This window comes from Oncorhynchus kisutch, linkage group LG2, assembly GCF_002021735.2.
Source record: "Oncorhynchus kisutch isolate 150728-3 linkage group LG2, Okis_V2, whole genome shotgun sequence".
In the NCBI taxonomy this organism is placed as follows: domain Eukaryota; kingdom Metazoa; phylum Chordata; class Actinopteri; order Salmoniformes; family Salmonidae; genus Oncorhynchus; species Oncorhynchus kisutch.
Genome location: NC_034175.2, coordinates 57,454,768 through 57,526,856, shown reverse-complemented (window position 1 = coordinate 57,526,856; position 72,089 = coordinate 57,454,768). Strand labels below are relative to the sequence as shown.

Here is a 72,089-nt window from a genome sequence, read left to right as displayed (position 1 = left end):
ATATGTGTGTATTACACGATATTCATCGCAACACATTTAGCTTTTCACAACAAAAAAATTCTTCATAACCCATTGTACATGACACATTCCAATTTATTGTGGCTAATGTTAGCTATGCTAATTAGGTGGCTAACGTCAGCTAGGCTAGGGGTGAAGTTTAGTGGTTAAGGTTAGGTTTAGGGGTTAGGTAACATGCTAGCTAAGTAGTTAATGGGTTTGATTTATTAGGATCCCCATTAGCATTAATGGCAACAGCTAGTCTTACTGGTGTTCGACACATAACAAAAAAGACATTACGGCCAAGACTGCTGGTTGAGAGAACGCCAAGAATGTGTAAAGCTGTCAAGGCAAAGGGTGTTTACTTTGAAGAATCTAAAATATATTTAGATTTAGCACTTTTTTGGTTACAACATGATTCCATGTGTTGTTTCATAATTTTGATGTCTCCACTATTATTCTACAATATAGAAAATAGTAAAAATAAAGAAACTCTGGAATGATTAGGTGTGTCAACTTTTGACTGGTAAAGTACATTTAAAAACAACATGTAGTGTGTGTGTATCTATCAGTTATGCATAGGCTACATGTCAGTACATACACACAACAATTCGGGTTAAGGTTAGGAGTTAGGTTATTAAAGGATTAGGGTTAGGGCTAGCTAACATGCTGGTAGATGCAAAGTAGCTACAAAGTAGTAAGCAGTTGTTAATTAGCTCAAATGCTCATTCGAATGCGCAACCTTTGGGTTAATTTTAGTGATTTGAATTCAATGAGTATGAATGTGTATAGCAGAATGCATGCTATGGGGCTATTGAAGTTAGTACCAAACCCCAAAAACTTTACAATCTAGTCCAATACAATTCAATAAAATGTTCTGTCCCCTTACAGCAATTGGTTCCTGCCTCAGCTTCTTCACTGTGAGTATTACAGGGTCTAAACTGTGTATAATACCAACATCCCAGTGATCCTCCTCTGGCCATTAGAATTATACTGGAATAACCTCCCTGCTCTACTGGAATAACCTCCCTGCTCTACTGGAATAACCTCCCTGCTCTACTCTGTTTTCTGATGACAGCAAATGAAACAACAACATAGTATTTGAAAACCCAGCAGAAAGAAAAACTCTGTTTTGAAACACAGGTTATTTTAGGCAGACACTGTGACAATAGAAAGGGGGGTGGGGAGGGGGTAGGTTGGTGAATTTGCAAAATCCAAGTGAATCTCTGGGTGCCAGTGGAGTTCATGGGAGAAATGTGGCTATTTTACGTCTTTAGCCCTAAACCAGCAAACCTCCTGGCGCTAGAAACAAGTAATACTCCGTCATTATGGCCTTTTTGATTTTCACAAAACCACACACACATGATTTCAGTTGTGTAGTAGAACTATATTTAATTTGTTTGCAATGGATCCCTGTTCTTTATAGGCTACATGCTTTACAAACCTACCTCCATCTACTGTCAGATGCCAAGGTCACTACCATTGTAGGTCAGCAAAATACATCCTACTTCAATAACCTAACTCTGTTCCACATCAAGTAACTGAAGTAATCAGTAAAATCAGATTTAAAAAACAGATAAAACACCTTATGCAACAGCGGGGACTGTGAAGCAACACAGACACATGCATACACACACACACGACAACATACGCACTATACATACATATGGATTTAGTACTGTAGATAGGTGGTAGGGGGGAGTATTTGCCTGAGGGAACACAGTGTGTTGTGAAATCTGTGAATGTATTGTAATATTTTTAAAATTGTATAAACTACCATAATGTTGCTGGACCCCAGGAAGAGTAGATGCTGCTTTGGAAGCAGCTAATGGGGATCCATAATAAATACAAACCCCCTTCCCTTCCTCCATGAACTTTTGAACTTGGCTGCCTGTGCCCTGGCCCTGTGCTTCTGGCTCTGTCTGTGGCTCTACCCCTGCCTCTAACTGTGATCCTGTTAGCTCCTCTCCCGGTCAGGGGTGCTTAATACACCGTGAGAACCTGTGTTTAGCTGTGGCTTTCCTGCTCTACCCTCAGCTATTTCCCCCCAGCCCAGGAACCTGGACTAGCGGCTTGCGGTACAGCAAAGGTTTGGGTGGTGTTGTGTTTGTGTGTGTGGTATTCCTCTGTGTTTTGCCATGTGAGCTGTTCTGGTCTCTGCCAGAGAGGAGTGGGGCGGACCGAGCCCTGAAGATGGAGAGAGAGAATTCTGTGTTAAATAGACCCCTAGTGTTATATTAGGGAGATTGGCAGGAGTGGACATGCATACAGACCTCAATAACCATTCTTATGAGTTTAACAACTCACCTGCAACCAGTAAGCCTCGTCCTAACCTTAATCCCAAAGAATATATATAAAGATGTTCTACTTGCTCATAAATTCTGACAATATCACCACTGACCTTTCTACCGTGGCCATATAGTGACCATCTGATTACTAGCCCTCCCCATAGAGCACAGTCTGAAGCAAGAGGTGTGGGGTTAAAGGTCAGAACCTCGTCCCTAGTATGTCAGACTGTTAAGTCACAGTGAGAAGAGAAGGTTCCGGTAGTCTAGACTTCTCATGGCTATTTCAGTTTCAAAACAACCAGCGTGATTTCACTGGATTCAGGTTATTTTGAAGCCCACAAGTGGGCAGAGATTTTAAATTAGAATGGCCAAATACTGTATAATAAGAAAGTTTTGGTCTGTGATATTTGTAACCCCGTCCCCAGGCTCAATTGCTACCACACATAGAGAGCCAGCTGGGTGGACTTGATAATATTGGTGACATGTGTTTTTGTGTGCAACATTTCCCTCAATTGCTAATTTTAGTTTTAATTTTAGTGTCCTTGATTTGATTGAGCAGTCTAGAAAATGTGTCATTTGAGGGTTTTTGCTAACAGGGTTATTTGCAGGTAAACAGTTGTGTAATAGATGTGTCCTCAGTTAATTTATTCATAGTCTGAATTAGAGAATGAATTACAATTGCCTTGTTGTATTGTCGGTCTCTCCCCTCCCTCCCACATCCTCTGTGGTAACAACTTCATCCCCAATCTGCCATCACACACACACTTGTGCAATAACACAACCTTTCAAAGAGCATAAAGAGGTAGACAGACTCCACAAAATGTCTGTCTTCTGTCTCCTGGATTATTACATAGTAACCTGCTTAGCAACTAGGATATATACAGTGAAGTTCAACCTCCACTCCAACACACACACTCTCCGTCCACATCTCACATCACATTGGTCAGTGGTTTTATCAAAACTATACATTTTAAAAAGAACATTTGAGAAATTGTAGTATAAGTAGGGATATTCCTGCTTATTAGACCGATTTGTAAACTGAACAAAAATAAACACAACATGCAACAATTTCAAAGATTTTACTGAGTTACAGTTCAAATAAGGAAATATGAAAATTGAAAAAAATTAATTAGGCCCTAATCTATGGATTTCACAAATGGGAATACAGATATGTATCTGTTTGCCAAAGAGACCTTTTAAAAAAGTAGGGGCGTGGATCAGAGAACCAGTCAGTATTTGGTGTGACCACCACTTGCCAAATGCAACGCAACACATCTTCTTTGTATAGAGCTAGTTGATCAGGCTGTTTATCGTGGGCTGTGGAATGTTGTCCCACTCCTCTTCAATGGCTGTGCGAAGTTGCTGGATTTTGGCTGGAACTGGAATACGCTGTCGTACATGTTGATCCAGAGCATCCCAAACATGCTCAATGGGTGACATATCTAGTGAGTATGCAGACCATGGAAGAACTGGGACATGTTCTGCTTCCAGGAATTGTGTACAGATCCTTACGACAATGGACCCCAGGATCTCGTTTACGATATCTCTGTGCATTCAAATTGCCACCGATTTAAAATGCAATTGTGTTCGTTGTCCATAGCTTATGCCTGCCCATACTATAACCCCACCGCCACAATTGATTGAAATGTATTTTATTTAACCTTAACACTGTATCATATCTCCAGGGCTGTGGTGTTTTGAAGTGACCACAGAGGAAGAAGAGGTTCAGAGGTTTTGGGAGGGAGATTGATGTCATGTACCGGGCACTCTGTTCACAATGTTGACATCAGCAAACCACTCACCCACACGACGCCATACACGCTACGCTGTCTGTCATCTGCCCGGTACAGTTGAAACCCGGATTTAACCGTGAAGAGCACACTTTCCCAGCGTGCCAGTGGCCATTGAAGTTGAGCATTTGGCTACTGAAGTCAGTTACGACACCGAACTGCAGTCAGGTCAAGACCATGGTGAGGACGATGAGCATGTAGATGAGCTTCCCTGAGACGGTTTGTGACTGTTTGTGCAGTAAATTCTTCGGTTGTGCAAACCCACAGTTATCAGCAGCTGTCTGGGTGGCTGGTGTCAGACGATCCCACAAGTGAAGAAGTCGGATGTGGAGGCCCTGGGCTGGCGTGGTTACACATGGTCTGCGGTTGTGAGACCCCTTGGACGTACTGCCAAATTCTTCAAACGACGTTGAAGGTGGCTTATGGTAGAGAAATGAATATTAAATGCTCTGGCAACAGCTCTGCCGGACATTCCTGCAGTCAGCATGCCAATTGAATGCTCCCACAACTTGAGACATCTGTGGCATTGTGTAGTGTAACAAAACTGCAAGTTTTAGTGTCCTGTTATTGTCCCCAGCACAAGGTGTAATGATCATGCTGTTTAATCAGCTTCTTGATATGCCACATCTGTAAGGTGGATGGATTATTTAGCAAAATGATAAATGCTAACTAACAGGGATGTAGACAAATTTGTGCCAACAATTTGAGAGAAATAAGCTTTTTGTGCACATGGAACATTTCTGGGATCTTTTATTTCAGCTCATGAAACATAGGACCAACAATTTAAATGTTGTGTTTTACATTTTTGTTCAGTATAGATTTAGATTGTGGGCGGGTTTATGAGTGGGTGAGTTGGGGTGGTGAATGCAGAACATTATTAGAGCAGACAGTGGGTTGTGGATTGAAACACAGTCCCCTGTGGTAGAGATACAAACATGGCATCAGAATCACATTGTTTATGTTTACTAATGTTTCACTATTAATGCTGCTGGTAGGGTTTCCTACCTTGGGACAAAACGTTTCAAGAGAGCAGTATCACACCATGACTCCCGTCAGGGTGTGTATGTGTGTGGAGAAAGTTAATATATGTGTGTGTGTGTGTGTGTGTAGGGGAGGCAGCAGTCTACTGCCCTCTGAATGACCTCTGGTTGAGAAATCTGAATGTCTACAACACACACACACACACACATTTGCCTGCAAAAAAAACAACACGAACACACACCAAGAGAAATGCATCTCAGCTGAAGAATGCTGTGGGTCTGAGGGCTGCCCAGCCTCTAATTATTCTACTGATGTAGTTGTGTGTGTATGGTAAACATTATCTCTTCTGTGATTCGCCTGTCAACATCACATAAACACAGCCGGTCTCTGCTTCACCAGGACCACTGCATTACATCACTTCTTTCATCTGCCTCTTCATCTCTCCATTTTACGACTCCCTCATCCCTCTCTCCCCTGCCTGTGTGGATTGGTCACACTGTGCTTCGACTGCAACACTAACAATAGTGAACCCATAAGCTACAGTAACTACAGCAAACATTGATCTAAACTACTGCCTGTGTCACTATGTTTGGCCAATTGTCATAACCTGCCATAGTATATTACGACTGCTTATGGCAAGTGACAGAACCTGCTGCTCTGTGTGAACTGTGAGAGAGAAACAAAGAGAGAGAAAACGGAGAGAGACAGAAAGATATGTGAGCGGCTGTTACTGACTGGAGGGATGTGAGGAGGCATGTTCTGTGTGTTTTGGATTTTTGTAGTTGACCTCAGTGGCGTTCATCTTCAAACCACACGTCTCTGGTGAAACATGAATTCAGACATGTCTGCTGGCAGGCCAGTTCCAGCTCCACTACAGTAGAATCTGGGAGGTACAACACTGGGGCAGGATCAACAATGACATCAATCTCCCTCACCTAACCTCTCCTTCCTCTCTGTGGTCACTTCAAACACCACAACCCTGGAGATGTGATATGGCTGTGTGTGTGTGTGTGTGTGTGCAGGGAATGTGATAGTGGCCTGATGTCATGGAAAAATGTGAGTTGTTGAGGGGTATCCTTTTTTAAAACTAAAACATACATTTACCAAGCACGCATGGATGCACACACGCAAACACACACACGCTGAGTCAGGCTTGGCATCATTGGCGCATATTGTGTAGGTTGATCAGAGGAAAGGAACAGGCAGTTCGTTTTTCAGCAGATCTAAGTGAAACTGAATTATTATCCCTCCCCATCTGCTGTTTTCAGTCACCCTAGTCAAAACATGGGCTTCAGTCACTGGTCAAGGGCTTCAGTCACTGGTCAAGGGAAAACACTAACAGGCCCACTTGACAGAGATATTTCCCCTTCTGCCAAGGTCTTCTTTCTCATCCGTTCATATGGTGATAAACACTTTCTTGTCATTCCCTCTTAACATGGTCAGCTGCTCCTCTAACCAGACCTCTTATGTCAGTGATCTTCGGAGCTCTAGAAAGATGCCCGAGTTCCCAACTTGGAATTCCGAGTTGGATGACCATTCAAAGCCATTATTCCCAGTCGGAGCTCATTGTTCCCGACTTCCTAGTTGTCTTGAAAGCACTGAAGTCGGGGATTTGTGTCTTACCGGTTGTTTTGAACGCGACAACTCACACTCACCGTTGCACTCTCTGAACTCTGAAGACTTCCTGGTTACCACGACTACTATCCACTCTGTAGGCAACTCTAAAACAATGTTCTGTGGTCACTCCTGAAATCAGATAAAACATTTGAATTTGTAAGTGTTCTCACTGATAAACAATTACTAACACTGAGGGCATTGTTCACTTCATGTGTTGAAAGATGAGTGGTGACTTGGGGGTCGCTCATTAGGATGTTTCATCTCAGCTCCAACAGTCATTAAGTCAACATGATTAAAGGAGACTCATGTAAATATGTACGACATCATTTATCACACCATCAATAATCATTTTCATATAAACTTTTAGATGACCCTGTAAGAAGAAGAGAAGTTCTTAAAATGTGGCCCCCCCACAAACTCCCCAGCCTTTCTGAGTTCCCTAATTAACGAAACACCCACACTGAATTATCAAGACAAAAACTCCACCCACACAAGAAAAACAGAAGGCCTTTTCTTGACCAGAGCGAGGGTGAACAGAGGCCTGGTGTAGAATAGATTATGCTTCCATGGAAAGGAATATACAGTGCCGTGGGAAAGTATTCAGACTTTGTTACGTTACAGCCTCATTCTAAAATGGATTTAAAAAAATCTACACACAATACCCCATAATGACAAAGCGAAAACAGGTTTTAATAAATGTTTGCTAGTTAATAAAAAAAAAAACATACCTTATTTACATAAGTATTCAGACCCTTTGCTATGAGAATCGAAATTGAGCTCAGGTGCATCCTATTGATCATCTTTGAGATGTTTCTACAACTTGATTGCAGTCCACCAGTGGTAAATTCAGTTGATTGGACATGATTTGGAAAGGCACACATCTGTCTATATTAAGGTCCCACAGTTGACAGTGCATGTCAGAGAAAGAAGCAAGCCATGAGGTTGAAGGAATTGCCCGTAGAGCTCCGAAACAGGATTGTGTCGAGGCACAGATCTGGGGAAGGTTACCAAAATAATTCTGCAACACTGAAGGTCTTCAAGAACACAGTGGCCTCCATCATTCTTAAATGGAACAAGTTTGGAACCACCAAGACTCTTCCTGGAGCTGGCCACCTGGCCAAACTGAGCAATCGGGGAGAAGGGCCTTAGTCAGGGAGGTGACCAAGAACCCGATGGTCACTATGACAGAGCTCCAGAGTTCATCTGTGGAGATGGGAGAACTGTCCAGAAGGACAACCATTTCTTCAGCACTCCACCAATCAGGCCTTTATGGTCGGGTACCAGCCGGAAGCCACTCCTCAGTAAAAGGCACATGACAGGCCACTTGGAGTTTGCCAAAAGGACTCTGACCAAGAGAAACAAGATTCTCTGGTCTGATGAAACCAAGATTGAACTCTTTGGCCTGAATATCAAAACGTAACGTCTGGAGGAAACCTGGCACCATCCCTACGGTGAAGCACGGTGTTGGCAGAATCATGCTTTGGGGATGTTTTTCAGAGGCAGGGACTGGGAGACTAGTCAGGATCGAGGGAAAGATGAATGGAGGAAAGTACGGAGATCCTTGATGAAAACAATCAATCAATCAAATGTATTTATAAATCCCTTTTTATATTAACAGATGTCAAAGTGCTATACAGAAACTCAGCCTAAAACCCAAAACAGCAAGCAATGCAGATATAGAAGCAGGGTGGCTAGGAAGAAACCTAGAGAGGAACCAGGCTCTGAGGGGGGGCTAGCCCTCTTCTGGCCGTGCCGGGTGGAGATAACAGTACATGGCAATTAAGGCCAGATTGTTCTCCAAAAAGTTCAAATGTTCATAGATGACCAGCAGGGTCAAATAATAATCACAGTCGTTGTAGAGGGTGCAACTGGTCAGCACCTCAGGAGTAAATGTCACTTGGCTTTTCATAGCCGAGCATTCAGAGGTCAAAACAGCAGGTGCAGTAGAGAGAGAAAGTTGAAAACAGCAGGTCTGGGACAGGTAGCACGTCTGGTGAACAGGTCAGGGTTCCATAGCTGCAGGCAGAACAGTTGAAACAGTACGACCAGGTGGACAGGGGACAGCAAGGAGTCATCAGGACCGGTAGTCCTGAGGCATGGTCCTAGGGCTCAGGTCCTCCGGGAGGGGAGGGAGAGAATTTGAGGGAGGATACTTAAATTCACACAGGACACCGGATAAGACAGGAGAATTACACCAGATATAACAAACTGACCCTAGCCCCCCGGCACATAGTCTATTACAGCATACAACTTGCTCCAGAGCACTCAGGACCTCAGACTGGGGCGAAGGTTCACCTTCCAACAGGACAATAAACCTAAGCACACAGCCAAGACAAAGCAGGAGTGACTTCGGGACAAGACTCTGAATGTCCTTAAGTGGCCCAACCAGAGCCCGGACTTGAACCCAACCGAACATCTCTGGAGAGACCTGAAAAAAGCTGTGCCTACGACGCTCCCCACCCAACCTGACAGAGCTTGACAGGATCTGCAGAGAAGAATGTGAGAAAGTCCCCAAATACAGTTGTGCCAAGCTTGAAGCATCTTACCCAAGAAGACTCAAGGCTGCAATCGCTGCCAAAGCTGTAATTTGAAAAGGATCTGAATATTTATGTTTCAGTGTATTTATATATAAAACAAGTTTTTGCTTTGTTATCAGGGGTATTGTGTGTAGATTAGATTTATTTTTAATCCATTTTAGAATAAGGCTGTAATGTAACAACATGTGGAAAAAGTCAAAGGGTCTGAATACTTTCCGAATGCACTGTATCTGTCTATTTGTGGAAAAATCATCCTGATTAACTCTTTAGTCATATCCCATTTGACCTATTTGCTTATAGTCTTGTCTACACCTAGTGATCTGTTTTTTACATAAACATTTTAAAATATTTTTTTTCTTGGAACGGCAATCCAGACAAAATTAAATGGGCCTATTTATATAATGAATATGAATTCAGAGGGCAGAAATGATGAAATATTAAAGCATTAGACCTATCACTAGAAGCTTCAGTCATACAAAAGTTGTACTTAAATCTGAAGTGGTTCTCTAGCAGATTAGTAAGAACATCTCACCACATGTTCAAGAATGGCCTTTTCCCCTTTATTCAGATTACAACCTCTCACTCGGTTATTTGAATATGAAATAATCTCCAAAATATCGCTATTTTAAAAAATAGCTATATAAAGTTGGTTGCAATTTCAGTTTAATCCACCGGTTGCAATTTCAGTTTAATCCACCAGAAAAGACAGGACAAATAATACAACAAATAATGTGTTTAAACTCAAATGTACTAACTGATAAAAAATGTTTTTCAAATAAATAAAATAATATAATCTTTGTAAATGATATCATAAATAGGATTGGAGGAGTTGTCACAGGTTGCTAACAAAAATATGGAAATTACTGCTCTACCCAAAATTACAACCAACTAATTGCAGCATTACCGCAAAAATGGAGGCAAGCAGAAGGGAAAATGTAAAGAACTTGTCTGTTGGCCCTGCATTAATGAACAAACTTGGTTAAAGAAAATTATGACAAATAAAAAAGTACACCAGTTAAATTTAAGGAACAAAAAAATTGACAGCTACATTTTGCAAAATAGTTGGGAAGAGATTTTCGATGTAGCGATTCCAGGGTTTATGAACTGATAAAAACGACTCCTGATACAAAACTTGTTATATTGGGGATACAACCATCCCAGCTCTGCAAATTTAGCTGTGAAAGACACAATCATTAGATAACTTGTGTTGGTACTGTCCATATGTAGTTTGTTTTTGGTTCTAGGTCCAGGAATGGCTTAAGAATTGCAACACTTACATGGAGTTAATGCTGCAGATAGCAATACTGCGTGATTTGAAAAGTCAAATTCAATCAATCAATAACAAACATTTTTGCTAAAAGTGTTATTTAATTTACAATCTGTAGAAACTATGAGAATAGAAAGGTTCACAACTTTTGTAAAACATCACAGCTCAGTTAAAATATGACAAATAGAAATCCAATATGGATGGTGTTAAGAGAGAGATGGGAGGGGTTGAGTGGAGCTGAAGGGTGGGAATAATTAAAACATTTTTTAACCTTTATTTAACTTAGGCAAGTCAGTTAAGAACAAATTCTTATTTACAATGACGGCCTAGGAACAGTGGGTTAATTGCCTTGTTCAGGGGCAGAACAGATTTTCACCTTATCAGCTTGGGGATTCGATCTAGCAACCTTTCGGATACTGGCCCAACGCTCTAACCACTAGGCTAATAAGATAACTCATGTAAAATATATTGTGTCCATAAAATGTATATAGGTTCAGAACTTTTGTGAAACAGCAGTTAAAAATATGGCAAATAGAACTGGATGGTCTTCAGAAATACAGTGGGGCAAAAAAGTATTTAGTCACCAATTGTGCAAGTTCTCCCACTTAAAAAGATGAGGCCTGTAATTTTCATCATAGGTACACTTCAACTATGACAGACAAAATGAGAAGAAAAAAAATCCAGAAAATTACATTGTAGGATTTTTTATGATTTTATTTGCAAATTATGGTGGAAAATAAGTATTTGGTCACCTACAAACAAGCAAGATTTCTGGCTCTCACAGACCTGTAACTTCTTCTTTAAGAGGCTCCTCTGTCCTCCACTCGTTACCTGTATTAATGGCACCTGTTTGAACTTGTTATCAGTATAAAAGACACCTGTCCACAACCTCAAACAGTCACACTCCAAACTCCACTATGGCCAAGACCAAAGAGCTGTCAAAGGACACCAGAAACACAATTGTAGACCTGCACCAGGCTGGGAAGACTGAATCTGCAATAGGTAAGCAGCTTGGTTTGAAGAAATCACCTGTGGGTGCAATTATTAGGAAATGGAACACATACAAGACCACTGATAATCTCCCTCGATCTGGGGTTCCAAGCAAGATCTCACCCCGTGGGGTCAAAGTGATCACAAGAACGGTGAGAAAAAAAATCACAGAACCACACGGGGGGACCTAGTGAATGACCTGCAGAGAGCTGGGACCAAAGTAACAAAGCCTACCATCAGCAAGGGCATTGAAGATGAAACGTGGCTCGGTCTTTCAGCATGACAATGATCCCAAACACACCGCCCGGGCAACGAAGGAGTGGCTTCGTAAGAAGCATTTCAAGGTCCTGGAGTGGCCTAGCCAGTCTCCAGATCTCAACCCCATAGAAAATCTTTGGAGGGAGTTGAAAGTCCATGTTGCCCAGCAACAGCTCCAAAACATCACTGCTCTAGAGGAGATCTGCATGGAGGAATGGGCCAAAATACCAGCAGTGTGTGTGAACCTTGTGTAGACTTACAGAAAACATTTGACCTCTGTCACTGCCAACAAAGGGTATATAAACAAAGTATTGAGATAAACTTTTGTTATTGACCAAATACTTATTTTCCACCATAATTTGCAAATAAATTCATTTAAAAAATCTACAATGTGATTTTCTGGATTTTTTCCCCTCATTTTGTCTGTCATAGTTGAAGTGTACCTATGATGAAAATTACAGGCCTCTCTCATCTTTTTAAGTGGGAGAACTTGCACAATTGGTGGCTGACTAAATACTTTTTTGCCCCACTGTAGATGGGAGGTGTTGAGGGATAGGAGTAAAAACAAAACTATTGTAAAATACATTGTGTCCGTAAAATGTATATAGTATGTATAAGTTGAAAGTAAAAGCCTAAGTGTTATTGTTCATCAGTTTACTCCAATTCGGGGAGGGGTAGTAGGGTTACTGGAAAAGAATAAAAGAAAATAGATTTAAAAATAGATGGATAGATGATGTAGCTGGAGTTCCCCTCACAGACACAAAGACTTGAGCCTGTATGTAATGGATTCCATAGGCCTGACTTAAACCCCCCTCCTCCTCTCCAGTGGTCTCTCCCCACAACCTTGCCGTTTGTTGGTGTAGGGAGGGAAGTGATGTCACTGGCCTGTTGAATCACAGCCGACCCAGGGGTGAATTCCAGACCTGGGCCCAGCCTGTCTGACGTCAGAGGCAGACCACACCAGTCACAGCCTGAGAGTCAGATGTAAATAATGTAAATAACAGAATACGCACCCGAGAGGGTGAGGTGCTGACTAACAGAACTTTGTGGTTCCAATAAATCAGTTGGTTGCACATGCGCCGCTCAGGCCCCGAGGAGGAGACCGATGTCCATGATCAAATAAGAGCGCACACCCTATAATATGAGGTGCTGACAGACTATAATAAAGATATGGAAGTCCTCATTGCAGCACAAGTTTCATTCACTTGGTCCCACTTGAAAATCCAGGCTTCTCTGACTGGCAGAGATGTGCCTCTCTGTCACATTCCAAAGCTTGTGTATCACAGCGATAAGCCTGCAATTATCTTTCTCCCCCTCCTGTCAGAAAGACAGACAGACACTAGCTACCATTCATCTCAGGCCTCTGGGGCAGAACAGCACACTGACAGGCCCTCAGCATTGTGCTGTAACACTAATGCCTAATTACAGACATATGGATGGGAGGGAAACCATGTGTAATTACATACAGTACCAACAATGTCTGTCTGTGTGGCAGCATGGATGAATAAACACGTACGAAAAACACTTGTCAGGAACAGAAGAGTTTGGATTGGTTAAGTAATCTCACTGTTTCTTCTTAGAATTACAAATGATCCGTTTTTGTGGTACAACCGTTGACATGACGCAAGCAAAGTGACTGCTTGTTTGAATGGCAGTTCTGAGAAATGGTTTCTAGCATAGCCTATAAGTGACAACATTCTCTAGATCACACAAATCTGTATACTAGGTAGGTAATTAGGCAGAATCAGGATATCAGAGAACATGAAAAAGCTTTATTGTTACACACAGCTTAAACAATGACAAATAGTGCTTCGACGTCAAGCTTAGAATGTGTCAGCTTTTTAGCAATGTCACTAGAAGGGGTTTAGTAGTGGACTCACTGTTATAACTTACATAAATTAGCATTAAATACCTTATTTGACAAGATTTTACAAAGAAGCAGGAAAAATAGGATCGAGTAAACACAGGTTGCCTTCTGCTGTGCAAGACAGGATGATAGTAACACTGCAGCACTGACAGTAACAAAACAGACCTATACACCTGATAGTACATCTGATACTGTGGATTCATTTCTCTGCAGACGCACATTCAGCTTTAAATAACACCTAGCGGCAGGCAGGTGGCCAGACAGGTGGCCAGACAGGCGGCCAGACAGGTGGCCAGACAGGTGGCCTGTGAAGGAAAACATAGGAATGTACAGGTACAATAAATACAGTGATTGATACAGGAAGGCCCGACAGACAGGTGGCCAGACAGGTGGCCAGACAGGCGGCCAGACAGGCGGCCAGACAGGCGGCCAGACAGGTGGCCTGTGAAGGAAAACATAGGAATGTACAGGTACAATAAATACAGTGATTGATACAGGAAGGCCCGACAGACAGGTGGCCAGACAGGTGGCCAGACAGGTGGCCAGACAGGCGGCCAGACAGGTGGCCTGTGAAGGAAAACATAGGAATGTACAGGTACAATAAATACAGTGATTGATACAGGAAGGCCCGACAGATGAGCTGTCTATATGTTTACAATCCCCATCAGAGACTCTGGAAACTGTATTATAATGTGGCATAGTTGGCTAACTCTTACAGCTTCTATATACTCTCTCCTCCATACATTCCTCTTTGATTACATAGATTTTATCCTATTAATACCTACTTTTCCCTTATACATTTTGGGAATGTGTTTTTTATTACAACTTTTAAAGTACTTTTGATTAAGCGTTCAGATACGTTAAGGTTATAAACAATTAAACATATCCTTCATATTTCACATGGATCAGCAACATTTGGCAGCTCAGAGAATCAGTGTTAATACATAAGGCATCAGCAGTGGCCTTCTATTGTACTGTATGCTGTCTGGGAGTTTGACAACGTGGAGTCTATACTGTATGCTGTCAGGGAGTTTGACAAAGTGGAGTCTATACTGTATGCTGTCTGGGAGTTTGACAACGTGGAGTCTATACTGTATGCTGTCAGGGAGTTTGACAACGTGGAGTCTATACTGTATGCTGTCAGGGAGTTTGACAACGTGGAGTCTATACTGTATGCTGTCAGGGAGTTTGACAACGTGGAGTCTATAGAGTATGCTGTCATGGAGTTTGACAACGTGGAGTCTATACTGTATGCTGTCAGGGAGTTTGACAACGTGGAGTCTATAGAGTATGCTGTCATGGAGTTTGACAACGTGGAGTCTATACTGTATGCTGTCAGGGAGTTTGACAACGTGGAGTCTATAGAGTATGCTGTCATGGAGTTTGACAACGTGGAGTCTATACTGTATGCTGTCAGGGAGTTTGACAACGTGGAGTCTATACTGTATGCTGTCAGGGAGTTTGACAACGTGGAGTGTATGCTGTCAGGGAGTTTGACAACGTGGAGTCTATACTGTATGCTGTCAGGGAGTTTGACAACGTGGAGTCTATACTGTATGCTGTCAGGGAGTTTGACAACGTGGAGTCTATAGAGTATGCTGTCAGGGAGTTTGACAACGTGGAGTCTATACTGTATGCTGTCAGGGAGTTTGACAACGTGGAGTCTATACTGTATGCTGTCAGGGAGTTTGACAACGTGGAGTCTATACTGTATGCTGTCAGGGAGTTTGACAACGTGGAGTCTATAGTGTATGCTGTCAGGGAGTTTGACAACGTGGAGTCTATACTGTATGCTGTCAGGGAGTTTTAACTGGGGATATTGTACAGCTGAAGTGTCATTGGGGCTCGTTCAAGGACAGGCATGTCAATATAATAATATTAAAGTGATGAAGAGCATGAGGATCAGGCCATGCTGCTACTAGACACAGAACGACTCTGCTGATGATGTAGCTATAGTACAGTGCAGAAATATAGAAATGAACCATTTCATTTCAGTACGTACAGGCATGCTGGTTGTAATTGATCGCAGCACAAAGGCCTGCTAATGCAGTCATTGAAATGTCATAATATAATACCGAGAGTGTTCTAAGATCTCCCTCAAAGGGTTAATGAACTAGAATCTGTTCGGTTGTTACAGTGATGGCAGCAGCAGAACAGCCATGCAAACTCAACTGTTCAATGTGGGCATGCAGTCCATGGTATATTTAAGAAATAAGGGATAAGGGCTGTGGTATATGGCCAATATACCACGGCTAAGGGCTGTTCTTAAGCACAACGCAACGCAGAGTGCTTGGATACAGCCCTTAGCCGTGGTATATTGGCCATAAACAACAAACCCCGAGGTGCCTTATTACTATTATAAACTGGTTGACAACGTAATTAGAACAGTAAAAACAAATGCTTTGTCATACCCGTGGTATACGGACTGTCAGCCAATCAGCATTCAGGGCCTGAACAACCCAGTTTATAATACAGCGTTTAGATGCCACAACATGGTCAATATCCCCATAATTTCACATTGTCTGAAATTCCCTGAATACAAATCATCATAACAGCGTGTCACAACGCCAGAGATTCCTTTAGGGTCTGTGTGTGTTGGCTACTGTGGTTGACTGACTGTGTGTGACTAAGGTTAACCTTAACAGGATATGGGGCCACTCACTCAGAAGTGTCATCACGTTGTGGTATCATCTATAAGGAGGCAGAAGCCTGGGGCAACCAGAGTGGAAAAGCCCATCCTCACCTCCCTAAAAGTGCATTCATAGCAGGAGTAGTGCAGGATGTGTGTGTTTGTGTTGGGGGTAAGAGAGGGAAGTTGCAGGGGTCAGATTCCCTAAGCTGTGTGTGTGTTCAATTAGCTATAAACCGATCAGTTGTGGTTGAGAGATGCAGACTGAGAACATGTCTTTAATTAGGACATGTACTGTGTGTCATAGGATGTTCCCAGCAGTGGACAAGGCCCTTCTAGATAACCAGTGCATCACATAGATAAAGCACGCTACAGTAGGAAGTCTCTACTGTAGCTACTGGCAACATACAGCTAGCTGATAATCAAGGCTTCCTTCATATAATAGAGCAGTTTCTCATATTTCACTTCAAATCGTAAATCTTAATAACATCCTTTAGAAATAAAATGTTTGATAAAAACAAATCTGCTGCTATGTTCATTGTGTGTTTTACACTTAGAACATAGTAGACACGTAGATATTATATCATGTAATGTGACCCATTATATTGAAACCACTCATATGTTGTAAACAATTATCTTCTCAAAGGACATGTGATCTTAAACTCAGTTATACTCATCGTGAAGGGGGTTAAAATCAACATGCACTTGTATTCGTGTGAGTGTATTCATGTGAGTGTATTCGTGTGTGTGTCGTTGGTCCCTAATCATGTGGAAACACCACCACAGAGGAGAGCTAAGGTGATGACATCATCTGGCCTGCAGCTATGGGGATTCCCTAACAGAAAACACATTGATCTCTTTCTCCCTCCTCTCCCTTTCACTGACATTTCTCTACCCCGAGCTCTCGATCTAACACGGTTCAGGTCCCCCCCTCTGTCTGTCATGTTCCCCTTTCTCTGTGTAACAGAAGTTAAGGTTACTCTCTCGCTCTACCCCTGTAACAAAGGTTACTCTCTCGCTCTCCCCCTGTAACAAAGGCTACTCTCTCGCCCTCCCCCTGTAACAGAGGTTAAAGTTACTCTCTCACCCTCCCCCTGTAACAGAGGTTAAAGTTACTCTCTCACCCTCCCCTGTAACAGAGGTTAAAGTTACTCTCTCGCCCTCCCCTGTAACAGAAGTTAAAGTTACTCTCTCACCCTCCCCTGTAACAGAGGTTAAAGTTACTCTCTCACCCTCCCCTGTAACAGAAGGTTACTGTCTGTAACAGAGGTTAAAGTTACTCTCTCGCCCTCCCCTGTAACAGAGGTTAAAGTTACTCTCTCGCCCTCCCCTGTAACAGAAGGTTACTGTCTGTAACAGAGGTTAAAGTTACTCTCTCGCCCTCCCCTGTAACAGAGGTTAAAGTTACTCTCTCGCCCTCCCCTGTAACAGAAGGTTACTGTCTGTAACAGAGGTTAAAGTTACTCTCTCGCCCTCCCCTGTAACAGAGGTTAAAGTTACTCTCTCGCCCTCCCCTGTAACAGAGGTTAAAGTTACTCTCTCACCCTCCCCTGTAACAGAGGTTAAAGTTACTCTCTCGCCCTCCCCTGTAACAGAGGTTAAAGTTACTCTCTCACCCTCCCCCTGTAACAGAGGTTAAAGTTACTCTCTCACCCTCCCCTGTAACAGAGGTTAAAGTTACTCTCTTGCCCTCCCCTGTAACAGAAGGTTACTGTCTGTAACAGAAGTTAAAGTTACTCTCTCACCCTCCCCTGTAACAGAAGGTTACTGTCTGTAACAGAAGTTAAAGTTACTCTCTCACCCTCCCCCTGTAACAGAAGGTTACTCTCTGTAACAGAAGGTTACTCTCTGTAACAGAAGGTTACTGTCTGTAACAGAAGTTAAAGTTACTCTCTCACCCTCCCCTGTAACAGAAGGTTACTGTCTGTAACAGAAGTTAAAGTTACTCTCTCACCCTCCCCCTGTAACAGAAGGTTACTCTCTGTAACAGAAGGTTACTCTCTGTAACAGAAGGTTACTCTCTGTAACAGAAGTTAAAGTTACTCTCTCACCCTCCCCTGTAACAGAAGGTTACTGTCTGTAACAGAGGTTAAAGTTACTCTCTCGCTCTCCCCTGTAACAGAAGGTTACTGTCTGTAACAGAGGTTAAGGTTACTCTCTCGCTCTCCCCTGTAACAGAAGGTTACTGTCTGTAACAGAGGTTAAGGTTACTCTCTCGCTCTACCCCTGTAACAAAGGTTACTCTCTCGCTCTCCCCCTGTAACAAAGGCTACTCTCTCGCCCTCCCCCTGTAACAGAGGTTAAAGTTACTCTCTCGCCCTCCCCTGTAACAGAGGTTAAAGTTACTCTCTCACCCTCCCCCTGTAACAGAGGTTAAAGTTACTCTCTCACCCTCCCCTGTAACAGAGGTTAAAGTTACTCTCTCGCCCTCCCCTGTAACAGAAGTTAAAGTTACTCTCTCACCCTCCCCTGTAACAGAGGTTAAAGTTACTCTCTCACCCTCCCCTGTAACAGAAGGTTACTGTCTGTAACAGAGGTTAAAGTTACTCTCTCGCCCTCCCCTGTAACAGAGGTTAAAGTTACTCTCTCGCCCTCCCCTGTAACAGAAGGTTACTGTCTGTAACAGAGGTTAAAGTTACTCTCTCGCCCTCCCCTGTAACAGAGGTTAAAGTTACTCTCTCGCCCTCCCCTGTAACAGAAGGTTACTGTCTGTAACAGAGGTTAAAGTTACTCTCTCGCCCTCCCCTGTAACAGAGGTTAAAGTTACTCTCTCGCCCTCCCCTGTAACAGAGGTTAAAGTTACTCTCTCACCCTCCCCTGTAACAGAGGTTAAAGTTACTCTCTCGCCCTCCCCTGTAACAGAGGTTAAAGTTACTCTCTCACCCTCCCCCTGTAACAGAGGTTAAAGTTACTCTCTCACCCTCCCCTGTAACAGAGGTTAAAGTTACTCTCTTGCCCTCCCCTGTAACAGAAGGTTACTGTCTGTAACAGAAGTTAAAGTTACTCTCTCACCCTCCCCTGTAACAGAAGGTTACTGTCTGTAACAGAAGTTAAAGTTACTCTCTCACCCTCCCCCTGTAACAGAAGGTTACTCTCTGTAACAGAAGGTTACTCTCTGTAACAGAAGGTTACTGTCTGTAACAGAAGTTAAAGTTACTCTCTCACCCTCCCCTGTAACAGAAGGTTACTGTCTGTAACAGAAGTTAAAGTTACTCTCTCACCCTCCCCCTGTAACAGAAGGTTACTCTCTGTAACAGAAGGTTACTCTCTGTAACAGAAGGTTACTCTCTGTAACAGAAGTTAAAGTTACTCTCTCACCCTCCCCTGTAACAGAAGGTTACTGTCTGTAACAGAGGTTAAAGTTACTCTCTCGCTCTCCCCTGTAACAGAAGGTTACTGTCTGTAACAGAGGTTAAGGTTACTCTCTCGCTCTCCCCTGTAACAGAAGGTTACTGTCTGTAACAGAGGTTAAGGTTACTCTCTCGCTCTCCCCTGTAACAGAAGGTTACTGTCTGTAACAGAGGTTAAGGTTACTCTCTCGCTCTCCCCTGTAACAGAAGGTTACTGTCTGTAACAGAGGTTAAAGTTACTCTCTCACCCTCCCCTGTAACAGAGGTTAAAGTTACTCTCTCGCCCTCCCCTGTATCAGAGGTTAAAGTTACTCTCTCGCCCTCCCCTGTAACAGAGGTTAAAGTTACTCTCTCACCCTCCCCTGTAACAGAGGTTAAAGTTACTCTCTCACCCTCCCCTGTAACAGAGGTTAAAGTTACTCTCTCACCCTCCCCTGTAACAGAGGTTAAAGTTACTCTCTCACCCTCCCCTGTAACAGAAGGTTACTGTCTGTAACCGAGGTTAAAGTTACTCTCTCGCCCTCCCCTGTAACAGAGGTTAAAGTTACTCTCTCGCCCTCCCCCTGTAACAGAGGTTAAAGTTACTCTCTCACCCTCCCCGTAACAGAGGTTAAAGTTACTCTCTCGCCCTCCCCTGTAACAGAAGGTTACTGTCTGTAACAGAGGTTAAAGTTACTCTCTCACCCTCCCCTGTAACAGAGGTTAAAGTTACTCTCTCGCCCTCCCCTGTAACAGAGGTTAAAGTTACTCTCTCGCCCTCCCCTGTAACAGAGGTTAAAGTTACTCTCTCGCCCTCCCCTGTAACAGAGGTTAAAGTTACTCTCTCGCCCTCCCCTGTAACAGAGGTTAAAGTTACTCTCTCGCCCTCCCCTGTAACAGAGGTTAAAGTTACTCTCTCGCCCTCCCCTGTAACAGAGGTTAAAGTTACTCTCTCGCCCTCCCCTGTACAGAGGTTAAAGTTACTCTCTCGCCCTCCCCTGTAACAGAGGTTAAAGTTACTCTCTCGCCCTCCCCTGTAACAGAGGTTAAAGTTACTCTCTCGCCCTCCCCTGTAACAGAGGTTAAAGTTACTCTCTCGCCCTCCCCTGTAACAGAGGTTAAAGTTACTCTCTCGCCCTCCCCTGTAACAGAGGTTAAAGTTACTCTCTCGCCCTCCCCTGTAACAGAGGTTAAAGTTACTCTCTCGCCCTCCCCTGTAACAGAGGTTAAAGTTACTCTCTCGCCCTCCCCTGTAACAGAGGTTAAAGTTACTCTCTCACCCTCCCCTGTAACAGAGGTTAAAGTTACTCTCTCACCCTCCCCTGTAACAGAGGTTAAAGTTACTCTCTCACCCTCCCCTGTAACAGAGGTTAAAGTTACTCTGTAGCACCAGGGTAGGAACGCTTTAACAAAGCCAGTCGTCAACGACAGCACACTAATCAACCTGTGATATACAGACCAATATTATTGGCAATGAAGAGTCAAATAAACCAATGGATACCAGATATGCCTCTGCGTGCAGTTTGAAAGATGCTAACTAGTGTTAGTGCAATGAGTGGATGTCTATGGGTAACTGCTGGCATGCTAGTAGATACCATAGACTCCCAGTCATTGCGCCAACGCTATCCGGGTGTTCATCTGACGGAGGGAATAGAAAATCCAGAAGAATCCCTTTAAAAACAACCACAACAAAACCAGAGAAGAGAAAAGAAAATACACAATTGCTTTCAGTTACGGTATGCAATATGCCCACACACGCACACAATAATAAGAATTGCTGTTTTTAATAGCGCCCTCCGGGTAACGATGGGGGTACAGCCCTATAAGGGACAGGATCCACGGTACGAGGAGGCTAGATTGGGGGTTTGGGGTTTGGCAGGTACGCTGCACATCACTGAGAAGTGATGGGAATCTTCATAGGGTTTAGTTTAACAGGTAGTGCTCACTATGTAGCAGGCTTCACAGATATACTGTACAGTAAGTAGTGTTGGGGAGAGGTAAGGAGGGAGGGGAGGTAGGAGAGGTGCAGTGAGCCTAAGCGTGCTCCAGGAGCCACTGGAAGAGGGGAGTGTGGTGGGATGCTCTCCCCGCTTCTCTGGGTTCAGACTGGGGTGGGGTGTGTGTTTGGGTCTCCTCACAGTAATGCAGCAGGGCTTGGAGCAGCTCTCCCACCTTCCACTCCCTCTCCTTCAGCCTCTGGACCACCGCAGGCAGCTGGAAGGGCAGACAGAACACAGCTCAGCAAGCAGTAACTAATACACCGCAGTAAAGACTGAGGTACCACTGTGTGTGTAATCCTTTGGTCGTGGGTTAAGGTTACTCACCTGCTGCAGCTCCCTGCTGCCACTAGGACTCAGCTGAACCATGGGCAAGTCAGCCATGGAGGCCGCCGCCCACTGCAGCATGCTCCTGAGCTGGAGGTCAAAGGTCATGTGCTGTGGGTCAGGAGTCATCTCCCTGAGCTCAGAATTTACCACCAGGAGGTGCATGTAAGCCTGAGCCTGGCCCATACGCACTGAACCTGAAGGGGGAGAGAAGAGATATCAGCTTCCTCCCACTCCTGTCTCTGTCTGACAGTCGTCCTGTCTCTGTCTGACAGTCGTCCTGTCTCTGTCTGACAGTCATCCTGTCTCTGTCTGACAGTCGTCCTGTCTGTCTGACAGTCGTCCTGTCTCTGTCTGACAGTCGTGTTTCCTCTCCTCTGGTGGTGGGCCAAGCCTGTTTCCCACACTCCCTCCCCCACTTGGCTGGCTGGGCCCGGGTCTGACACAGCCTGGAGCCTTAACCCCTCAGTCCACTGGGGAATCTGGTCTGACAGGCAGGGACCTCAGGCAGAGACCTCAGGCAGAGACCTCAGGCAGAATAGATGAATGGGTGGCAGTTTGGCTGAATGTGTGGGCGGTGGGTGAATTCCCCTCCTAGCAGCACAGACACACACACACAGGGCCAAGTCTCCTAGTCTAACCACTCTTAATCTATAGCAGGGAACTACGTATTACCACACAGGACTTAGAAGGACAGGGATATGTCTTCATGATGCTCAGGTGCATGCTGAGGTGGTACTGTTTGTAGTGTGGCTGTGCAACATAGTAAGGTATGTACTGTTTGTAGCTGATAGGAACCAAGTTACTATCAAAAGCTTCATGTAGAAATTACTAGGATAATATAAAGCAGCCTATTTGCCATCGATATCCGGTGGAGTTAATGATAGAAGTAACTATGTCATACCGCATGATTCATCCTTGGTCTCGAGCTCCTTGTCCTCAGTGCCTTCGCTGTGGAGTGAGAAATATTACACTAGTAAGAGAACTGACCAGCACAGGACCATTGTAGACACAGAGAAAAGAGAGAGAGAGAGCGAGAGAGAGCAGATAGAGGAAGAAGAGAGAGAGCAGATAGAGGAAGAAGAGAGAGAGCAGATAGAGGAAGAAGAGAGAGAGCAAATAGAGGAAGAAGAGAGAGAGCAAATAGAGGAAGAAGAGAGAGAGCAAATAGAGGAAGAAGAGAGAGAGCAAATAGAGGAAGAAGAGAGAGAGCAAATAGAGGAAGAAGAGAGAGAGCAAATAGAGGAAGAAGAGAGAGAGCAAATAGAGGAAGAAGAGAGAGAGCAAATAGAGGAAGAAGAGAGAGAGCAAATAGAGGAAGAAGAGAGAGAGCAAATAGAGGAAGAAGAGAGAGAGCAAATAGAGGAAGAAGAGAGAGAGCAAATAGAGGAAGAAGAGAGAGAGCAAATAGAGGAAGAAGAGAGAGAGCAAATAGAGGAAGAAGAGAGAGAGCAAATAGAGGAAGAAGAGAGAGAGCAAATAGAGGAAGAAGAGAGAGAGCAAATAGAGGAAGAAGAGAGAGAGCAAATGGAGGAAGAAGAGAGAGAGCAAATAGAGGAAGAAGAGAGAGAGCAAATAGAGGAAGAAGAGAGAGAGCAAATAGAGGAAGAAGAGAGAGCAAATAGAGGAAGAAGAGAGAGAGCAAATAGAGGAAGAAGAGAGAGAGCAAATAGAGGAAGAAGAGAGAGAGCAAATAGAGGAAGAAGAGAGAGAGCAAATAGAGGAAGAAGAGAGAGAGCAAATAGAGGAAGAAGAGAGAGAGCAAATAGAGGAAGAAGAGAGAGCAAATAGAGGAAGAAGAGAGAGAGCAGATAGAGGAAGAAGAGAGAGCAGATAGATGAAGAAGAGAGAGAGCAGATAGTTGAGAGGGAGAGGGAGCAGGCAGACTCTGGAGTCACACAGCATGCAAGAGGATACTGCAAGACAGACCACAGCTCCCAACATGCAAATTGGCATATAGCAAATCTGAATTCCAAATAGGTTATAGTGCACTACTTCTGTCTGCAGTCCTATCTATTCCTTAGGACATTACATTAGTGAACTAGACCTGGGACATTACATTAGTGAACTAGACCTGGGACATTACATTAGTGAACTAGACCTGGGCGACATTACATTAGTGAACTAGACCTGGGCGACATTACATTAGTGAACGAGACCTGGGCGACATTACATTAGTGAACTAGACCTGGGCGACAATACATTGGTGAACTAGACCTGGGCGACATTACATTGGTGAACTAGACCTGGGCGACATTACATTAGTGAACTAGACCTGGGCGACAATACATTGGTGAACTAGACCTGGGCGACATTACATTGGTGAACTAGACCTGGGCGACATTACATTGGTGAACTAGACCTGGGCGACAATACATTGGTGAACTAGACCTGGGCGACAATACATTAGTGAACTAGACCTGGACGACATTACATTGGTGAACTAGACCTGGGCGACATTGACAAAAATCCATATCGCGATAAATTGCCTGAATTAATGCGATAACGATAAATAGAACAATAAGTTAATAACAGTAATGAGTTTGATGGTTGTAGCCATCAATTGTCCCGTTAACAATCACCCATATTAGCAAATTTATTTCATTTCCAAACTTCACATTTCTCTAGTACAGGTTACTTCTCGTAATTAACAATATCAGCATAATCCATGCAATAAATGATTGGTATGGTCGGTGTCGATAATTAGATTTAGCATCAGCAACTCCGAGCATGCTCATCTCTCCCAGTCCCCTGACTTTAGCTCTCCCCAACTGACCCTTACAGTGGAAACAGTCAGAGCTTCTCTCATAGTCCTACAATCCTACCATAGTGAGTATTCACTCTTCACTATGCTTAACCATTAGCAGGAGATGACATGTAATGCCTAAGGACTTATAAAATCATACTTTCCATATCTCTACTGTATATTCACTACCGGTCAAAAGTTTTAGAACACCAACTCATTCATGGGATTTTCTTTATTTTCAAAATTGTAGAATAATAGTGAAGACATCAAAACTATGAAATAACACATATGGAATCATGTTGTAACCCAAAAAGTGTATTTATTTAAGATTTAAGATATTTAAGATTCTTCAAATAGCCACCCTTTGCCTTGACAGCTTTGCACACGCTTGGCATTCTCTCAACCAGCTTCACCTGGAATGCTTTTCCAACAGTCTTGAAGTTCCCACATATTGCTGAGCACTTGTCGGCTGCTTTTCCTTCACTCTGCGGTCCGACTCATCCCAAACCATCTCAATTGGGTTGAGGTACAGGGATTGTGGACACCGGGTCATCTGATGCAGTGCTCTCCATCACTCTCCTTCTTAGCCCTTACACAGCCTGAAGGTGTGTTGGGCCATTGTCCTGTTGATAAACAAATGATAGTGGGACTAAGCGCAAACCAGATGGGATGGCGTATCGCTGCGGTAGCAATGCTGGTTAAGTGTGCCTTGAATTCTAAATGAATCCCAGTGCCGCCAGCCAAGCACCCCCACACCATAACACCACCTTTATCATCATTAGTCATTTAGGTCAACATTGGATCATTCAGAGATCCTCACTGAACTTCTGGAGAGAGTTTGCTGCACTGAAAGTAAAGGGGCTGAATAATTTTGCACGCCCAATTTTTCAGTTTTTGATTTGTTAAAAAAGTTTGAAATATCCAATAAATGTCGTTCCACTTCATGATTGTGTCCCACTTGTTGTTGATTCTTCACAAAAAAATACAGTTTTATATCTTTATGTTTGAAGCCTGAAATGTGGCAAAAGGTCGCAAAGTTCAAGGGGGCCGAATACTTTCGCAAGGCACTGTACCTTGTCACAACAACTGATTGGCTCAAACACATTATGAAAGAAAGAAATTCCACAAATTAACTTTTAAACAAGGCATACCTGTTAATTGAAATGCATTCCAGGTGACTACCTCATGAAGCTGGTTGTGAGAATGCCAAGAGTGTGCAAAGCTGTCATGGCAAAAGGTGGCTATTTGAAAAATGTGACAAAATATATTTTGATATGTTCATCACTTTTTTGGTTACTACATGATTCCATATGTGTTATTTCAGTGTTGATGTCTTCACTATTATTCTACAATGTAGAAAATAGTTTTAAAAAATAAAGAAAAACCCTTGAACGAGTAGTAGGTGTTCTAAAACTTTTGACCGGTAGTGTAGACATAATGCAAATATTTACAGTGTGATGTGCCAAGCGGCAAACCTGTAAAAATACATTTGTACATTTATTTACAGATCCCAGGGCAACAGACAACAGATTCTATTACACTTGGATCATTAACCTCTCCCATTGTCTAGCCTATACTGTATATAGATATGACTTTCCTCCTGGAGTAGGGTGGGCTTTCTCATTGTACTGTCTACCGGCTAGATATCCCTTACCACAGGACTAGGGTGGGAGGTCTAACTGAGTCTGTTGTCATCAGTTTCCACTAGTTGAGGAGAGTCTGAGGAGAGCTCTGGTCAGGGTGCCTACTTCTCACTCAGACATGCAGCATGCAGACAAACAGAGAAACCAGCTTCAGCCCTTCCCACAGCTACTTCAGGACACATGCAGTAGGCTTACGCATACACACGTTAACACACATGTACAGTGGCAAAAATATGTGAACCCTTTGGAAATACCTGGATTTCTGCATAAATTGCATAAATACGTTTTCATGTCTTTATTGAACACACAGCATAAACATTCACAGTGCAGGGTGGAAAAAGTATGTGAACCCTTGGATTTAATAACTGGTTCACCCTCCTTTGGCAGCAACAACCTCAACCAAACGTTTTCTGTAGTTGTGGATCAGATCTGCACAACAGTCAGGAGGAATTTTGGATCATTCATCTTTACAAAACGGTTTCAGTTCAGCAATATTCTTGATGTCTGTTGTGAACCGCTCGAGGTCATGCCACAGCATCTCAATCGGGTTGAGGTCAGGACCAGAAGGTGTATTTGTCTGTTGAAGCCATTCTGTTGATTTACTTCTGTGTTTTGGGTTGTTGTCCTGTTGCATCACCCAACTTCTGTCGAGCTTCAATTGGTGGACAGATAGCCTTACAGTCTCCTGCAAAATGTCTTGATAAACTTGGGAATTCATTTTTCTGTCGATGATAGCAAGCTGTCCAGGACCAGAGGCAGCAAAGCAGCCCCAAACCATGATGCTCCCTTCACCATACTTTACAGTTGGGATGAGGTTCTGATGTTGGTGTGCTGTGCCATTTTTACCTCTCCACACATAATGTGTGTGTTCCTTCCAAACAACTCAACTGTAGTTTCATCTGTCCACAGAATATTTTGTCAGAAGTGCTGTGGAACATCCAGGTGCACTTTTGCAAACTTCAGACGTGCAGCAGTGTTTTCTTTGGACAGCAGTGGCTTCTTCTGTGGTGTCCTCCCATGAACACCATTCTTGTTTAGCGTTTTACGTATCGTAGACTCGTCAACAGAGATGTTAGCATGTACCAGCATGTACCAGGGATTTCTGTAAATCTTTATCTGACACTCTAGGATTCTTCTTAACCTCATTGAGCATTTTGCGCTGTGCTCTTGCAGTCATCTTTGCAGGACGGCCACTCCTAGGGAGAGTAGCAACAGTGCTGAACTTTCTCCATTTATAGACAAGTTGTCCTACCGTGGACTGATGAACATTAAGGCTTTTAGGGATACTTATGTAACCCTTTCCAGCTTTATGTAGGTCAACAATTCTTAATCTCAGGTCTTATGTTCGAGGCATGGTTCACATCAGGCAATGTTTCTTGTGAATAGCAAACTCAGATTTTGTGAGTGTTTTTTATAGGGCAAGGCAGCTCTAACCAACATCTCCAATCTCATCTCATTGATTGGACTCCAGTTTAGCTGACTCCTGACTCCAATTAGCTTTTGGAGAAGTCATTAGCTTAGGGGTTCACATACTTTTTCCAACCTACACTGTGAATGTTTAAAATATGTATTCAATATAGACAAGAAAAATATAATAATTTGTTTGTTATTAGTTTAAGCACATAATGTTTGACTATTGTTCTGACTTAGATGAAGATCAGATCAAATTTGATGACCAGTTTATCAAGAAATCCAGGTAATTCCAAAGGGTTCATATACTTTTTCTTGCCACTGTACACACACAGATTACATTGCCTAGGCTAATTCCACTAGTGTGCCGACAAAGTGGCGACACACTGTGACAAAGACATGCTGTGTCCTCTATGGTTATCTAGAGGGATCTGTAGAGGGTAGAAGCTGTTGTCTCATACACAGACACACAGTCACATTCTACAGCTTTGCTGATCACAGCTCTGACATCATGCAGTGATTAAGGGGCATAAGCAGAAGTTGGCCCTAACTACTGAGACCGGGTCAGATGATGTAATGGTAAAGGTTAGGATATGGGGATAGGATCTGACCCTAGATCTGGAGCTATAAAGAGACTAGCGGTTAGAATCAGCACGGTTAGCTGTATGTACGGACCGACCTGTCAGAGGGAGAGAAGGACAGGCGGTCTTCATACACCTCTCCCTCTAACCCCAGGCTGCTCCAACTACTGCTGTTCCCATTGCTGCAAGAGACAAGACCATTGCTCAACCCTGGCAGCTAACACTGGGCACACACAAACACACAGTCTGAGGTATTGGAAACACAAAGGTCTCCCTAAGCAAGTCTCTCTTACCTGGCAAAAACAAGTCATCCATTATTAATGTTGTCCATATCAAATGTGAGGCTTGGTCCTGAAAGAACTTTCAATCAAAGCAACAACTGATGACTGCTAATTATGTGAGATCACTGCATTCTCCACCAGGACATCCATCACAACACAACATCTATCACTGTAATTAGTCCCCATTACCAGGCTGGCTGGTACCTGCTCTGGTATGTAGAGAATGATGTGGAAATCTAAAAATAACTCCATCTATGTCAATTAGCTCATTAATGACCCAGCTAAGATAGAAGTGTCTCTTGAGCTGTGGTTTGTGAGAGTGGTATGCTGAAAGGTCGTTAAAAGTTTGAATACTTTTCAAATGGAGCCGTTCCTTTCCTGGGTTATTTTGTTGACAAATGGGAGATGGTTAGATACGTCTTTTGAAGGGAGAGAGGCTAATGAATTACACATGGATGGACTTTGTTCCTGTGGAAAGGGCCTGGGGCAGAGAAAGAGACAGGCTGCTACAGACACAACCTTTAGAAAATATTATGATACTTTCACTAGGCTGTTGGCCAAAGTAACTAGCTGATCTCCTTACACAGTCTCCTTTTCACTATCTGGGGAGAGAAGTGTACATGTGTACTGGGTCTGTAAAATAGAGATAGCAGGCTGAGACTTGGAATGTCAAGAACTCTACTCTACCCTGAGACTATAGACTGGTGAGACCATGTCACTCTCAGAGCATTACACCAGATTCACACCAACAAGTGTGTGTGTGTGTGTGTCTATCAGAAAGGAAAAGCCAGTTCTCTTAAAGCTTGACATTATCCTTATGCAGTTACTCTGACATGATGACTCCTTGCTGTCCCCAGTCCACCTGGCCATGCTGCTGTTCCAGTTTCAACTGACCTGAGCCCTAGGACCATGCCCCAGGACTACCTGACATGATGACTCCTTGCTGTCCCCAGTCCACCTGGCCATGCTGCTGCTCCAGTTTCAACTTCCACCTGACTGTGCTGCTGCTCCAGTTTCAACTGTTCTGCCTTATTATTATTCGACCATGCTGGTCATTTATGAACATCTTGGCCATGTTCTGTTATAATCTCCACCCGGCACAGCCAGAAGAGGACTGGCCACCCTACATAGCCTGGTTCCTCTCTAGGTTTCTTCCTAGGTTTTGGCCTTTCTAGGGAGTTTTTCCTAGCCACCGTGCTTCTACACCTGCATTGCTTGCTGTTTGGGGTTTTAGGCTGGGTTTCTGTACAGCACTTTGAGATATCAGCTGATGTACGAAGGGCTATATAAATACATTTGATTTGATTTGATTTACTCAAACAATCTCAGCAGAACTCTGCATTTAACAGCCATTTAAAATCTATAACATTGACACGAGGAGAGACTATATTTGCTCAAATCAAAGTTAATCGTTTCATGGCAGGGGAAGGTACTAGATCCCTCAAACTCAACTCTGGACCTCAAAGCCAGTTCCATTGTGTTTTTTAAATCGTTCTCCTCTAACCAGGCACTGATTTAGACCTGGTTAGAGTGTAATAGCACTATTCTAGAGGTTCCCAAATGATACATTCTGCTGTCAGTGACCTAGTGACTTCATATCCTCCAGAGGCCTGCTAACGTCAGCCTGACAGGCAACATGGAGGAACCTGCCCTTTACCGATCTCAACTCAGTCTCACAGGATCAAAACAGCTAATCACTAAATCACCACAGTCACCTTAAAACAACATGGGAAACACCATTTGACCTCTCAACTGAAAAATACATCTATTTCTCATTGGCAGTGGAGCCAAAACGGTGATGACTGACTTGCATTCATTAGTTTCAGCATTCATTTAAGTCTAGGCTGAATGCCACAACCATAGTCGAAAGCTCTACTACTCATATCTATCTATCTGTGGACATTGAATATGGGTTAGAATCAGTCGCTGGTGTGAGAGAGACAACAGTGCTCAAAGACAATACAGAAGTGTTTCAAGAGGTGAATCATTAGTCAGCTAATCTAGACTAGAAACATTTAATTTAGCCTTCAGAGGAACTAAAAGAATAGAGCAGAATAGTTTGAGACTACATGATGTTCGGTGTGTTCTCTACCTGTCACTGAGGTGCAGGAAGCTGCTGGTCTCGTCAGGGTGTTCGTCCTCGAAGCTGAGGCGGGACCAGCTGCCCAGGCTGTCATCTCCCACACTCAGACTGAGCTGCTGGGACACAGAGGACTCTGTGGCCTCCCTGCCTGGGAAACTACTACAGGGACAGGGGAGGGAACCAGACGCATTAATAAATCAGTTTTATACACAGAAATACAAATTCGTAACAGTATCAACATAGGGACTCAGAGAATAGTTAGTTATCAAGATGGTGAAACCCTTCTTGGCTCCTTTACTATGTTTGTGTAATCTGGTCAAATACGGAAATAAAAAAAATTTGGACTCACTCTACAATGAATTGCCCAATATGGTGCGTCACAAGAACTTGCCTTAACTATTACTAACCATTGCAGTTAACCCATAAGGAAACCCAAGTGAACAGTCATGTAAAGTTACAGGAATTGTCTCTGCATGTGGTTGTACTCTGCAACATTAGAGCTGGTCACAGAGTGGTGGTGTTGTGTCTTAAAAAGTGTAAAAAAGGAGAGCCACACACAATAGGAGCTCAGATGCAATCATTTAACCTAATAACCAACGTTGACAGACAATCTGTCTTCATCAGGGTATAATGACAAACACTGCGTGTCACTAGTTTATATAGTGTCAAAGGAAACACACAGGTGTCTGTAATCATGGATATATTTGGTTTGATTCCATTGGTTGATTTATAGATAAATAGAACATATAAAATGCATGAATGAATAACATACGATCATAGGTACCATTTGGCTACATAGGCCTATAAATATTTACAATGGATAGTAGAATCACAGTAATCACAAGAATGGCTTCAAATCAAAGTCTACGTTGAGAGTGAAGGGAACAAGGCTCTGTAAGTTAAAGATCCAGGCAGCCTCTCGTTTTAACAATACATTGTCACGGTCACCCCCTCTCACAGGGTGATGTGTTCGGTGCCGAAATAGCGAAGGTTTGCTTCCAAAAAGTGGGCCGCAACAGGGTACGTTGAGTTTTTTCACCTAATGGTGCTACGATGCACCGAGATTCATACTTTTAATTCGCGCTTCGTTTTACCCAAATCATGTTTACCACAAGGACACGTACAATGGCAACAAAAAGTACAGTGCCTTGCGAAAGTATTCGGCCCCCTTGAACTTTGCGACCTTTCGCCACATTTCATGTGACAAACACTGCGTGTCACTAGTTTATATAGTGTCAAAGGAAACACACAGGTGTCTGTAATCATGGATAGATTTGGTTTGATTCCATTGGTTGATTTATGTGGCAAAAGGTCGCAAAGTTCAAGGGGGCCGAATACTTTCGCAAGGCACTGTATGTGACCCTTTAGAATGACCTGGATTTCTGCAGGAATTAGTCAGAAAATGTGTTCTGATCTTCATCCATCTAAGTCACAACAAAAGACAAAAACAGTCTGCTTAAACTAATAACACACAAACAATTATACGTTTTCATGTCTTTATGGAACACACCGTGTAAACATTCATAGTGCAGGGTGGGAAAAGTACGTGATTGGATTTAATAACTGGTTCACCCTCCTTTGGCAGCAATAACCAAATGTTTTCTGTAGTTGTGGATCAGATCTGCACGACGGTCAGGAGGAATTTTGGACCATTCCTCTTTACAAAACGGTTTCAGTTCAGCAATATTCTTGATGTCTGGTGTGAACCGCTCGAGGTCATGCCACAGCATTTTAAAATCGGGTTGAGGTCAGGACTCTGACTGTGCCACCCAGAAGGTGTATTTTCGTCTGTTGAAGCCATTCTGTTGATTTACTTCTGTGTTTTGGGTTGTTGTCCTGTTGCATCACCCAACTTCTGTCGAGCTTCAATTGGTGGACAGATAGCCTTACAGTCTCCTGCAAAATGTCTTGATAAACTTGGGAATTCATTTTTCTGTCGATGATAGCAAGCTGTCCAGGACCAGAGGCAGCAAAGCAGCCCCAAACCATAATGCTCCCTTCACCATACTTTACAGTTGGGATGAGGTTCTGATGTTGGTGTGCTGTGCCATTTTTACCTCTCCACACATAATGTGTGTGTTCCTTCCAAACAACTCAACTGTAGTTTCATCTGTCCACAGAATATTTTGTCAGAAGTGCTGTGGAACATCCAGGTGCACTTTTGCAAACTTCAGACGTGCAGCAGTGTTTTCTTTGGACAGCGGTGGCTTCTTCTGTGGTGTCCTCCCATGAAAACTATTCTTGTTTAGCGTTTTACGTATCGTAGACTTGTCAACAGAGATGTTAGCATGTACCAGCATGTACCAGGGATTTCTGTAAATCTTTATCTGACACTCTAGGATTCTTCATAACCTCAATGAGCATTTTGCGCTATGCTCTTGCAGTCATCTTTGCAGGACGGCCACTCCTAGGGAGAGTAGCAACAGTGCTGAACTTTCTCCATTTATAGACATGTTGTCCTACCGTGAACTGATGAACATCAAGGCTTTTAGAGATACTTTTGTAACCCTTTCCAGCTTTATGTAAGTCAACAATTCTTAATCTCAGGTCTTCTGAGATCTCTTCTGTTCGAGGCATGGTTCACATCATCATCTTCTGCACATCTATCACTCCAGTGTTAATGCTAAATTGTAATTATTTCGCCACTATGGCCTATTTATTGCCTTTACCTCCCTAATCTTACTACATTTACACACTGTATATAGTTTTTTATATTGTGTTATTGACTGTACGTTTGTTTATGTGTAACTCTGTTGTTTTTAAATCACACTGCTATGCTTTATCTTGGCCAGGTCGCAGTTGTAAATGAGAACTTGTTCTCAACTAGCCTACCTGGTTAAATAAAGGTGAAATAAAATAAATAATCAAACAAACAAACAATCAGGCAATGTTTCTTGTGAATAGCAAACTCTAATTGTGAGTTTTTTTATAGGGCAGAGCAACTCTAACCAACATCTCCAATCTCGTCTCATTGATTGGACTCCAGTTTTCTTTTTTTACCCCCAAGCCATAACCCCCAAGCCATAAGCCTCCTCCTCTGGCCTGCTCCTCTCCCCGGACTATTTGCATTGCGTGCCCCCCCCCAACCCCTCTTTTACGCTGCTGCTACTCTCCGTTTATCATATATGCATAGTCACTTTAACTATACATTCATGTACATACTACCTCCATTGGGGCGACCAACCAGTGCTCCCGCACATTGGCTAACCGGGCTATCTGCATTGTGTCCCACCACCTCCTCTTTTTACGCTTCTGCTACTCTCTGTTCATCATATTTGCATAGTCACTTTAACCATATCTACATATACATACTACCTCAAATCAGTCTGACAAACCGGTGTCTGTATGTAGCCTCGCTACATTTATAGCCTTGCTACTTTTATAGCCTCGCTACAGTTATTTTTCATTGTCTTTTTACTGTTGTTTTATTTCTTTACTTACCCATTGTTCACCTAACACCTTTTTTTGCACTATTGGTTAGAGCCTGTAAGTAAGCATTTCACTGTAATACACCTGTTGTATTCAGCATTTCACTGTAATACACCTGTTGTATTCAGCATTTCACTGTAATACACCTGTTGTATTCAGCATTTCACTGTAATACACCTGTTGTATTCAGCATTTCACTGTAATACACCTGTTGTATTCAGCATTTCACTGTAATACACCTGTTGTATTCAGCATTTCACTGTAATACACCTGTTGTATTCAGCATTTCACTGTAATACACCTGTTGTATTCAGCGCACGTGACAAATACACTTTGATTTGATGTTAGCTGTTAGCATTTGGAGAAGTCATTAGCTTAGGGGTTCACATACTTTTTACAACCTACACTGTGAATGTTTAAATTGTATATTCAATAGACAAGAAAAATACAATAATGTTTGTTATTAGTTTAAACACCGTGTTTGTCTATTGTTGTGACTAAGCTGAAGATCAAATCAAATTGTATGACTAATTTATGCAGAAATCCAGGTAATTCCAAAGGGTTCACATACTTTTTCTTGCCACTGTATAAGATAAATAACTGCCTTAGTGGAGCATGTGACAACGCCTTTGGTATGGATCGGTTTCCCTGTTTGAGGGTGTTTGAAGGATCTACATTTGTAAGTGCCTTTGCATTGAGCATAGCCATTACACTTGTAGTTTCCATCTGGGAGAGGTGCAAATAGACCTTGTGCAGGGGTATTGTGGAGTGGTAAATCAGAGTGTACCAATTGGTCTCTGAGATTTCTGCCCAGCGAGAATACGATCAAGGGAGGGTCTGAAAATACATTACCGATACGGTCATCGGATCTTAGAATGTGCCAACGTTTGAATGATTCCCTTAATTTGTTCAGAGCACTTTGAATAGCAGGTAGTAAGAACGCAAGAATGCTTCTTTTTGCCAGACTGTCCTTGAGAGATCATGTCTCGATTTGTTTTGGATTTTTCTCAATGACAGTAATAATCTGATCAAATTCTTTTGATTGGACAGAATTGGCTGTAGGGCAAACTGTTTTTCAAGGGAAGCGGGTGACAGCTATCAACCCTCGACAAACTGTTAGGATCAGTAGGTTTCCTGTAAAGATCAGTGTATAGAAGATCAAGAAACTGATTTGACATGTCTCAGATTGCACGTATAATAAATCTCAGGTGCTCAGAATAAGAGTTAGTAAAAGCATGGAATGCCTGGAGCTGTTTAGCATCACCCCTCCATAGAACAGAAATATCATCAGTGTACCGTTTCCACATAATAATGTTAGGCAAGAAAACATTTTTGAGAAGATTCTGAATAAAGATATCATTTAGAAACATGAAGTAGTTGTGTGTGAGTACTATTTCAGACAATGTTATAATGCATGCACCGGAAGGTAGTTATGTTCCATGGTTTCAATACTGGTGTTGTCACAGTGTACCTGAGGTTGGTGGTCTGGCGTGTGTTGGATAGTGCTGATGTCATGATCTCGGCGGTCAGGCTCTCGGCGAAGCTGTACCCGTCGTGTCCGATACCGCTGTCGGCGTTCAGGCTGGTGTTGCTCAGCTCGCGCTTGGCCCCCTCCATCGCCGTAGTGACCATCTCCTCTGCGAACACGGCCCTGCGGTCCAGATTGATGTGGATCTCAGGGATCTCCATGCCGCACACCCCCACATCCCCTTCCAGCCTCCTCCTCTGGCCTGCTCCTCCCCCGAGGAGGTGCTGCCTGTTGGGCCGTGAGCAGAACAGACACTCCCTGACCTGGAATAACAAACAACATGCATACTCAAAGACTGTACCAAAAAACAAAAAATGGTGGGTGCTAGATCCCCATAGAAAAAAGAGACTTCCTGACCTGGCAGTATCGGCAGGTTGTTTCCCCTAGTGCAGAGCCCACTGCTCGCCTCTCAGAGTGGAGGTGTCTGTATGGACCCTGCAGGGCTGGGCTTCCTGCCGAGGCCAGGCCCATCTCCAACGTGTCGTCCACTATGTTCCTGGCATAGTGTTCCAGGACCTGCAGAGACAAACGCTGGGAATTAGAGCAAGCTGATGTGATGCTACAATGAATCAGACTTCTTCATTCAATGTCTCCATGTTAACAGTATCTTTCCCTACTAAAATATAAATATTAAATAAACCAAACTAACCTCCATGACTCCACTGCTGTAGCCACCGTCGTACAGGCTGCCTGTGCTGTGGTACTGCCTGCTATTCCCCTCCTTGTACAGCAGGGGGCATGAGAAGGAGTTCCTGATCAGGCGCTCTGCCATGTCCTCCAGCTTGGACTTCTTATACAGACACGAGTCAGTCCGGGACTTGGGTAGTCGGACCGACGGCACACAGAGCTTGCGTGTGACGTCACAGGTGATGTTGCACGCCAACGACTCTGCGAAGTTCACCAGCTCCATGTACTCCCTCTGGCTCCCATCATCAACGTCTCTGGAAGGAGATCCCACTCTCCCTGCTTCGTCCCTGGGTACGAATGGCTCGGCATTGGGTCCCCTGCAGCCATTCTGCTGGAGCCTCCTGGAGGAGTGGTGCCTGGAGGGTCTCTTCTTCATGTTGCGGGCAGCATGGGCCAGGCCCAGTTTGATGGAGCGGTAGGCCAGACGGCTGGCATACTGATCCAGGACCAGCTCCCTGCTGCCTCCCTCTTTCTTTAGCACCCTGATGAGGTAGCCAGCGTACTCATCTGTCACACTCTCACAGCTGGGGTAGTCAGAGGATAGGCCAGAGCTGGGGGTAGAGGTGGATGGGTGGAGGACAGACGAGAGGTCACTGGACCACAGTTCAGCCAGACGACCCACCCTGCAGTCCCTGCTGTGTTCACTGGGCTGGGGTTGGTGGTGGTGAGGGCATTCTCCCAACTGCTCCTGGCTGCCTTGTGTGAGCGCACTGTGGCGACACTGTCCTGACCACATTATCCTCTTCACGTCGCTGATCACCTCTCCCGCCACCTCGCCAGCGTATATCCACAGCGTGTTCAGGGTCTGCGCTGAGAACTGGGCCATGCTGTCTCTCCTCTCCTCCCTGCCCTCCACCGTCCTTCTACCTCCATCCTCCACTCCTCCCAGGGTGTCTATCTCTGTCGCCATGGAGACGATGTGGCACGCCAGGCGCTCTGCGTAATGGAGGGCTCCCTTGTCGGCCATCTTGTGTCCTCCATCCAAGAAGTTGAGCTCTGGCTGCATGCGGCTTCCTGTCTCAGTTACAGAGTTAACCCCTTCTACTCCACCCTCTTCTTCTTCCTCCTCCTCCTCCTCCTCGTTCCCATCTGCCTCCTCAGACAGAGACCTCATCAGTTTGAGCATGAAGTCAGCCTTGTCTGTCTCAGACGTGAATTCTTTGGGCCCGGGCCCTGGCTGGTAGTGTGGGGTGGGAGGAGGGGTGGCGGTGGAGAACTCCTTGGCCAGCTTCTCTTTTAGCTTCTTGGAGAACTGCTTGATCTGTTTCTCCTGGGACACCTCGCTGGGCTGCTGGGGGGTCGAGGGGGGTGTACCAGGGGTCCTGTTGGAGTTGTGACCAGGAATGGGAACCATCTCCTCGCAGGTGGTCATCTTCCTGCCTCCCCAGCCTCCAATCTCCAAACCTGGCACCTCTAGAGTGTTCATCATCACAGGCAGGGTCTCAGCAACTGCTCTGCTGGCCTTGGAGCCTGACTCAGAGTTCACTCCTCCTGGGGTCTGAAAGGGAGGGTGGAGAGAGTAGAGGGAGGTCTGGTCAGTGACACTACCCTCCTGTCCGGATGGAGGTCCCCGACCCACTATGGTCTTAGAAAGGAAGTCAGCACAGTCCTCCACCTTCTTCTTCATCTTCGTGGCAGTCATCAGTTCACATGCTTCACTCACTATCATATCCACCATGTTGCCAGAGAAGTTGTGAAAGCGGGTCTTTGACAGCAGGTCAGTTTGTGTGGCAGCAGTAGCATCAGAGGAGGTTGTGGTTACCACTCTGTTCTCTGAGCTGCAGCTCCTCTTGGGGCTGGTCTGAGCCAGGCTGGTCTTACACTGGCAGATCTCCTCTGAGTCGTGGAGGTGGGAGATGGCCTGGCCTGCCTGGGGGACCGGTACACAGCTGGCCATTCCAGACACACAGAACAGCGCCTTCTTCACCGTACAGCCATCTTCGCCTGATGGACCTGGGCCTTCCTCGGCTGGGTTAACGTGGAAAGCCTGGTGGCCTGCGGCGGTACTGCAGGTGGTTTGTGTGTCGACAGCGCTGACATAGCAGATGTTGTTCACAGAGACACTGATGGCTGCCTGGGTACTGAAGGCAACATCAGCCTGGGACAGTTCTATGAAGGCCTCCTGGAGGACAGACTCTGAGAGGTCCGAGGCATAGGAAGACACCACTTCCTCATCGTCGTCCTCCCCCACCCCGAAGGACCAATCGCTGGGGGTGAGGGGGGTGGAGGGATGGGAGAACTGACACACTTCCATCATCCCCTCAAACACCAGCTCCTCTGCCAGGTCAGCGGCAAACTGTGTCACCGTGCTGTTGAACATCTGCTTCTTTACCATCAGGAAGTCTTTCAGAGCCCCTGACACCGCCTCTCCCACCAGGAACCCAGCCAGCCCGTTGATGGCCCGTTCCTTCAGGACGTAGGCGTGGCGCATGCCGATTTCCTGGAAGGCCATCTGGAAGACAGACGAGGTGAGTCTGGCGGCCAGGTGGCAGAGCGTGGTGGTGCAGGAGGACATTCCCTTCTGCAGGTCTCTCAGAGCGCTGCCCAGACTCATCTCTACCAAGTCTGTAGCAAACCTCTGGATGCCGTCCTTCAGAGACTGGGGCTTCTGCTGCAGCTTGGAGACAGTCACCGTCTCCTGGATCTCAGACAGCTTCATGACGTGTCCAGACTGGTTCTGGAACTCCTTGTGACAGACACAGCTCAGGTTCTTGTTGTCGTTGAGGTCCACGGGAGACTGGTATCCACACACGGAGCCCAGGATCTCCTTGGACAAACTGCTGGCAAAGTCTGAGTAGGTTTTGTAGAGGGTACAAAGGTCCTGGGGTTTCCGTAGCTCTGACACGTCTCCTACCTCTCCCTCGGTCTTCCAGAAGAAATCCAGAGCTCCTCCGTCTCCCAAAGGGCTGAAGGCTGAGGAGCTGACAGGGCTGAAGAGAAGACCTCCACTCTCCTCACAGGAGGTCCGGGCCGGCCGGGGGGAGTCAGGGGATCCGAAGGGAGAGCCAGGGGGAAGGGGGCTTCTGAGCGGGGTGGGTTTCTTCACATTGGCCGGTAGGGTGCGCTGGTCGAACCGGTGGGGGTTCATAGTGGAACAGCTTCGGGACACTTTATTGGACCCCGACTTGCCAGTACCAGCCTCAGAGTACTTCTTCTTCTGGTCTAGGCCAGTGGGAGAAATGGAAGATGTCGGGTCTAGAGGCAGAGTGAGTGTACAGCTCTCTGAGCTCAGTTCGTCTAGATCATCAAACTGGTCAAAGCTGTCGAAGAACTCGCTGACCTCAGAGTCAGAGTCCTCCACCCTGTCTGTTGGTCCCCCGGGGATCTGAGGGATGTCCAGTGTCGCTTTGAGACTCTTCTGGTAGCCAACCTCATCTAGAAAGATGATTGGACTAGGGCTTGAGCCATCCGATTCCTCTGATTCGCTGACAGGTCGCGTGGGGGAGGGGAGCTGGGATCTTGGGCTGTAGAGGGTCCACTGGGACTCTGCTCCTCTGGAGTGCTGTACGGTAATGGACACCTCTGGGGGAGACCTGCGATTGGTTAAGGACTTCCTGGGGGCAGAGCTGATTATGATCCTGGAACCTGATAGATCCTTGTTTCTCTTGTGGGCGGGGACAGTCTGGGAGGCCACATCACGCTGGTTTCCATGGAGATAAGAGCCATTGGCTAGGGAAAGAGACAAGAGGGATAGAGAGCAGTGGGAAACGAGGATGATTATGCAACAGTAAATGAACACATCAAGCTCTATTGAACATCCCGCTACATAGTTGTGATGAACCTACAGTTGTCGTCTTCCTCCTCCAGGTGTTCCAGAGCGGTGACAAAGTCGTCTTCGATGGACGACACAGACTGGTTGGTGTTATCGTCCTCGGGCTGGCAGGACTCAGCCGTGCCCTTGTGGAGGGCCTGGAGCTCCAGGGCATAGCGGACCCCCGCAGCGTAACGCCCCAGAAGGCCCACCAGCACACCAACAATGGCCTGGCTGGGGCTGGGTCTCAGAACACACACCGCCTTCAGCCAGCACTGCTGCTGTGGAGGAGAGAGAAAAGACGCAGTTTGCTGGCTGCCTTGTTGATTCTTACTGCAAAGGGACAATCAGCTCTTTGAGGAATAAAACAACTCGAACACTTGCCACTGGTAAACAGAGTCTGCAGACTGTCAGTGCCTGCCATGTCCGGGAGTGCATCAGACCAAAGCGTTCTAATCATCTGAGTGTATCTGGATATGTAAACTCACAGGAATTCACACAGGTGTTTTCTATTCTTCTGTATGTGTCTTACAGAGAGAGGGGCTCTACTGGGACAGCCCTGTTATGTCTGCATGTCTGATTGTGGTCTGATGTGTTGTTGTATATGCAGAATATAACACTCTGTACCACTTCTATCTTGGCCACCGTGGGTAGAGGGGCTGAGTTTTAGTTGTTGCCTTTCTGTTTATCTGCCTGTCACACACACTGTAACCACACATATGTCTGCATGTCTGTCAGTCACAAACAATGTAACCACAAAGCTGCAGAGCCAGACTGAACACTAGCAGACGCAAGGCAAGACAACGTGGCAATCACTGGTGAAAACAAGCAGCCACACTATCCCAGAAATCTGTACACCTGGTTCTGGCCAACAGGGTGAAAACACAGAATCTCTCAGACCTTTGCACACAGCTTAAGGAAGGTCCAATGAATCAGCTTGGAAACTACAGTACCAGTCAAAAATGTTGACACCTACTCATTCAAGGGTTTGTCTTTATTTGTACTATTTTCTACATTGTAGAATAATAGTGAAGACATCAACACTATGAAATAACACATGTAGCACCCAAAAAAGTGTTAAACAAATCAAAATCAATTGTATATATTTGAGATTCTTCAAAGTAGCCACGCTTTGGCTTGATGACAGCTTTGCATATTCTTGGCATTCTCTCAACCAGCTTCATGAGGTAGTCACCTGGAATGCATTTCAATTAACAGGTGTGCTTTGTTAAAAGTTCACTTGAGGAATTTCTTTCTTTCATAAGACATGAAGGTCAGTCAACACGGAAAATGTCAAGAACTTTTAAAGTTTCTTCAAGTGCAGTTGCAAAAACCATCAAGAGCTATGATGAAACCACCACAGCAAAGGAAAACCCAGAGTTACCTCTGCTGCAGAGGATAAGTTCAGTAGAGTTAACTGCACCTCAGATTGCAGCCCAGAGTTCAAGTAACAGACACATCTCAACAACTGTTCAGAAGAGACTTCGTGAATCAGGTCTTCATGGCCAAATTGCTGCAAAGAAACCACTACTAAAAGGACACCAATAAGAAGAGACTTGCTTGGGCCAAGAAACATGAGAAATGGACATTAGACCTGTGGAAATCTGTCCTTTGGTCTGATGAGTCCAAATTTGAGATTTTTGTGAGATACAGAGTAGGTGAAGGGATAATCTCTACATGTGTGGTTCCCACCATGAAGCATGGAGGTGGTGTGATGGTGCTTTGCTGGTGACACTGATTTATTTAGAATTCAAGGTACACTTAACCAGCATGGCTACCACAGCATTCTGCAGAGATACACCATCCCATCTGGTTTGCGCTTAGTGGGATGATCATTTGTTTTTTAACAGGACAATGACCCAACACACACCTACAGGCTGTCTAAGTGCAATTTGACCAAGGAAAGTGATGGAGTACTGCATCAGATTACCTGGCCTCCACAATCACCAGACCTCAACCCAATTGAGATGGTTTGGGATGAGTTAGACCGCAGAGTGAAGTAAAAGCAGCCAACAAGTGTTCAGCATATGTGGGAACTCCTTCAAGACTGTTGGAAAACTATTCCTCAAGAAGCTGGTAGAGAGAACGCCAACAGTGTGCAAAGCTGTCTTAAAGGCAAAGGGTAGCTATCTCAAATCTATTATGATTTGTTTAACACTTTTTTGGTTACTACATGATTCCATGTGTTATTTCATAGTGTTGATGTCTTCACTATTATTCTACAATGTAGAAAACAGTAAAAATAAAGAAAAACCCTTGAATGAGTAGATTTGTCCAAACTTTAAGGGTACTGTATATTGAACTCTTATTTACCTGTGAAATACCGTATTTCCTCTGAAGCAGTCTACAGACCCTTTACCTATTAGAAACTTCCTCTCCTGTCATGTTAACCTGAGTAGAAGAGTCCCTCCTGTCGGCTGATCTCCTGCTGTCCTTCAGTAGCAGCACCTCTTCGTTTCTCAGGCTGGTGACGTGGAGAGACCTCAGCAGCTCCGCCAGGTCCCCCGGGAGAGAAGAAAGGGCCTGGGGACAGAACATCACACAAATAACACATTAATAACATCAATTAATAAGACATTAATTGAACTATAGAAGTCAGAGCTGGTGCAGTAACGGTCACCTGTAGAGTTAGATCCTCCCCTTCAGAGTGGCCAGGCAAACACACAAAATGGATCTGAGGGAAGAAAGGGACGTCAGGGAAATTCTGCATATCATGAAGTCATAATCAAAGTGTGGGTGAGAGCTGTGACACATACCTCAGTCAGGCATGGAGTGTCTCTGGTCTGCAGCTCCAATCCCACGCTGCACAGCTCCTTTCTGCTGCTCAGAAGGCTCTTCATACACGGAGTCCCGCCGTCACGCACCGCCTACACACAATTAGAGGTTAACTCAGGTTACACACATGAACGACCTCACACACAGCACCAAGCCTTCAAGAATTATATTAAATCAACCAATCGATCAGTCAATCCGAAGATGGCATTCTGACTCAAACCTCTTTCCTGGAGGCTCTGGTCCTGAGAGGAACTCCTTGGATACGGGCACAGGCGTCCATGGCAACGCAGGCTCAGCGTGACGGACTAGCCACTCACCTGTAGAAGGAGAGAAAGAGGAGAAGGAGAGAGTTGAGATCACGCCAAATATCAAAATGTATCATTCAATTGACTTACTAACAAGTCTCTAAGATAAGAATGAAAAACAGGAGGACGGGCTCATTGTAAAGGCTGGAATGGAATTAATGGAACGGAGTCAAACATACGGAAACCACGTTTGACTCCGTTCCATTGACATCTGCTCCGTGCTTCTACATCTGCATTGCTTGCTGTTTGGGGTTTTAGGCTAGGTTTATGTATAAGCACTCCGCTAATGTAAAAAGGGCTTCATATATCAATTCTTGGATATACAGTGCCTTGCGAAAGTATTCGGCCCCCTTGAACTTTGCGACCTTTTGCCACATTTCAGGCTTCAAAAATAAAGATAAATAAATAAAGATAAATAAAGATTTTTTTTGTGAAGAATCAACAACAAGTGGGACACAATCATGAAGTGGAACGACATTCATTGGATATTTCAAACCTTTTTAACAAATCAAAAACTGAAAAATTGGGCGTGCAAAATTATTCAGCCCCTTTACTTTCTGTGCAACAAACTCTCTCCAGAAGTTCAGTGAGGATCTCTGAATGATCCAATGTTGACCTAAATGACTAATGATGATAAATACAATCCACCTGTGTGTAATCAAGTCTCCGTATAAATGCACCTGCACTGTGATAGTCTCAGAGGTCCGTTAAAAGCGCAGAGAGCATCATGAAGAACAAGGAACACACCAGACAGGTCCGAGATACTGTTGTGAAGAAGTTTAAAGCCGGATTTGGATACAAAAAGATTTCCCAAGCTTTAAACATCCCAAGGAGGACTGTGCAAGCGATAATATTGAAATGGAAGGAGTATCAGACCACTGCAAATCTACCAAGACCTGGCCGTCCCTCTAAACTTTCAGCTCATACAAGGAGAAGACTGATCAGAGATGCAGCCAAGAGGCCCTGCAGAGATCTACAGCTGAGGTGGGAGACTCTGTCCATAGGACAACAATCAGTCGTATATTGCACAAATCTGGCCTTTATGGAAGAGTGGCAAGAAGAAAGACATTTCTTAAAGATATCCATAAAAAGTGTAGTTTAAAGTTTGCCACAAGCCACCTGGGAGACACACCAAACATGTGGAAGAAGGTGCTCTGGTCAGATGAAACCAAAATTGAACTTTTTGGCAACAATGCAAAACGTTATGTTTGGCGTAAAAGCAACAGCTCATCACCCTGAACACACCATCCCCACTGTCAAACATGGTGGTGGCAGCATCATGGTTTGGGCCTGCTTTTCTTCAGCAGGGACAGGGAAGATGGTTAAAATTGATGGGAAGATGGATGGAGCCAAATACAGGACCATTCTGGAAGAAAACCTGATGGAGTCTGCAAAAGACCTGAGACTGGGACGGAGATTTGTCTTCCAACAAGACAATGATCCAAAACATAAAGCAAAATCTACAATGGAATGGTTCAAAAATAAACATATCCAGGTGTTAGAATGGCCAAGTCAAAGTCCAGACCTGAATCCAATCGAGAATCTGTGGAAAGAACTGAAAACTGCTGTTCACAAATGCTCTCCATCCAACCTCACTGAGCTCGAGCTGTTTTGCAAGGAGGAATGGGAAAAAATGTCAGTCTCTCGATGTGCAAAACTGATAGAGACATACCCCAAGCGACTTACAGCTGTAATCGCAGCAAAAGGTGGCGCTACAAAGTATTAACTTAAGGGGGCTGAATAATTTAGCACGCCAAATTTTTCAGTTTTTGATTTGTTAAAAAAGTTTGAAATATCCAATAAATGTCATTCCACTTCATGATTGTGTCCCACTTGTTGTTGATTCTTCACAAAAAAATACAGTTTTATATCTTTATGTTTGAAGCCTGAAATGTGGCAAAAGGTCGCAAAGTTCAAGGGGGCCGAATACTTTCGCAAGGCACTGTATTGCGAGAGGACATCAATGCATTATGTGCCAGTCTAGAATTCAGCCAACGTCAGATTGATGATCCAAGGAAAGAGAACACAGCGCTGAAAGGTACTGTAGACTGTTCATAGCAAGGTGGAGGTGGTGCAAAGGGAGAACAACTTAAAGAAACATTGCTTGATGTACAGTGTCAAGAACTACAGGAAACATATGATCTCTGTAATTGCAAACAAAGGTTTCTGTACTAAATATTAAGTTCTGATTTTCTGATGTATCAAATACTTATGCCATGCAATAAAATGCAAATGAATTACTTTTTTTATTTTTTATCATACAATGTGATATTCTAGATTTTTGTTTTAGATTCTGTCTCTCACAGTTGAAGTGTACCTATGATAAAAATTACAGACCTCTACATGCTTTGTAAGTAGGAAAACCTGCAAAATCGGCAGTGTATCAAATACTTGTTCTCCCCACTGTATGTCAAATAGAGGCACTATGGGCTCAAGTACATCTGCCTCACCAGGCACCCATATTGGTAGGATGTGTGTATATAGACCTCCAGCTCTAAGGTGTCCTATCTGGATGACTTATGTACTGGGTTTGACCAGGCCACAGATACCAACAGAGATGTATTTATCTTGGGTGATTTTAATATAAATTGGAAGGATCACAATAATTTGAATAGAACAAAATGAATGAGATTTGTTTCAAACCACAGTTCTTGGCATATGGTTAATGATCCTACTAGATCATCAACTAAGTTGGGTCATCACTCAGGCACATGCATTGATCTGATTTTCTGTAATATACCATTGCAATGCTTAAAAGTCAGATCAATGCCAGTGGGCTGGACAGACCATAATATTGTGACCATAACCATGAACACCAAGGTTCCAAAGAAACCCCCTAGGATTGTGGTTAAGAGAAATATTAAAACATTTAATCATTAGTTATTTCTAAATGATTTGGCTGCTGTACCCTGGGAGCTGATTTATCTAGAGGATGATTTAAATCACGCTACAGGAATGTTTTATTGATTTGCTCACTGAGGTAATGGATTATCATGTCCCTATAAGAAAGAGTACAGTTGGTGCTCGTCCATCACCATGGATTGATGATGAACTGGGTGAGGCTTTGTCTCAAAGAAATATGGCAAAAGTCTTAGCAGCCAAGTCAAAATTAGAAATTGATGAACAGAATTATAGAACATTACGTAATTATGCAGTTAAATTGAATCGAAAGAAAAAAAGTTATTTTACAACAATGCTTTTATTGATTGTAAAAATGATTCTAAAGAGGTATGGAACACAGTTAAGGGCTTACTTGGTATATCTATCTCATCATGCCCATCTAGTGTGGAGGTTGACGGGAGAATAATAACAAAACCAGTTGATATTGCCAATCATTCTGCAGATGAATGAATTTACTGAGCAACAATGTAAACATACATTCTTCCAAACAAGTTATTGTCCAATGGATTGATGATCATATTATGAGCAATAAGATCTGCTCTTTTAGTCTACAAACGGTGTTACTGGATGTGTTTAACCTATTGAAGTCATTACCTGAAGGTAAATATACAGGTTATGGTCTTATGGACAATTTCTTGCTTCGCTGTGCTTTTCCCCAGATTGCAGTTCCACTGAGATACATATTTAATTGGTCACTCGAAAAGGGGATGTTTGCAAATGTATAGAAGCATGCGAAACTGTGTCCTATTCCGAAAGACAGCAAGAACCCATTACTCCTGCCAATAGTTGACCAATTAGTCTACTCCCTTCACTCAGTAAGATATTGGAGGGTATTGTGAGTAGACAAATATGGGAATACATGGAAAAGAATGATCTGATTACAGCCAATCAGCATGTTTATCGCAAAAACCATTCCACTGCATTGGTTGACATAACTGACCAGTGGCTCAATGCTATGGATAATGGCAAATTTGTAGGTGTACTATTTTTAGATTTCAGTGCAGCATTTGATATAGTGGATCATGAAATAATTTAGACAAAATTAATGCATTATGGTTTTAAGGAGGTAGTGGCCTTAGGCCACTTCTCTATTTAATATATACCAATGACCTTCCCTATGCCTTAGGCCACTTCTCTATTTAATATATACCAATGACCTTCCCTATGCCTTAGGCCACTTCTCTATTTAATATATACCAATGACCTTCCCTATGCCTTAGGCCAGATTGACACTGGCCAACATAAGCTTTCTGTATCGCTGCTAGATGCTACTCTGCATCACAGCGCAACAGCATGATAAAGCAGGTAGTTTCCACTGCCAGCGTAGTGGGAATAGTGAGATACTGTTAGACGATAAGACTGTTCATGCAATCAACACAAAATAGTGAGATAGGCCTACTGATGGATGACAAGACTCCGTTTTTATCCAGTCTTAACACAAACCCTGAGAAACACAGTCATAACAGGAAGTCAGCTGTAGAGGTCAAGAGGTTAGATGTACAACAACAGCACAGCCCTCAGTAAAATAAAGACTGGTGGAGATTAACTGAACTGAGGCACTGAAACAACACTCAGATGAAGTGAAATACATTTAGAGATCAGGTTTCCAGCAGCCTTAGATGTTGGCATAGTAACTATGTATGCCTGACACCCTCCTTCAGACCCAAGGCCTGCATGGATGATCAAACAGCCGTAGAGACAACTGGGGTGTGGACACTAACCCAGGGAAGAACAAATATTTATAGTGAATGAGGAAGAAAGTTTCCCAAGAAATGTGAGCTGTTCTTTGAGGTGCTGTCCAAAGCAGCTGGTTGAGTATGAGTCTAGACGATTAGTCTCTGACAGGATGACTGTCCTCTATGTATGGGAACCAAGCAGCAGAAATAATGGCCAGCCCACTTGCTCACCCCCCCAGGCTGTTCTGCTATCCACTGATCCCAATGAACTAGGAAGTCTAACAGGTGTCTTATCTCTCATTTTCTTTGTTGCAAGTTGTATTTCTTCATGATGACAGTTTGATGATGCTCAGTTCATGTAACCTATAGCATTTTAGTAAAATAAAGACTTTTAAGCTTATATTCATATTCAAATCACAGACTGTACCCACGAATGACCTGTTAAGGAGTGTAGGAGAGCCTACTCCTTTAATATCCAAGCTTTGCCACTGGGCAGCAGACAGGTTTGTGAATCACGGTATATGTTTACATTACAATCTAAGAATGGGCTAACAGTGCACAAGAAGCCAATGCAGAGACCATATCAAACTGTGGGGATATGGCAGAATAGGAACCTACTACTGGTTTAGGGTCTTTGTAAGCAGCTTTGGAGATGTAGCAGCACAATCTGCCATGACAGGAATTGTGTAAGAGCTGAAATAGGTCAGTCTGAGGCGTTTCAGCATGAATGTGTGGCTATGTGGGCGGAGGGGTGAAAGGGGAAGAGGAATGCAGCAGCACACAGGACTGAAACTACAGCTGACAGTATTCAGAGAACCGTTTTCAGTGGACCGTATATGCTACATGGCCAAAAGTATGTGGACACCTGCTCATCACACATCTCTTTCCAAAATCAGAGGCATAAATATGGAGTTGGTCCCCCCCTTCGATGCTATAACAGCCTCCACTCTTCTGCGAAGGCTTTCCACTAGATGTTGGAAAATTGCTGCGGGAAATTCCTTCCATTAAGCCACAAGAGCATTAGTGAGGTCAGGCAGTGATGTTGAGCAATTAGGCCTGTCTCGCAGTCAGTGTCCCCAATTCATCCCAAAGGTGTTCGATGGGTTTGAGGTCCGGCCTCTGTGCAGACCAGTCAAGTTCCACACCAATCTGTACACACCATTTCTGTATGGACCTAGCTTTGTGCATGGGGGCATTGTCATGCTGAAAGGGCCTTCCCCAAACTGTTGCCACAAAGTTGGAAGCACAGAATTCCAAGCTCCTATCGTACAGCTGTTGTTGGTGTAGCTACAACATCATCTGCTGGGCTGATACTAGGAACTGCAATCAATAAAGTCTACTGACAATAGGGGGAGTGGTAGCTAGCAATCTTAATTCTTGCTATTGTGTGATGAGCGGGGGTTATTTACATGGAAGCTCGATTCAAGATCAGGCTGGAAAATAAGGAATATTGTATAGCAATTTCCTAACTACAGATCCACATTGTCTGGGGAGGTGGTGACAGGCCTACGTGCTATGAAACCACAATCACATAACGAACTGCCATAGCTGACCACAACAAGCAAGCCAGCTGATCAAGCAACGAGCTAGCTAGCTTAATTTACCATTAGAATTGACTCCAAATAGGTTTGATTAGTAAACAACTTTTAGTTTTATCTAACGTGTCTTTAATCAGTATCTTATTCATTAATAACTGTAGCCACACATCGCTAACTGGCAATCAAGCTTAACGTTGTGGCAGGCCATCACACGATCAGTGTCGCATTTTCACACAGGATGGAAATTATTTATTTGACGTGACATCCCAATACACAGCTGTAGCTGTCACATTTTGAATCAGCGTCGACGCTGCGCAAATCAATAACTTATTTTAGCGAGCTACTTAGTTAGTGTCAACAAGATCGCTTGACTAACTGTCAAACACTTTAACTACTAACGCTAGCTGGCTAGCTAGCAATGGGCCTCGGTCCCATCATCATGTCACATTACTCTAACGTTAAAACAGCTGGCTAGCTGGCGTTAACATATAGCTACAAATCATTGCATAATACATCCTGAATATACAATAATGTATCGTCAATTCACCACAACATCGTCATTCAACCTCCCACTCCAGTCATGTTATTCCCACCGTGTAGCAAGTGTTAAAGCGAGATGATGTTCCAACAAAAGTTAATTCCATGAAAACAAGACTGATTCAGGCAGTAGTAATCACCCTCAGCGCCTAGCCACAATAAGACTTAGCCACAACAGTGGAATTTGCGGTTTGCCTTCAAAATAAAGGTCCGTCATTGACAGTGATACAAACGCATACAAATAGTGCCATCATTCTGTATTTGGACAAGATAACGCTAAACAAGGTCAGCATTTAAAAAAAAACTTTAACAAAAGACAATAGTTGGCTAATTTGACACAAAATAAGAACAAATCTGTTGAAATCACACTGTGGATGTATTCGACTTTTGAATTGCATTAGGGGTACACCTACAGTGTATTGGGACAGTGACTTTTTTGGGGGGGGGCTCTGTACTCCAACAATTTGGATTTGAAATGATACAATTACTATGAAATTGAAGTGCAGAGTGTCAGCCTTAATTTGAGGGTGTTTTCATCCATATCGGGTGAACTGTTTAGAAATTACAGTACCTTTTGTACATCGTCCCCAATTTTAGGGAACCAAAAGTATTGGGACAAATTCACTTATTTGATCTCATATTCCTAACATGCAATGATTACATCAAGCCTGGGACTCTACAAACATGTTGGAAGCATTTGCTGCTTGTTTTGGTTGTGTTTCAGATTATTTTGTGCCCAATAGAAATGAATAGTAAATAATGTGTAGTGCCTTTTTTGGAGTCACTTTTATTGTAAATAAGAATTGAATAAGTTTCTAAACACTTCTACTTTAATGTGGATGCTACCATGATTACGGCTAGTACTGAACTATTCCTGAATAAGGATGAGTTAGAAAGTTGTAGACGCACAAATTGTTTCTTTAAATAAATACTGATTAAACATTATTTATGTTGCAATTTGCCATTATTGGGAATCTTAAATGCTGTCACCGAATAGGCTGATACCTATGGATCTTGAGTCCGTGAAATGGGTAAGGCTGTACATTGCAATGTGAACGTTCAACACCCACAATATGATGAATAGTTAGGTGATTTCCCACAGTTAAAGTTCCCTAATATGATGACGTTGACACTAAAATGTATGTAAACTTTTTTAGAAGGTTAATCGGTTGGTGTCACTGAGTAGGCTGATACCCCATTTCATTGACCCAAGTTCCATATGTAAGCCAGTACAGTGCATATACAGATCCTTTGGAAAGTATTCAGACCCCTTGACCTTTTCCACATTTAGATACGTTACAGCTTTGTTCTAAAATTGATTAAAAACCTCTTAAGGATCCTACCCTTTTTTTCCATTTTTGCCTAAAATGACGTACCCAAATTTAACTGTCTGTAGCTCAGGATCTGAAGCAAGGATATTCATATTCTTGATACCATTTGAAAGGAAATGTGAAATTAATGTCGTTCGAATCACTTTCAATGGGGAACTTTTATTTTGAAGTCGAACAGCTTGTTCCACTATTGTTGATAATCCTTAATATGGCTAGTTTCACACAGGTCCACACACCGCTCGCTTTCTCCGGGAGGAAGAAAGCGCAGCCAGACTAATCGATTGCATGATATCCATAGAAATAGAGCTAACACTATTTCATTCTAATTAATGATATTTATATGGTCATATCCATGGTTATATCTGAGATAAGATGCCATGCCAGCATAAAAAATCAAGTATAAAATAAAGTCGGCCGATGTATAGATGGATAGAGGACTTTTGTTCTCTATCCATCGTTTTTGGAATTGTCTATGCTCCCTGATTGTCTAGCTTTCATTTCGGTGGTTATTAGCTAGCTGGACACAGTCAAGGAACTGTAGGAATGTAGGTCCATTATCATTTCTACACAGTTTCGATTTGGCTTTAGTCATTTTAAAGTACACTCAACAAACATGCAACATGTAAAGTGTTGGGCCCATGTTTCATGAGCTGAAACAAAAGATCCCAGAAAGGTTCCATATTCACAAAAAAAGCTTATTTCTCTCAAATTTTGTGCACACATTTGTTTACATCCCTGTTAGGTAGCATTTCTCCTTTGCCAAGATAATCCATCCACCTGACAAGTGTGGCATGTCAAGAAGCTGATTAAACAGCATGATCATTACGCAGGTGCACCTTGTGCTGGGGACAATAAAAGGCCACTAAAATGTGCAGTTTTGTCACACAACACAATGCAATAGATGTCTCAAGTTTTGAGGGAGCTTGCATTGGCATGGTGACTGAAGGAATGTCCACCAGAGCTGTTGCCAGATAATGTAATGTTAATTTCTCTATCATAAGCCGCCCCAGCGTCATTTTAGAGAATTTGGCAGTACCGGCCTCACATCCACAGACCATGTGTATGGCGTCGTGTTGGCAAGCGGTTTGCTGATGTCAACGTTGTGAACAGAGTGGTGGCAGTGGGGTCATCAGTTACTTTCACTTTGCTAATCGAGACTATGCCCTGAAAAGAAAAAACTAGAAACAAACTAAGCCTATTAGTCTAACAAAATTCAAGTTAAAAGAAAAAAGGTATTTCAAACATCGTAAATGAATAGGTTTTTGCTTTAAATACCTCAAAAGTGATCAGCCTCTGTGTTTGACAAACAACCCACTGGGCAAAAACCGTTTCAACAAAACACATTCAATGTGATGACGTTGAATCAACGTGGAAAACTGATTGGATTTGCAAAAAGTCTTAAAGTAAGGTCATTTCGTATTTTCGCTGCTGCTAGTGTCCCCCAAGCCCAAAAACTCATTTGGGGTTTCAATTGAATTGATAGTTTGATAGTTTTTGTTAGTGATTCTCACTCAGATATCATATGAACATGGCCTAAGTCATGGCAGAATGTTTAGGATTGCAGGAAATTAGCTTTAAAACTGGAACATTTTTCCCTCCATCACATCGCAAAATGTGAAGAGGATGGCACAGTGTAGAATCACATGAAATTTGTTTTAAGATGCCAAATCTTCTCTGTGCCCCATAGACAAATTGGTAGAATTGCAGAAGATGTGCCTTAAAACTGCAACATTTTCTCTACGCCCCATGGCAAAATGTGTGGAATTGCAAGAAATTAACTTTAAAGCTGCACATTTCTATCTCCACCGTCAAGACGGGGGCCACTAAAATGTTTTGCTGCGAGGTGGCCCCCCCCCAACCAAATCTCGTTTAGGGCCCTCAAAATGCTAGAAATGTCCCTGAATAAAGGCTTGTTTTTTTCAAACAATAAGGCTGGTTTTAATAAACAATTGCCAGGAGCATTGACAGAATGTAAACCGTTAAATGTGCATTAGAGTTAGTGGATAAATCCTCTCTGCAGTGCTACTCCACACAGACACATTGATCTCTTCAGTCAGATGAGAAACTACCCACTACACCTTTTTCTTTTTCATTCTACAATTATTAGTATTTTTTAAATGACTTTCAGCACCTTCAATACTCGGCAATTATAAGTAAAGACATATACAGGCTGTGATGGTGTAGAGTAGACTGTGAGGGGAATGCTAGTATTGGACTGTATGTGTGTCTAAAACTCTCCATCAGTAGGCTAGGTCTTGTGTCTAATTCCTCCCAATTAGCCAGTTAATCATAGGGTATCATAGGGTTTGACTATGAGTGAGCATTTTCATTATTAAACTCCTAGCTTTAGGGAGAGGTGCTAATGAGAACCAACTTCAGCTAATTCCAGTGTTTTCATTCTGGTTGAAATGGCCTGGGTTAGAGTAGTAGTTAGTCCTGGTGATTAATGCACTATACCTCTCCCCTGCAGCCAGGTGCACTTCACTGACAGACCAGCAGGTGGTAGGGTTTCACAGGCGCAGGCATGTCCTAATGTGGGGCATCATCATCAGAGAACCTCAGCTTTAATGGTTCTTGATCACAGCAGGTTGTTGGGACCTTAATTGGGGAGGACGGGCTCGAGGTAATGGTTGGAGCGGAATGAGTCGAATAGTATCAAATACATCAAACACATAGTTATTCTCTCCGTTCCAGCCATTATTATGAGCCGTCCTCCCCTCAGCAGCCTCCACTGTTCTTGATGTACGCAGGGGCCGTCTCTGGCATTTCTAACACCGGCCCATTTCTTTCCTTGAGGCCCCCATCATTTTGGGCAAAGGACAGGCTAATATGCACCAGCCCAGTCCACCCCTGCATGTACCCATCCTTTGTCACATATCAATACTTTGATTACTTTCAGAATTTATATCGTTTCAACCCTCCTCAAACTACTGATTCTTTTTTGGAGACAATTCAGTGCAAAGAAAAAGTATATTTTATTACCTAATTGAATTCTGAATGTCAGCGTGAATGATGTCCCATATTGATGAGAGCGACGGCCTCTCTTGGTGAAACATTGGGAGGTTGATACTGGATGAGCTTCGCTTGCTTTACAGTTGTCAGTTCTCCACTCAACACCCTTCTTCTCTTGTGCGTCTCACACCTCTGACACATCCCCCATCGATGGAATAGAATAAAAGTTATATATAAAGTGCAATTTTTCATTCATCTTATTGCCTTGTTGCCAATGTGTAACATTGTGGTGTTCTCCTATAGGCTCATGCCCCCTGTGCCCCTTCACATCACTGTACCTGTAGAAGCCACCAGAAACGTATCAGTCCCATGCCGCCCAACAGACGGTAGATGTGAGCAAAGGGGCCACAGAACACACATCTTGCAGCCTTCATCCTCTCAGCTCTCCCATGGACCTCTCCAACCTTCCTCTTCCAGACAGGCTCTACCACTCCATCTCTTTCCTCACTCCTGACCTCAGTTAACCGGGTAAGAGGTTTTACAAACATGGCTGAAAAGCTGGGCGTAGTATCTCTGGTGATCTGGTGAGAAGTGAGTTCTGATAGTGGCCTGATTCCATGTTTCTTAGAACTGTGTGTGTGTGTCGATGTTGATAGGTGGGGTGCAGGACCACTGCTTTGGGATCATGGGGAGCATCCGAGCCTTACAAAGAGCCTCACTATCTGGGACTCCAATGTGTAACGCCAAAACACCCACCCAGATAACAATAGTAACACATTTCTCAATAATGAAGAGTAAAATCAGATCAAATTGAAAAAGAAGCCTCACACCAAAAGAGATAGGTGACGTCTGATGTTTGGAATGTTTGATTAGACTGTTGGAATTGAAGAACGACGGCAGGCAGAAGCTGATCCAGACAATGACCTGGGTCACCTTCTGCCTGCCGTAGTTCTTCAATGTTCCATTCTTAGAAGTGACGCATTCTAATTCTATGGCCATGCCTAACAACCACTGTACCGCGACAATCTAATTCCAATGGGCATTAGTGCATGCAAAGCAACTATACTGGACACCTTAACCCTATAGTGGGGACTGCAAAAATGATAGTGTTATTAGGTTAGGTATACCATTTTAGTGACGTTAATCTGCTGGTCCTTACTGTGTTGGACTCTTCCCCATAAAACCATGTCTCCCCTCTTTTTAGCATTGTAGGCATCACATAGCCTTCCAACGACAGCTGTTTTGCTCAGTTTCGGCTGTTTATAGTTCAGCTTTCTGTGTTCATATTTTTTTTTCTATGACCATTTCTATACTGTTGTTACTGTGAGAAGTGAGTTGGTGGCCATAGCTGGTAGTTTTCACTCTTTTGGAAGATGGATGCCTTTCTCTGGGTAATTAGTAGGCAGTCATCATTAGAACAATTTTCAGCCAATCCCATTGTCCCCGAGGTTACACATCTAGCCAATCACTCTAATTGCACAGTTCAGACTTATCTAGATGACATCTATTGACTTTGTCAATTAATTTAAACTGTGAAATTGAGTGGGTTTTCTATCATCAGACAAAGGAGAGTAAATGCATACCATTCTAGTCTTCCTGACCTAACAGATCTGACTGTGTTGTCAGATTCTGGCCAGAAGGGGGCAGTAGTTGCACACCCAGGACAAGTCATGTCATATCTACCCCTTGTATTTACGTATATGTCCTTTATCTATATGTTCTTATCACAGGAGGCTGCTGAGTGAAGAATAGCTCATAATAATGGTCGGAACGGCATCAAACATCTACAAACCATGTCTCTGATGTATTTGATACAATTCCACTGATTTCGCCCCCGTCATTACCACAAGCCCATATTTTTTTATTCAACCTTTATTTAACTAGGCAAGTCAGTTAAAAACAAAGTCTTATTTTACAATGACGGTCTACCCTGGCCAAACCTGGACAACGCTGGGCCATTTGTGCGCCGCCCTATGGGACTCCCGATCATGGCCGGTTGTGATACAGCCCAGGGTCTGTAGTGACGCCTCTAGCACTGAGATGCAGTGCCTTAGACCGCTGCGCCACTCAGGAGCCTTCAAAGGTTTTAAGACACCACCAACCTCCTGTGGTCCTTATGCAGGAGTATAATGCTCTTTCAAGTCTCACTGAGCATTATGGAACAGTATCAAACCATATTCAGGTGGAGGGAACATTTGTTACTGTCATTCTTGTGAAAGAAAGTGAGAGATACTTATGGTGCATAAGATGAGACAGACAGAACCCTAGCCATTAACTAACATATAAACATTCTCCTACTGTCTCCCTGATTTGTAGAAAAAACGATTGTGTGGTAAAAGCCTCATATAGGTTTGCTGTGAGAAAGACATACTGTAAATGAATAGAGGAGGTGGGATGGGATTATGTCTAAACAGCAGCACTGTTGGCAGACTGTAATGTCATATTCACTTTTTAATATAGCATGGCCATGCAGAATCCCCTGAGTGTGCTCTCAGCTGACCTACTGCTCAATTGATTCTGGAGCTGTGTGTGTGTGTGTGTGTGTGTGTGTGTGTGTCCAGCAGTTACTGTCTCTACCGTCTGTTTTCTGACACACAGCCAGTCTGGGGAGTTAACCATACAGAAGCAATCACTGAATAACCAGCATCTTAACATGTTCTACTGCTCAGGCAATTATCTCCTGTCTCCTGATACAAAGCAATGCAGACACACACACACACACACACACACACACACACACACACACACACACACACACACACACACACACACACACACACACACACACACACACACACACACACACACACACACACACACACACACACACACACACACACACACACACACACACACACGCATACGCACACGCACACACTGCTTAATCTGTGATGCCAGTGTTCTGCTGTGAAAATGATTGCTTTTAGGCTAAGTGGGTCCTGGGAGATGTGTTAAATATGTTAATACAGCTGTAAGGAAGAGCAGAGGCTCAGAGAGACAATTTCACTTTTAGGGCCAGGGCCAAGAAGAGGGATACCCCCAGAAACCCCATAACCCCTCACCCCTTCCCCAAATACAAATGATTGCTTTTAGGCTAAGTGGGTCCTGGGAGATGTGTTAAATATGTTAATACAGCTGTAAGGAAGAGCAGAGGCTCAGAGAGAGCAATTTCACTTTTCAGACCAGGGCCAAGAAGAGGGATACCCCCAGAAACCCCATAACCCCTCACCCCTTCCCCAAATACATATACAGTACATCATGCCGCTCACCCACAGCCGCTCACCCCCAGCCGCTCACCCCCAGCCGCTCACCCCCAGCCACTCACCCCCAGAGACTTACAGGGTTTGTAACTCAGTCCTGCTCCTTGACTAGACACCCGAGAGCGCAGCGGTCCCCCTAGGGCCTTAGTGGGTGCTACTAGAAGGGTCTTGTTTTACAACCACCTGGCAGTGGAAAATGTTGATGAGTATCACTGGGTACAGACAGTATAGACCATAGGCAGCACAGGACAGGATTTATCTTCATAATAAAGTTGGAGTTAAAACAGTTGTAATAGCAGTTAAGAAAGCTTTGTCAGGTGTTATTTCTGAGATTCATTTAATCAGGTTTAATTGATGCATGAATATTTAACTGTTTACCTCCAACCCGCTGTGGTGTAGCAGCCTCCAGGGATAGAGGGATCAGTAGAGTAGAGTCAATCTGATCAATGTTTTAAACTCTAAAAACAATGTTTTGGCAAAAATGTCTGGAAATATCTGAATTATTTAATGACCGTAATATCTAATCAGACTTTTAGATTAGCTGTTTAATATCACATAATTATCCTCATGATACCGATAGGGGTTTTCAGGCAGTACTTGAGTGTATCCATATGGTTTGGTTCTGTACAGTTACATCTAAGGCTAATCACCATATGGTATTCCCTTTGTATATCAAATCAAACTTTATTTGCCACATGCGCCGACTACAAGTGCAGACCTTACCGTGAAATGCTTACTTACAAGCATTTAACCAACAGTGCAGTTCAAAAAAGTTAAGAAAATATTTACCAATATAAAAAAGAGAAAATAATAAAAAGTAACACATTATCATAACAATTACGAGGCCATATACAGGGGGTACTGGCACCGAGTCAATGTGGAGGCTATATACAGGGGGTACTGGTACCGAGTCAATGTGGAGGCTATATACAGGGGGTACTGGTACCGAGTCAATGTGGAGGCTATATACAGGGGGTACTGGTACCGAGTCAATGTGGAGGCTATATACAGGGGGTACTGGTACCGAGTCAATGTGGAGGCTATATACAGGGGGTACCGGTAACGAGTCAATGTGGAGGCTATATACAGGGGGTACTGGTACCGAGTCAGTGTGGAGGCTATATACAGGGGGTACTGGTACCGAGTCAATTTGGAGGCTATATACAGGGGGTACTGGCACCGAGTCAATGTGGAGGCTATATACAGGGGGTACTGGTACCGAGTCAGTGTGGAGGCTATATACAGGGGGTACTGGCACCGAGTCAATGTGGAGGCTATATACAGGGGGTACTGGTACCGAGTCAATGTGGAGGCTATATACAGGGGGTACCGGTACCGAGTCAATTTGGAGGCTATATACAGGGGTACTGGTACCGAGTCAATGTGGAGGCTATATACAGGGGGTACTGGTACCGAGTCAATTTGGAGGCTATATACAGGGGGTACTGGTACCGAGTCAATGTGGAGGCTATATACAGGGGGTACTGGTACCGAGTCAATTTGGAGGCTATATACAGGGGGTACTGGCACCGAGTCAATGTGGAGGCTATATACAGGGGGTACTGGCACCGAGTCAATGTGGAGGCTATATACAGGGGGTACTGGCACCGAGTCAATGTGGAGGCTATATACAGGGGGTACTGGCACCGAGTCAATGTGGAGGCTATATACAGGGGGTACTGGTACCGAGTCAATTTGGAGGCTATATACAGGGGTACTGGTACCGAGTCAATGTGGAGGCTATATACAGGGGGTACTGGTACCGAGTCAATGTGGAGGCTATATACAGGGGGTACTGGTACCGAGTCAATGTGGAGGCTATATACAGGGGGTACTGGTACCGAGTCAATTTGGAGGCTATATACAGGGGTACTGGTACCGAGTCAATGTGGAGGCTATATACAGGGGGTACTGGTACCGAGTCAATGTGGAGGCTATATACAGGGGGTACTGGTACCGAGTCAATTTGGAGGCTATATACAGGGGGTACTGGTACCGAGTCAGTGTGGAGGCTATATACAGGGGGTACTGGTACCGAGTCAATGTGGAGGCTATATACAGGGGGTACCGGTACCGAGTCAATGTGGAGGCTATATACAGGGGGTACTGGTACCGAGTCAGTGTGGAGGCTATATACAGGGGGTACTGGTACCGAGTCAATGTGGAGGCTATATACAGGGGGTACTGGTACCGAGTCAGTGTGGAGGCTATATACAGGGGGTACTGGTAACGAGTCAATGTGGAGGCTATATACAGGGGGTACCGGTACCGAGTCAGTGTGGAGGCTATATACAGGGGGTACTGGTACCGAGTCAATGTGGAGGCTATATACAGGGGGTACTGGTACCGAGTCAATGTGGAGGCTATATACAGGGGGTACTGGTACCGAGTCAATGTGGAGGCTATATACAGGGGGTACTGGTACCGAGTCAATGTGGAGGCTATATACAGGGGGTACTGGTACCGAGTCAATGTGGAGGCTATATACAGGGGGTACTGGTACCGAGTCAATGTGGAGGCTATATACAGGGGGTACTGGTACCGAGTCAATGTGGAGGCTATATACAGGGGGTACCGGTACCGAGTCAATGTGGAGGCTATATACAGGGGGTACCGGTACCGAGTCAATGTGGAGGCTATATACAGGGGGTACTGGTACCGAGTCAATGTGGAGGCTATATACAGGGGGGTACTGGTACCGAGTCAATGTGGAGGCTATATACAGGGGGTACCGGTACCGAGTCAGTGTGGAGGCTATATACAGGGGGGGTACTGGTAACGAGTCAATGTGGAGGCTATATACAGGGGTACCGTTACCGAGTCAGTGTGGGAGGCTAATACAGGGGGTACTGGTACCGAGTCAATGTGGAGGCTATATACAGGGGTACTTGTACCAGAGTCAATGTGGAGGCTATATACAGGGGGTACTGGTACCGAGTCAATGTGAGGCTATATACAGGGGGTACTGGTACCGAGTCAATGTGGAGGCTATATACAGGGGGTACTGGTACCGAGTCAATGTGGAGGCTATATACAGGGGGTACTGGTACCGAGTCAATGTGGAGGCTATATACAGGGGGTACCGGTACCGAGTCAATGTGGAGGCTATATACAGGGGGTACCGGTACCGAGTCAGTGTGGAGGCTATATACAGGGGGTACTGGTACAGAGTCAATGTGGAGGCTATATACAGGGGGTACTGGTACCGAGTCAATGTGGAGGCTATATACAGGGGGTTACTGGTACCGAGTCAATGTGGAGGCTATATACAGGGGGTATTGGTACCGAGTCAGTGTGGAGGCTATATACAGGGGGTACTGGTACCGAGTCAATGTGGAGGCTATATACAGGGGGTACTGGTACCGAGTCAATGTGGAGGCTATATACAGGGGGTACTGGTACCGAGTCAATGTGGAGGCTATATACAGGGGGGTACCGGTACCGAGTCAATGTGGAGGCTATATACAGGGGGTACTGGTACCGAGTCAATGTGGAGGCTATATACAGGGGGTACTGGTACCGAGTCAATGTGGAGGCTATATACAGGGGGTATTGGTACCGAATCAATGTGGAGGCTATATACAGGGGGTACCGGTACCGAGTCAGTGTGGAGGCTATATACAGGGGGTACTGGTACCGAGTCAATGTGGAGGCTATATACAGGGGGTACTGGTACCGAGTCAATGTGGAGGCTATATACAGGGGGGTACTGGTACCGAGTCAATGTGGAGGCTATATACAGGGGGTACTGGTACCGAGTCAATGTGGAGGCTATATACAGGGGGTACCGGTACCGAGTCAATGTGGAGGCTATATACAGGGGGTACCGGTACCGAGTCAGTGTGGAGGCTATATATTTTTTTTTTTTTTTTTTTTTTTCACCTTTATTTAACCAGGTAGGCTAGTTGAGAACAAGTTCTCATTTGCAACTGCGACCTGGCCAAGATAAAGCATAGCAGTGTGAGCATACAACAAAGAGTTACACATGGAGTAAACAATTAACAAGTCAATAACACAGTAGAAAACGAAGGGGGGGTCTATATACAATGTGTGCAAAAGGCATGAGGAGGTAGGCAAATAATTACAATTTTGCAGATTAACACTGGAGTGATAAAAGATCAGATGGTCATGTACAGGTAGAGATATTGGTGTGCAGAAGAGCAGAAAAGTAAATAAATAAAAACAGTACGGGGATGAGGTAGGTGAAAAGGGTGGGCTATTTACCAATAGACTATGTACAGCTGCAGCGATCGGTTAGCTGCTCAGATAGCTGATTTTTGAAGTTGGTGAGGGAGATGAAAGTCTCCAACTTCAGCGATTTTTGCAATTCGTTCCAGTCACAGGCAGCAGAGTACTGGAACGAAAGGCGGCCAAATGAGGTGTTGGCTTTAGGGATGATCAGTGAGATACACCTGCTGGAGCGCGTGCTACGGATGGGTGTTGCCATCGTGACCAGTGAGCTGAGATAAGGCGGAGCTTTACCTAGCATAGACTTGTAGATGACCTGGAGCCAGTGGGTCTGGCGACGAATATGTAGCGAGGGCCAGCCGACTAGAGCATACAAGTCGCAGTGGTGGGTAGTATAAGGTGCTTTAGTGACAAAACGGATGGCACTGTGATAGACTGCATCCAGTTTGCTGAGTAGAGTGTTGGAAGCCATTTTGTAGATGACATCGCCGAAGTCGAGGATCGGTAGGATAGTCAGTTTTACTAGGGTAAGCTTGGCGGCTTGAGTGAAGGAGGCTTTGTTGCGGAATAGAAAGCCGACTCTTGATTTGATTTTCGATTGGAGATGTTTGATATGAGTCTGGAAGGAGAGTTTGCAGTCTAGCCAGACACCTAGGTACTTATAGACGTCCACATATTCTAGGTCGGAACCATCCAGGGTGGTGATGCTAGTCGGGCATGCAGGTGCAGGCAGCGACCGGTTGAAAAGCATGCATTTGGTTTTACTAGCGTTTAAGAGCAGTTGGAGGCCACGGAAGGAGTGTTGTATGGCATTGAAGCTTGTTTGGAGGTTAGATAGCACAGTGTCCAAAGACGGGCCGAAAGTATATAGAATGGTGTCGTCTGCGTAGAGGTGGATCAGGGAATCGCCCGCAGCAAGAGCAACATCATTGATATACACAGAGAAAAGAGTCGGCCCGAGAATTGAACCCTGTGGCACCCCCATAGAGACTGCCAGAGGACCGGACAGCATGCCCTCCGATTTGACACACTGAACTCTGTCTGCAAAGTAATTGGTGAACCAGGCAAGGCAGTCATCCGAAAAACCGAGGCTACTGAGTCTGCCGATAAGAATATGGTGATTGACAGAGTCGAAAGCCTTGGCGAGGTCGATGAAGACGGCTGCACAGTACTGTCTTTTATCGATGGCGGTTATGATGTCGTTTAGTACCTTGAGTGTGGCTGAGGTGCACCCATGACCGGCACGGAAACCAGATTGCACAGCGGAGAAGGTACGGTGGGATTCGAGATGGTCAGTGACCTGTTTGTTGACTTGGCTTTCGAAGACCTTAGATAGGCAGGGCAGGATGGATATACAGGGGGTACTGGTACCGAGTCAATGTGGAGGCTATATACAGGGGGTACTGGTACCGAGTCAATGTGGAGGCTATATACAGGGGGTACTGGTACCGAGTCAATGTGGAGGCTATATACAGGGGGTATTGGTACCGAGTCAGTGTGGAGGCTATATACAGGGGGTACTGGTACCGAGTCAATGTGGAGGCTATATACAGGGGGTATTGGTACCGAGTCAGTGTGGAGGCTATATACAGGGGGGTACTGGTACGGAGTCAATGTGGAGGCTATATACAGGGGGTACTGGTACCGAGTCAATGTGGAGGCTATATACAGGGGGTACTGGTACCGAGTCAATGTGGAGGCTATATACAGGGGGTACTGGTACCGAGTCAATGTGGAGGCTATATACAGGGGGTACTGGTACCGAGTCAATGTGGAGGCTATATACAGGGAGTATTGGTACCGAGTCAATGTGGAGGCTATATACAGGGGGTACTGGTACCGAGTCAATGTGGAGGCTATATACAGGGGGTACTGGTACCGAGTCAATGTGGAGGCTATATACAGGGGGTACTGGTACCGAGTCAATGTGGAGGCTATACAGGGGGTACCGGTACCGAGTCAATGTGGAGGCTATATACAGGGGGTACTGATACCGAGTCAGTGTGGAGGCTATATACAGGGGGTACTGGTACCGAGTCAATGTGGAGGCTATATACAGGGGGTACTGGTACCGAGTCAATGTGGAGGCTATATACAGGGGGTACTGGTACCGAGTCAATGTGGAGGCTATATACAGGGGGGTACTGGTACCGAGTCAATGAGGAGGCTATATACAGGGGGTACTGGTACCGAGTCAATGAGGAGGCTATATACAGGGGGTACTGGTACCGAGTCAATGAGGAGGATATATATACAGGGGGTACTGGTACCGAGTCAATGAGGAGGCTATATACAGGGGGTACTGGTACCGAGTCAATGTGGAGGCTATATACAGGGGGTACTGGTACCGAGTCAATGAGGAGGCTATATACAGGGGGTACTGGTACCGAGTCAATGAGGAGGCTATATACAGGGGGTGCTGGTACCGAGTCAATGAGGAGGCTATATACAGGGGGTACTGGTACCGAGTCAATGAGGAGGCTATATACAGGGGGTACTGGTACCGAGTCAATGTGGAGGCTATATACAGGGGGTACTGGTACCGAGTCAATGAGGAGGCTATATACAGGGGGTACTGGTACCGAGTCAATGTGGAGGCTATATACAGGGGGTACTGGTACCGAGTCAATGTGGAGGCTATATACAGGGGGTACTGGTACCGAGTCAATGTGGAGGCTATATACAGGGGGTATTGGTACCGAGTCAGTGTGGAGGCTATATACAGGGGGTACTGGTACCGAGTCAATGTGGAGGCTATATACAGGGGGTACTGGTACCGAGTCAATGTGGAGGCTATATACAGGGGGTACTGGTACCGAGTCAATGTGGAGGCTATATACAGGGGGTACTGGTACCGAGTCAATGTGGAGGCTATATACAGGGGGTACCGGTACCGAGTCAATGTGGAGGCTATATACAGGGGGTACCGGTACCGAGTCAGTGTGGAGGCTATATACAGGGGGTACTGGTACCGAGTCAATGTGGAGGCTATATACAGGGGGTACTGGTACCGAGTCAATGTGGAGGCTATATACAGGGGGTACTGGTACCGAGTCAATGTGGAGGCTATATACAGGGGGTACTGGTACCGAGTCAATGTGGAGGCTATATACAGGGGGTATTGGTACCGAGTCAGTGTGGAGGCTATATACAGGGGGTACTGGTACCGAGTCAATGTGGAGGCTATATACAGGGGGTACTGGTACCGAGTCAATGTGGAGGCTATATACAGGGGGTACTGGTACCGAGTCAATGTGGAGGCTATATACAGGGGGTACCGGTACCGAGTCAATGTGGAGGCTATATACAGGGGGTACCGGTACCGAGTCAATGTGGAGGCTATATACAGGGGGTACTGGTACCGAGTCAGTGTGGAGGCTATATACAGGGGGTACTGGTACCGAGTCAGTGTGGAGGCTATATACAGGGGGTACTGGTACCGAGTCAATGTGGAGGCTATATACAGGGGGTACTGGTACCGAGTCAGTGTGGAGGCTATATACAGGGGGTACTGGTACCGAGTCAGTGTGGAGGCTATATACAGGGGGTACTGGTACCGAGTCAATGTGGAGGCTATATACAGGGGGTACTGGTACCGAGTCAGTGTGGAGGCTATATACAGGGGGTACCGGTACCGAGTCAGTGTGGAGGCTATATACAGGGGGTACTGGTAACGAGTCAATGTGGAGGCTATATACAGGGGGTACCGGTACCGAGTCAGTGTGGAGGCTATATACAGGGGGTACCGGTACCGAGTCAGTGTGGAGGCTATATACAGGGGGTACTGGTACCGAGTCAATGTGGAGGCTATATACAGGGGGTACTGGTACCGAGTCAATGTGGAGGCTATATACAGGGGGTACTGGTACCGAGTCAATGTGGAGGCTATATACAGGGGGTATTGGTACCGAGTCAGTGTGGAGGCTATATACAGGGGGTACTGGTACCGAGTCAATGTGGAGGCTATATACAGGGGGTATTGGTACCGAGTCAGTGTGGAGGCTATATACAGGGGGTACTGGTACGGAGTCAATGTGGAGGCTATATACAGGGGGTACTGGTACCGAGTCAATGTGGAGGCTATATACAGGGGGTACTGGTACCGAGTCAATGTGGAGGCTATATACAGGGGGTACTGGTACCGAGTCAATGTGGAGGCTATATACAGGGGGTACTGGTACCGAGTCAATGTGGAGGCTATATACAGGGAGTATTGGTACCGAGTCAATGTGGAGGCTATATACAGGGGGTACTGGTACCGAGTCAATGTGGAGGCTATATACAGGGGGTACTGGTACCGAGTCAATGTGGAGGCTATATACAGGGGGTACTGGTACCGAGTCAATGTGGAGGCTATATACAGGGGGTACTGGTACCGAGTCAATGTGGAGGCTATATACAGGGGGTACTGGTACCGAGTCAATGTGGAGGCTATATACAGGGGGTACTGGTACCGAGTCAATGTGGAGGCTATATACAGGGGGTACTGGTACCGAGTCAATGTGGAGGCTATATACAGGGGGTACTGGTACCGAGTCAATGTGGAGGCTATATACAGGGGGTACCGGTACCGAGTCAATGTGGAGGCTATATACAGGGGGTACCGGTACCGAGTCAATGTGGAGGCTATATACAGGGGGTACCGGTACCGAGGCAGTGTGGAGGCTATATACAGGGGGTACTGGTACCGAGTCAATGTGGAGGCTATATACAGGGGGTACTGGTACCGAGTCAATGTGGAGGCTATATACAGGGGGTACTGGTACCGAGTCAATGTGGAGGCTATATACAGGGGGTATTGGTACCGAGTCAATGTGGAGGCTATATACAGGGGGTACTGGTACCGAGTCAATGTGGAGGCTATATACAGGGTGTACTGGTACCGAGTCAATGTGGAGGCTATATACAGGGGGTACTGGTACCGAGTCAATGTGGAGGCTATATACAGGGGGTACCGGTACCGAGTCAATGTGGAGGCTATATACAGTGGGTACTGGTACCGAGTCAATGTGGAGGCTATATACAGGGGGTACTGGTACCGAGTCAATGTGGAGGCTATATACAGGGGGTACTGGTACCGAGTCAATGTGGAGGCTATATACAGGGGGTACTGGTACCGAGTCAATGTGGAGGCTATATACAGGGGGTACTGATACCGAGTCAGTGTGGAGGCTATATACAGGGGGTACTGGTACCGAGTCAATGTGGAGGCTATATACAGGGGGTACTGGTACCGAGTCAATGTGGAGGCTATATACAGGGGGTACTGGTACCGAGTCAATGTGGAGGCTATATACAGGGGGTACTGGTACCGAGTCAATGAGGAGGCTATATACAGGGGGTACTGGTACCGAGTCAATGAGGAGGCTATATACAGGGGGTACTGGTACCGAGTCAATGAGGAGGCTATATACAGGGGGTACTGGTACCGAGTCAATGAGGAGGCTATATACAGGGGGTACTGGTACCGAGTCAATGAGGAGGCTATATACAGGGGGTACTGGTACCGAGTCAATGTGGAGGCTAGATACAGGGGGTACTGGTACCGAGTCAATGTGGAGGCTATATACAGGGGGTACTGGTACCGAGTCAATGTGGAGGCTATATACAGGGGGTACTGGTACCGAGTCAATGTGGAGGCTATATTACAGGGGGTACTGGTACCGAGTCAGTGTGGAGGCTATATACAGGGGGTACTGCTACCGAGTCAGTGTGGAGGCTATATACAGGGGGTACTGGTACCGAGTCAATGTGGAGGCTATATACAGGGGGTACTGGTACCGAGTCAATGTGGAGGCTATATACATGGGGTACTGGTACCGAGTCAATGTGGAGGCTATATACAGGGGGTACTGGTACCGAGTCAATGTGGAGGCTATATACAGGGGGTACTGGTACCGAGTCAATGTGGAGGCTATATACATGGGGTACTGGTACCGAGTCAGTGTGGAGGCTATATACAGGGGGTACTGGTACCGAGTCAGTGTGGAGGCTATATACAGGGGGTACTGGTACCGAGTCAGTGTGGAGGCTATATACAGGGGTTACTGGTACCGAGTCAGTGTGGAGGCTATATACAGGGGGTACTGGTACCGAGTCAATGTGCGAGGCTACAGATTAGTTGAGGTAATATTTACATGTAGGTAGGGGTGAAGTGACTATGCATAGATAATAAACAGCGAGTAGGGAGCCTGTTGGTCCTAGACTTGGCACTCCGGTACCACTTGACAATTTTATGGGCTTTCCTCTGACATAGCCTACTATATAGGTCCTAGATGGCAGGAAGCTTGGTCCCAGTGATGTACTGGGCCATATGCAATACCCTCTGTAGCGCCTTACGGTCAGCTGCCGAGCAGTTGCCATACAGGGCGGTGATGGAACCGGTCAGGAGGCTCTCGATGGTGCAACTGTAGAACTTTATGAGGATCTGGGGACCCATGTCAAATCTTTTCAGTCTCCTGAGGGGGAAAAGGTTTTGTCAAGCCCTCTTCACGACTGTCTTGGTGCGTTTGGACCATGATAGTTCGTTGGTGATGTGGACACCAGGGAACTTAAAACTCTCGACCCGCTCCACTACAGCCCGTCGATGTTAATGGGGGCCTGTTAGGCCTGCCTTTTCCTGTAGTCCACGATCAGCTCCTTTGACTTGCTCACATTGAGGGAGATATTGTTGTCCTGGCACCACACTGCCAGTTCTCTGACCTCCTCCCTATAGGCTGTGTCATCGTTGTCGGTGATCAGGCTACCACTGTTGTGTCATCACAAAGTTGATGATGGTGTTGGAGTCATGTTTGGCCACGCAGTCGTGTGTGAACAGGGAGAACAGGAGGGGACTAAGCACACACCACCCTTGAGGCGCCCTGGTGTTGATGAACAGCGTGGCAGACGTGTGGTTGCCTACCCTTACCACGTGGGAGCAGCCAATCAGGAAGTCCAGTATCCAGTACCAGAGGGAGGTGGTTAGTCCCAGGGTCCTTAGCTTAGTGATGAGCTTCGTGGGCACTATGGTGTTGAACGCTGAGTTGTAGTCAATGAACAGCATTCTCACATAGGTGTTCCTTTTGTCCGGGTGGGAATGGGCAGTGTGGAATACGATTGGGATTGTGTCATCTGTGGATCTGTTGGGGCAGTATGCGAATTAGAGTTGGTCTAGGGCACCCAGGAGGATGCTGTTGATGTGAACCATGACCAGCCTTTCAAAACACTTCTTGGCTACTGACGTGAGTGCTATGGGGCGGTAATCATTGAGACAGGTTACCTTTGCTTCCTTGGACACAGGAACTATGGTGGTCTGCTTGAAACATGTAGGTATTACAGACTGTCAGTGAAGACAATTGCTAGTTGGTCCTGGTAATCAGCCCCGAAGCTTTGTGAATGCTGACCTGTTTAAAGATCTTGCTCACATCGGCTACCGAGAGCGTTATCACACTGTCATCAGAACAGCTGGTGCTCTCGTGCACGCTTCAGTGTTGCTTGCCTTAAAGCGAGCATAAAAGGCATTTAGCTCGTTTGGAAGGCTCCCTCGCGTCACTGGGCAGCTTTCGTCTGGGTTTCCATTTGTAGTCCGTAATAGTTTTCAAGCCCTGCCACATCCGACGAGCGTCAGAGCCAGTGTGGTAGGATATGTACAGTTGAAGTTTACATACACTTAGGTTGGAGTCATTAAAACTCGTTTTTCAACCACTCAACAAATTTCTTGTTAACAAACGATAGTTTTGGCAAGTTGGTTAAGACATCTACTTTGTGCATGACACAAGTAAGTTTTCCAACAATTGTTTACAGACACATTATTTCACTTATAATTCACAGTATCACAATTCCAGTGGGTCAGATGCTTACATACACTAAGTTGACTGTGTCTTTAAATAGCTTGGTAAATTCCAGAAAATTATGTCATGGCTTTAGAAGCTTCTGATCATTTGAGTCAATTGGAGGTGTACCTGTGGATGTATTTCAAGACCTACCTTCAAACTCAGTGTCTATTTGCTTGACATCATGGGAAAATCAAAAGAAATCAGCCAAGACCTCAGAAAAACAATTGTAGACCTCCACAAGTCTGGTTCATCCTTGGGAGCAATTTCCAAACACCTGAAGGTACCATGTTTATCTGTACAAACAATTGTATGCAAGTGTAAACAACATTGGACCACGCAGCTGTCATGCCGCTCATGAAGGAGATGCGTTCTGTCTCCTAGAGATGAACGTACTTTGTTGTGAAAAGTGGAAATCAATCCCAGAACAACAGCAAAGGACCTTGTGAAGATGCTGGAGGAAACAGGTACAAAAGTATCTTTATCCACAGTAAAACGAGTCCTATATCGACATAACCTGAAAGGCCGCTCAGCAAGGAAGAATCCACTGCTCCAAAACCCCCATAAAAAAAGCCAGTCTACGGTTTGCAACTCCACATGGAGACAAAGATCATACTTTTTAGAGAAATGTCCTCTGGTCTGATGAAACAAAAATAGAACTGTTTGGCCATAATGACCATCGTTATGTTTGGAGGAAAAAGGGGGAGGCCAAAGAACACCATCCCAACCATGAAGCATGGGGGTAGCAGCATCTTGTTGTGGGGGTGCTTTGCTGCAGGAGGGACTGGTGCACTTAAAAAAATAGATGGCATCATGATGTAGGAAAGGAAGTTAAAGCTTGGTGGCAAATGGGTCATCCAAATGGAAAATGACCCCAAGCATACTTCCAAAGTTGTGACAAAATGGCTTAAGGACAACAAAGTCAACGTATTGGAATGGCCATCACAAAGCCTTGACCTCAATCCTATAGAAAATTTGTGGGCAGAACTGAAACGGAAAAAGCGTGTGCGAGCAAGGAGGCCTACACACCTGACTCAGTTACAACTTATTGTGGGAAGCTTGTGGAAAGCTACCCCAAACGTTTTACCCAAGTTAAACAATTTAAAGGCAATGCTACCAAATACTAATTGAGTGTATGTAAACTTCTGACCCACTGGGAATGTGATGAAATAAATTAAAGCTGAAATAAATCATTCTCTTGTCACGTTCTGACCTCAGTTCTTTTGTTATGTCTTTGTTTCAGTATGGTCAGGGCGTGAGTTGGGTGGGTTGTCTATGTTAGTTTTGCTATGCTTTTCTATTTCTGTGTTTGGCCTGGTATGGTTCTCAATCAGAGGCAGCTGTCAATCGCTGTCCCTGATTGAGAACCATATTTAGGGAGCCTGTTGGAAGCCTGTTTTCTATTGTGTTTCATGGGTGATTATTTTCTGTCTTTGTGTATGTCACCAGGAAGGACTGTTTAGTTTCCTATCATTCTCGTTGTTATTTTTGTTTTAGTGTTCTGAGTTGAATAAATATCGTCATGAACACGTACCATGCTGCGCTTTGGTCCAATCCTTGCTACTCCTCGTCAGAAGAAGAGGACGAACGTGACATCTCTCTACTATTATACTGACATTTCACATTCTTAATATAAAGTGGTGATCCTAACTCACCTAAAACAGGGGATTATTACTCAAATTAAATGTCAGGAATTGTCAGTTTAAATCTATTTTAAAGCTTTTGCTTTGATCAAGCTTTTGCTTGGATCGAATTATGGTCAGATTTGGGGGAGAACTTTGTATGCATCTCTGTGTGTGGTGTAAATGTGGTCTAGAGTTTCCTCTGGTTGCACATGTGACATGCTGGTAAAAATTTGCTAAAACTGATTTAAGTTTGCCTGCATTAAAGTACCTGCCACGTCTGGATGAGCATTTTCTTATTTGCTTGTGGCCTTATAGAGTTGGTTGAGAGCGGTCTTAGTGCCAGCATCAGTCTGTGGTGGTAAATATACAGCTACGAATAATATAGATGAGAACTCTCTTGGTAGATAGAGTACCTTATGATAAGCTGTAGACCACACTACCTCAGGTGAGCAATACCTCGAGACTTCTTTAATATTAGACATCGCACACCAACCCCTCGTCTTACCGGTGCATGGAAAATCCCGCCAGCTCTATATTATCCTTGTTGTCATTCAGCCACGACTCGTGAAACATAAGATATTACAGTTTTTAATGTCCCATTGGTAGGATAATCATAATTGTAGGTTATCAATTTTATTTTCCAATGATTCCATGTTAGCAAGTAGAACGAATGGCAGTGGCAGTTTACTCTCTCACCTAAGGATTCTGTATTGATTTTCTTCTTCCTCTGACACAGAGTATGAAATATCAGACCAATGCGCAGCGTGGTAATTGTCCATAATGTATTTATTAAACTGAACACAGAATACCAAAAAAAACAAGAGAAATAAATGAAAACCGAAACAGTTCTGTATGGAAAACACAGACACAGAAATCAACTACCTACAAATCATAGTGGAACACAGGCTACCTAAGTATGGTTCTCAATCAGAGACAACGAATGACAGCTGCCTCTGATTGGGAACCATACCAGGCCAAAAGCAGAAATACAAAACAGAACAAAAACATAGAATGCCCACTCCAACTCATGCCCTGACCAAACTAAAATAGAGACATAAAAAAGGAACTAAGGTCAGGACGTGACAGATTCTCAGAAGGCAGCCCGATCTGCGCCCTCATTCAGAGTCTTTTCTTCAAGCAAATGACGGGGATTTGGGCCTGTTCTCGGGAAAGCAGT

General features: G+C 44.6%; 1 protein-coding gene across 5 annotated transcripts; it reads right to left on the bottom strand.

Annotated features, from left to right (window-relative positions):
- Positions 1–20,730: 20,730 nt before the first annotated feature.
- akap11 (A kinase (PRKA) anchor protein 11) lies at positions 20,731–49,910 on the bottom strand. Of its 5 annotated transcripts, none has more exons than XM_031798431.1 (14): positions 49,802–49,910; positions 43,009–43,105; positions 42,770–42,880; positions 42,634–42,687; positions 42,405–42,536; positions 40,048–40,291; positions 36,225–39,931; positions 35,933–36,091; positions 35,519–35,838; positions 30,628–30,777; positions 28,353–28,436; positions 22,779–22,825; positions 21,875–22,071; positions 20,731–21,764 (listed from the first exon to the last, which is right to left on the bottom strand). In XM_031798431.1, exons 2-14 carry the CDS (start codon positions 43,066–43,068, stop codon positions 21,585–21,587), a joined length of 5,445 nt encoding a protein of 1,814 aa, XP_031654291.1. In that variant the 5' UTR covers positions 43,069–43,105; positions 49,802–49,910; the 3' UTR covers positions 20,731–21,584. The 5 variants fall into 5 exon arrangements, with proteins under 5 accessions (XP_031654291.1, XP_031654296.1, XP_031654284.1 ...); XM_031798424.1 differs by having other exon boundaries at positions 20,732–21,764; positions 40,048–40,294; XM_031798428.1 differs by having other exon boundaries at positions 20,732–21,764; positions 40,048–40,294; positions 49,756–49,880.
- Positions 49,911–72,089: the final 22,179 nt, after the last annotated feature.

Excerpts from the sequence above, each read along its gene's own strand:
- akap11 (XM_031798424.1), bottom strand. The coding sequence starts at position 43,068 with ATGGACGCCTGTGCCCGTATCCAAGGAGTTCCTCTCAGGACCAGAGCC. Across the intron at positions 30,778-35,518 it reads CGCCAGACCACCAACCTCAG|TAGTTTCCCAGGCAGGGAGG; the intron begins GTACACTGTGAC and ends CTGTCCCTGTAG. Across the intron at positions 21,765-21,874 it reads GCAGCAGGGAGCTGCAGCAG|CTGCCTGCGGTGGTCCAGAG; the intron begins GTGAGTAACCTT and ends CTGCCCTTCCAG.